Source organism: Amphibalanus amphitrite, unplaced genomic scaffold (genome assembly GCF_019059575.1).
Source record: "Amphibalanus amphitrite isolate SeventyFive unplaced genomic scaffold, NRLGWU_Aamphi_draft 001419F_arrow, whole genome shotgun sequence".
NCBI classification, from domain to species: Eukaryota; Metazoa; Arthropoda; class Thecostraca; order Balanomorpha; family Balanidae; genus Amphibalanus; species Amphibalanus amphitrite.
Genome location: NW_024882912.1, coordinates 1 through 71,708, shown reverse-complemented (window position 1 = coordinate 71,708; position 71,708 = coordinate 1). Strand labels below are relative to the sequence as shown.

General features: G+C 47.0%; 3 protein-coding genes across 6 annotated transcripts in view; 2 read left to right on the top strand and 1 right to left on the bottom strand.

Annotated features, from left to right (window-relative positions):
- Positions 1–11,283, top strand: part of LOC122372921 (persulfide dioxygenase ETHE1 homolog, mitochondrial-like) — a 29,383-nt gene extending 18,100 nt beyond the window's left edge. The window contains exons 2-9 of one of the 4 annotated variants that reach the window (XR_006254951.1): positions 452–646; positions 2,206–2,350; positions 2,853–3,038; positions 5,484–5,572; positions 6,318–6,411; positions 7,721–7,920; positions 10,350–10,443; positions 10,523–10,541. Coding sequence is in view for 3 of the 4 variants with exons in the window: in XM_043350601.1 (XP_043206536.1) it covers positions 620–646; positions 2,206–2,350; positions 2,853–3,038; positions 5,484–5,572; positions 6,318–6,411; positions 7,721–7,916; positions 10,350–10,443; positions 10,523–10,738 (1,047 nt within the window). In the remaining variant the exon portion in view is untranslated. Of the gene's footprint in view, positions 1–451; positions 647–2,205; positions 2,351–2,852; positions 3,039–5,483; positions 5,573–6,317; positions 6,412–7,720; positions 7,921–10,349 lie in introns of all 4 variants that reach the window. The other 3 variants (XM_043350601.1, XM_043350602.1, XM_043350603.1) reach the window with 3 other exon arrangements.
- Positions 11,284–13,196: 1,913 nt separating this feature from the next.
- Positions 13,197–54,605, top strand: LOC122372925 (E3 ubiquitin-protein ligase MARCHF8-like). Its single transcript, XM_043350609.1, has 8 exons — positions 13,197–13,557; positions 31,689–31,840; positions 47,660–47,790; positions 48,246–48,340; positions 50,167–50,235; positions 51,206–51,317; positions 53,852–54,178; positions 54,573–54,605. The coding sequence occupies exons 3-8, from the start codon at positions 47,710–47,712 to the stop codon at positions 54,603–54,605; spliced, it is 717 nt and encodes a 238-aa protein (XP_043206544.1). The 5' UTR covers positions 13,197–13,557; positions 31,689–31,840; positions 47,660–47,709.
- A 2,067-nt stretch (positions 54,606–56,672) lies between these two features.
- On the bottom strand, positions 56,673–71,341 carry LOC122372919 (dipeptidyl peptidase 1-like). The gene is made up of 7 exons (XM_043350596.1): positions 71,178–71,341; positions 67,413–67,521; positions 64,406–64,483; positions 60,135–60,249; positions 59,704–59,864; positions 59,187–59,296; positions 56,673–57,318 (listed from the first exon to the last, which is right to left on the bottom strand). Exons 1-7 carry the CDS (start codon positions 71,333–71,335, stop codon positions 57,249–57,251), a joined length of 801 nt encoding a protein of 266 aa, XP_043206531.1. The 5' UTR covers positions 71,336–71,341; the 3' UTR covers positions 56,673–57,248.
- Positions 71,342–71,708: the final 367 nt, after the last annotated feature.

Below are 71,708 nucleotides of genomic sequence, written 5' to 3'. Positions count from 1 at the left end.
TCGTCAAGTACGATATCAACTTTATTCAGAAAAAAGTTGTTTGTTTTGAGGTGTATTGTAAATTGAAGCTGTTAGCGAGCAATGACATATAGATCATCCTGCCCGTCGAACCTTTCCTGCAGGCTTCATCTGGCCCCCTGTAAAAATTGATTTCTTATCATTGTGCTAAACCGTGCCTCTGAGTGCTACACAGGGAGCTCCTTTTCTCGCTACCCATAATGCATCGCATCACCACCGATCGGAGGTACTGCGCCGTAGCTTCTTAGCTATGACGCCCATACACAAACTCCTAGCTGCGGCGTCTATATAGGTAGGTACTGCCTCGTGACTACGTCGCTATGGAACTGCGCATTGCTAGGTCCGTAGATAACATGTCTGATCGATTTACACTCGGTTGGTATTTCATATCCCGACCTTTACCTACATAGCACGTGCCTTCTCTTTGTTGCAGCCGTCGCTCGACCGCCGGACATTCGTCGTGCAGGATTCGTTGCAAGTTGCAGTTGTAGACGCCAGTTGCATAAGCCGCCTTCTCCGCCGAAGGGATACACCGTCGCGTGTACCGCGGCTGTAAATCGATTCAGGGAATATCGACATACTACCGGATACATCGTACATCATGACGCAGCAGTTCTTCTTCCGTCAGGTATGTGTGGTTTTGACAGGAGCGCTGTCGAAATAGGGATGTGAGATTGAATAAACAGTGCCGGGGGGGGGGGGGGGTATATACGCAAATTACCCGTGTACTGTGTAAGTGTATTTTTGTTAATCGTTCTACATGCAACTAAGATTTTTTTCTTTAGCCATGAGTCTGTCTTTCTTGCGATCCAGTGATGTTCTGAATGTTTGCTTTTGCTAATACGGCATACTTTTTATTTCATCAACGAACTGTAACTTAGTCGTGGCATTCTGAAGTCACTCTAACATTTGGTGTTGGTGTGCCAGCACAACTACACGGCTCTATTCAGCTCTCCCGCCACGATCGTATCGAGGACAGCGGCGCAGATAGGTACTACAAACATTATATACGGTAGTCCTGAGCTATCGGGCGTCCTCAGCTATAATCCATATTGACATTGCATTGTTGGGTCCTTGAACTGACAATCGGAGCATCGGCAAGCCCGTTTTAAATCGATTGTTTTATTGTTCGCCCGTGGGTGAGGTGATCATATTAGGAAATGGATGCATTCAGTATTCACTACGTATTTTGATTGGACCAAAATGGAGTGTATGCTAATATGCAATGCTGAAATTGATTGCCTCTGTCTCGTACTTTCCCGTGCTAGTGAATTCCGACGATGACCTGTGCAGTCTAGGAGCAAAAAACAAACAAACAAACAAACAAACAAACAAAAACAAAACAAAAAACAATTCATCGTGGAGTGAGCCCAGTTCTCTTACTTATCTTTCTACTACCGCCCTCCCGCTCATTTCAGACAGCTCTCGCCCAAATAGCTCCGTACAATCAGCTCCCGCCTGCTCCCATTATTTCCCCTTACAATCTCCCACCTTTCCTCAATAACCCCCGGCAAGATAACGCTCCTGCCAGTATCCCACCATTACCCAATATAGCTCTATTCCCGATAAATTCCCTTTCTCGCATCTCACTATTATCACCGATTTATCACGCACAGATATGCTGAGTAACTCGGGACTCCTCTTGACTTAAGTCCTTTGATCCATCTTACCCTCCCAGCATTCGTTCTCTCTTTGACCGTGACATTTACATGGCAGTACCCACCTGCTGGCGGACCCGTGCTGTCATAACACCACTTCTCCGTATATTTGCAGTTGTTTGACCGTGTAAGCTGCACCTACACCTACCTATATACTGGCCGACCCGTGGTGTTGCACCCGTTCTCCGTGCATTTACAGCTGTTTGATCGTGAGAGTTGCACCTACACCTATCTTCTGGCGGACCTGTGGTGTTACCTCCCTCCTCGGTGTATTTGCAGTTGTTTGACCGTGAGAGTTGCACCTTATTACACCTACCTATACTGGCGGACCCGTGCTGTAGCACCCCTTCTCTGTATATTTACAGTTGTTTGACCGTGAGAGCTGCACCTACACCTACCTATACTGGCGGACCCGTGGTGTTACACCCATCTCCGGTGTATTTACAGCTTTTTGATCGTGAAAGTTACACTTACACCTATACCTACTGGCTAATTCGTGCCATAACAGCCGTCCTCCGCATATTTGCAGTTATTTGACCGTGAGAGTTGCACCTACACCTACCTACTGGCCGACCCGTGCTCCAAAGAGGCCGTTCTCATCGATCCAGTAATCGAACTCTCCGATCGAGATGCCACTCTTGTCAAAGATCTCGGTCTGAAACTCGTCTATGTCAGTAAGTAAACGTGGCACCGCAATGACTCAGTTTGGCACCAGATTGGGTCAGGCATCACCAAAATGTGAGGGAGGTAGAATTGGCTGCCTTAGCACCAAAATGTGCGAATAAGGGAATAAGGATGGGTGAGTCTGACACAGAAATGTGCATATTACTGGCTTTAACGTGTCTGTTTATACTGGTAATGTACTGGATTGGATAGCTCACTGAAATGTGCTCGTTGAGTTCAAGAATGGGTCACTTAGACGCTAAATGCTTCAGTTGGAGCTTGGTATGACATCAAACGTTTGTATGAAAAAATTTCAAGCGTGTGTTGTGAGGCAGCCAAACATCCGTGCTGGCGCACTTCAGTCAAACTACTGAATTCAAGGGATAACAGTCGTGTGCACAATATAAAACATCGACGGTAAAAAAGAGATGAATATCATTATGCCCTGCTGCCTTAATTAATTTATTCTGATCGCTAACCCTTCCTCCCTCCCCCCCCCCCTTCTTTCAACAGTCAACACTCACATGCACGCCGACCACATAACCGGCACTGGCCGTCTGAAGCGACTCGTCCCCGGCTGTCGGTCGGTCATCTCGGCCACATCGGGTGCCGAGGCCGACATTAAACTGGCTGACGGTGATAAGGTCAAGTTTGGAGCGCTCGAACTGGAGGTGCGAGCTACACCCGGACACACGGAAGGTACGTGGGTTCGAATCCCGCCGGGGGTGAGGGTTTTTTGTTGTAACATTGCTGGTTGTAGTTTGGTTGGAGCGTCTAGTTAAGGTGCTAAGAGTGGACGGTTTGCTTCGAGGGTTAACTGGCAGATTCTTGATAAAGTTTTAATTGTTTTTATCCCGGCCTCTATCTCGTTTTTGGGCTGTGTGTTCTCTCCCTGGGGCATTCCACGTCAAATCGAACAAAATCGGCTGTTTTGCACCTTACCATCAGCGATTTCATTATAAATTTGTGAGCGAGTTCCTGTGTCGCCCCGAACATTACATTCATGTTTTTTGCACATTCTGACCACAGGTCTTCTAAATATAGGGCATCGAATTTTTACAAAATGTTGCATCTTTATATTTTTGAACGACCATAACTTTGGTTGTACTTGTTTGATTTGAATGAAATAAACCTTACTGTTAAGGTAATTTCTTAAGCATTTGTTTAGAATTGCACCTACTTAAATATATGACCTTGAAATTTGCTTAACTCTGTTCTTAAGCACAAAAATTGAAATAGCAAAAAACACGTCACCTTCGATTTAGTTAAGCACAAAAATTGAAATAGCAAAAAAACACGTCACCTTCGATTTGGCTAATTTTCATATATTTTATTGCCTACCATATTCTTAACAACCTGTGAAAAAATTAGAGTGGGCCATTCATACGTTTTGAAGAAAATGGCACATATGCAAATGTATGTTAGCACGCGCAGTGGAGGGGGAAGAGTGAATTTCGCCCCACCTCTCCTGTTTTTCGCCAATATCTCATACTTATTAATGCGAAATTAATTATAGCTACCTGTCCAAAATTGAATTGCACATCTCATCGCGCAAGCAAGAAGAAAATCGGTTCACAACTGGTCTAGTAACAGCGGTGTAAAGTGAACATCCTGTCGCCGCGGCGACGCGGCGACTCGGCAGCCGGCGCCGACCGCTAGCCGCCGCCTGAATTGTAGACTGTGCCGGGACGGAACGGAACGGTTCCGTCTTTACATCGCGCTCCTTACCGCTGATTACGTTCGATTCGCGTCAAATTTTGTGAGAAGACTAACAACTGTACAGGCAATCTTATGGTGTAAGAATTTTGAAAATCTGTTGGTAAACAATTGAAATATGAACGTGTAAACACAAAATTGTGATTGCTGCGTTTCCCGCGTCGGCCGATCCCGCCTCAGCCGGCGACATGTTACTCTTAGCAGGTCTCTAACTGCCATATTTATTATTGGATTAACTAGAAATTCCCCATACATACTCGAAAATGTATAATCTTTCGTATAGTGAAGATAAAAAGACGTGAAGATATCGTTGCGTGATAATGTTTTCCTAGAATTTTTGGCTTCATGATGCATTTCCACACGGCTCAAAATTCACCGCAAAATACCGTTTGCCTGAGACACTAGTTATGGAACTTGAATGCTTGACTACAATGACTATGTATTTCCATTCTCGCAGAGTTTGGGATATCAATAATCAGCAATCATTCATTTCAGAAAGTGTACACAAGCAAGCATGTCTTGACTCTGTCTTTCAAGGTCACGCGCGGTTGCGTGATGTTGATGCATGAAAACGGCGTTTGCCGCGAGAGTTATGAATGGCCCACTCCAATTTTTTCACAGATGGTTAGGAACATTGTGACGGACATAATATGTAAAAATTACCCGAATCGAAGGTGACGTGTTTTTTTGCTATTTAAATTTTTCTGTTTTAATTCAAGGTCAAATGCATTTCAAGGTCACTTCAATTTAATTTTATAATTAAAAATCAAAGCCTTATCAATTGCCTACAAGACCCTGTTAATATCATTTTGATACCAGAAAAGGAACCAGAGTTATAGACATTTAAAAAATTGATGTGTGGCATTTTTGGCTATATTCGATGACCTATATCTCAGCGATACTTTATCAAATTTCGAAAATATTATACGTAACTCAGTTTTGAACCATGCCCAGTCTGCCTACAAATTTTCAGAAAAATCGAAGGGGATGACGGATTTCGGTGTTTGATTTGACGTGGAATGCCCCCCCTTCCTTCTCTTACTCGCCTCTCTCTCTCTCTCTCTCTCTCTCTCTCTCTCTCTCTCTCTCTCTCTCTCTCTCTCTCTCTCTCTCTCTCTCTCTCTCTCTCTCTCTCTCTCTCGCTCTCGCTCTCGCTCTCTCTCTCTCTCGCTCTCGCTCTCTCTCTCTCTCTCTCTCTCTCTCTCTCTCTCTCTCTCTCTCTCTCTCTCTCTCCCTCCCTCTCTCTCTCCCTCTCCCTCTCCCTCTCCCTCTCCCTCTCCCTCTCCCTCTCCCTCTCCCTCTCCCTTCTCGTCCCTCCGTCCTCTTTCTCAGACTCAGCTCCGAACTACTAACCATTCCCCCTCCTGTCCACTGTCCTTCCCCTGTCCACTGGCCCTGTGTTCTAATCCCCCCCCCCTCTGTTCACAGGCTGTGTCACATACGTGCTCCACTCCCAGAGGATGTGTTTCACCGGAGACGCTCTTCTTATCCGCGGCTGTGGTAGAACTGACTTCCAGGTAAGGCCTGTGAATGGGACTGGCGACATACTTCCGCCTGAGATCAGATGGTAACTAGTTACTCTGAATAGTTTGAATTCGTTATCAGTGGTTTTTACTAGCGATGGATGGCTTTGTTAGGTGTGGTTAAACTGGTATGGTACAGCTAGCTACAGCATTAGAATGTGATCGTCGTTAGATGCATCGCTAGAGGTTGTTAACCGATTACGAGGATTCATGTTAAGTGGTAAGGGTTCGTTGGGTCCCGGTGACCTAAAATCAAATCGACCAACTCCATATGTCCCGATGGTCCTTAGTTCAAATCATCATAAGGTCGACACCATTGAGAACCACAGGGTGACGAACTCTTTTGCATACAGGATGGCTTCTGGGGCACCGTGTATGGGTCGGGCTCTAGTTTCACACCCTGTATGACTCTAACTCAGACTCACAGAGCGACTCCAGTGACACTGTGTGATCACTGACTATGGCAGGCTCCAGAAGGCGGCTCCAGCGACACCCTGTATGACTATGACTCCATCCAGTGACACCCTGTATGTCTGACTATTACTCTATCCAGTGACACCCAGTATGACTGGCTATGACTCTATCCAGTGACACGCTGTATGACTCTTACTCTGACTCCACAGGGCGGCTCCAGCAACACCCTGTATGTCTGACTATGACTCCATCCAGTGACACCCTGTATGACTGGCTATGACTCCATCCAGTGACACCGTGTATGACTCTGACTCTGACTCCACAGGGCGGCTCCAGTGACACCCTGTATGACTCGGTCCACGGCCGGATCTTCTCACTGCCAGAAGACTACACCGTCTATCCGGCTCACGATTATAAAGGTAAGATTCTACTACGGATACGATCATATAAGGCGAGAATATTATTTTTCCACGTACTGCGGTAGAAGTGGCAAGATTACCTGCTCTTTCACGATTAGTAATGTTAGGGTTGAGCACTTGTCTCCCATGTCGATTGTATGTGTCAGAACTCCCAGGTCATGATACAAATAATTGCTGTGTGTTTCTTTTCTCTACATATCGTCTTAGCATAGCTAAGAGCTTTCCAAAAGGAAGATATATGTAGAGAGGCTAGATTACGGCATCAGTTTTAAATAGCAGAGACCATGCGAATAAATTGTTTGAAAAACCAAGCCATTCCTCGATGTAGAATGTGGTAACGGTATTACTCACAAATATAGCCGTGAGAGTCACACTATCTCACAACTGCCAAATTTGACGGCCCGGACATTGCACGAATTCCGCTCAGAGAATATATTGTACGCACTGAATTAACCTGTGTTATGAGTCTATGACTCACAGTGAATTTTGGACACTAAAAATGTGATGCACTCAGCTCAGAGTTCAGACGACTTGTTCCCATTTGACACTGACATAGTTTAGGCCCGCTGCAACTGAGGACGGAGGGGTTGAACTGTGCTAAGGTTTTGTCGAATAATATGCACAAAATAAAAGTTTACACACGTGGTTTTACTTTTACGCACGCGCCCTAATTATTGTGTCTTTGTGTTGAATTTGGGTTGAAGAAGCACCAAAAACCGCGTTTACAGAGTGATGCTTCCGCACAAATCGTGTGAATCATTGTGTATTTTGGTGTCCAATCTTAGTCACTGTTGTGAAAATGATACGTTTTACGTCGCTAAACTTAATGAATCTAGTAATCGTTGATCACATAAATAGGGGCCTATAACAGATTTACAGGTATTACAAAATTCTGATACGCGATATAACTTGGACAGTGTGACTGCAACGAGAGAGCATTGGTGTAAAGAATTGTGATAAGAGACACTCACTTGAATCATTATCCTACATCCCCAACTCCTCTATGTAAAGTCACATCCATTTTTTTTTTAAATAAATTTTACTAATGTTTTCACCGGACAGATCGACAGAGCCGGGAGCCCACGCTTAGCAGAGCTTGTTGCGTAGACCCCGACCCCTCCCCCTGATCGCGCATTTCCGGGTAACAGGAAAAATTGGATGGTTAAGTTTAACGTGCCCTTCAAATCCGGACACGGCCTGTCCCACTCAACTGACTTCAACTGACTTCAACTGCCCCACCAACCGCAGACCATACCCGCCAGGAGTCGGATTTAACCGAATCCCACCCTTCCCTCCCCCTCTTTCCCAGGTCAAACAGCCACCACCGTCGGCGAAGAGAAGCGCTACAACCCGCGTCTGACACGCAACAAACAGGAATTTAACGCTATTATGGCTGGTCTGAACCTCGCCTACCCGAAGAAGATAGATGTGGCGCTCCCCGCGAACAAAGTGTGCGGGCTACATAACATTCCCGAGGAGGTGGCCGCCATGCTGGGGGATGCGAAGTAGGTAGGGACAGAGAGAGGGGGGAGAGAGGGGACAGTGGGGGAGAGGTGGGGTGATGAGAGGGAGAGGGAAAAAGTCGGGTAGGGAGTGTAAGGATGAGATAGAATGAGATAGGATGAGATAGGATGAGATAGGATGAAATGAGATAAGTAGTTGGGGACAGAGAGAGGGGACAGAGGGGGAAGAGAGGGGGAGAAAGAGGTAGGGGGTGGAAGGATGAGACAGGAAGGATAGGGAAGTAGTGGAAGGAGAGGAGAAGCAATACATATGAGGGAGACCTTATGATTCAATGAGGGAAGGTAATTAATTTAGACTACAGGGGGAAAATGATGAAAAGGAATGAGGATAGAAAACGTGTTAGGGGAGCTATGTAGAGTAATGAGTAGAATGTGGATCATTAGTGGAGAGGAGAGCGATGATTTTCAGAAGACCACGAGAGAGAACGTAACGGGTCAGAAAGAGGGTGGGATGAAGAGCACAGAGGGGGGAGGAGAGAGCGGGATGAGGAGAGTGAGGACGGAGAGGCTACTAAAGGAATTCAGACTGACGACGTGTTTACTAGGCTCTGAGACGTAACGAAATCGACGCCGCTGGAGCATATAACATAAGATAGAAGTGATAGTTGGAATCAAACTTAGGTTTTATCACAGATTGGGGTACCGTAATTCCATCCACGCACAGTAGTAACACAGCTTTTCGGGGTTGCATTAGCATAAGCTGCTGCGCGGCGCTCGCACACGTACTTTTTCACTTAGATGGGCTGTGTCTATTTGGAATAGAAGCTATGCTTGGTAGGGGGACTTAGGCAGAACTAGACATAGTGATAAGAGTATAGTTAAGTAATGATGTATTTACTCGTGTAGGGTAGCTAGGTATGAGAAATAGCGCGCTCAATTATACTCAATAATTATGGTTAATCAAAATTATCGTTACTTTTGTGTGCCTTACAACAGACATCTTAAGCACTGTTGCGTGTTAACTGGTAGAGGCTTGTACTAGTATATTTTGCTGTTAGATGATAACTTCCTCAACTCTATTTCGTCTTTTTTGCAAATGTGTGTCCTCAGCTATTGTGCTTGAAGGGGCTTACTTAAGATGAAAAGGTGTGTTTGATTTCGCAGTGTTAGTTGCAGTAGAGATATGTGGTAATTGCAATATTGTTGCTTAGGACGCGGGCTTTGTATTTGATTTTTGAAAGATGATAATGGATACTTTGACATTTTTGAAGCTTATTGTGTAATGGTCATCATAATAATCCTATCCTAAGTATTACTAACCCATGCCAGTAACAACTCATGCTTACGTGCTTTAATTGCTTTAGGTATGCTTTGTCTTCGCACCGTTTCCATGGCAACGGCATTGCGTGATCGTGTAGATACTTATCGGTCGCAGCGGTCGCAATGTCAATTTCAAACCTCCGATTATCAGCTTTTCTGGCCATTGCATGGCAATTTACTAGCAATTTACTATGCTGGTTTAAGAAAGTGTGTTTTTATGGCACATGGTGGTTATTGCATTTATCCTTTATTTGTTAGTTGAGCTTGTCATATAACTGGGGCGTTTAAGTCGCTGAGGAGCTAGCATTAAAGATAACTCAATAGTTTATGCACACGTTCAATGATGTTATCGTCTGATTCAAATCTGTACGCCAGTCAACATTTATTTGTTATCTTGTTCTTGTTGTTTATCATTTAATCATTCTGTAGTGAAAACTATGATTGTGTAGATGGCTTATCTCTAGTGCTACACTGGCCCCTAATCAACCATGCGGCCTTAGAAATGATGCAATAAACAGTGATTGGTCAGTGGACGAATTGCTGGTGCGGGCTACAATCAATACCGTGTCGCGAGGACTCTGGTGATGGGAATCAAAATAGGTGTTCATCTATATCACATCCGTCCAATATAGAATGCAGCCCGCGATCCGGCGGCTTTGGTAACTGGCGGCCTTACTCCAAAGCGGTGTGATACTGTATATGTCTTGGTGTGAGACGGGTTACATTGGATGCGATGTTGTAAAACTATCCTAATTTTGCCGTTCTTTTTCTGATGATTCTCATATTCATTTTGCTGTGGATATCTTGCTGATATACGCATGATTCGTGGCACGAATAGCCATACAATTTGTCGTTCCTTTGTTCCAAAATGACATTTTTTCCTCAATTTCACCTTTTGCCTGTGCCCGGCTTTTTCACATGTGATTTGTGTCAGATAACATCGCAGCGTTTTAGCTTTTCGGGCTGATGCACTAATTTTCTGTCATACTATTTATCATTTATCCTACGATTGACCTTAATTCTAATTTGCCACATCTTTCCAATTTTCTATTTCAATTGTTTCGTTTATTGTTTGCTGACTTCTCATCCTATTATCCATGCGCGTTTGACGCCAAGCCCGTCACTCTCTCTCTCTCTCTCTCTCTTTCTTCACAGACCAGCGTCCTCACCTAAGCTCCGCCACGGCGCCTGTTCGTCATCCTCTGCACCAACATCTCCCGCCGGTTCTTCTCTGCCCTCCTCTTCCTCCGCGCCTGCCACCGCCCCTGTCACCGACCCCACCCCCTCCCGGCCCCCGCGGCGCCGCCGCCGCAGGAGGGGGTCCCCGTGCGCCTGCCACCCGCGCCGAGCCAGCGACCGACGGCCGGCCTCCGGGGCGGTCAGGTCGTGTCAGGCCGCCCGGCTACCGGCCAATCAGCGGCGGCCGCGCCGGCGGTGAGCGCCAATCAGAGGCGAGGGGAAGGGCGGCGGCCGATCAGAGGCGAGGGGGAAGCGCGGCGGCCAATCAGAGGCGAGGGGGAAGAATAGCAGCCAATGAGAGGTGAAAGCGGTGTCTTTTGACCAATCTGCGCAAGGGAAATGTAAAATCGTGGGTTGTGGTTGTGATTTCGATTGCGGGTGAATTGGATTTTTTATTGAAATGGTATCCGAATGCTGTTAGCTTCTGTCAATGATAACATCCATATGACGCAGACTTTCGATGCTCTAGGCCCAGTTTATTGATGCTTCTAAATGATGTGAAGTGAACCGATATAAGCAAATGCTGATTTGAGTGTTCATGTGAGGTTTTGTCGGACTATGCACGAATAACGAAATGATCGTATTGTTGCGCTGTGTGATCAATGAGCGAGTGTTTACGCATGGGGAAATTGTGCTGTATTTACGCGGACTGCGAGCCGAGTTGTGCTTGATCAACGAATGATGTGTCGCAATGCAATATGAAAGAAATTCGCCAGTAGAGAATGTTTGGTGTTTTTCATCAAATCCCTGTATGACACCGTGCTTTATGAACAAGTAGCTCCACGCTTAATTATGCTGTATGAACGCATCACTTTAATTCGCTATCGATAAATACACCATAAAAAGAGTAGTCGTTTTTGTATTGTGGTTGTGCGGAACTACAGGTCAGCCAGCGTATTTCCATTGTAATCTTCACAAGGAGCTTGCATGTTAGAGGGCGTTTTGATACCCTATTATTCTTCTGAGAGGTTTGTGATGGCATTGATAAAATCTTCATCCATGGCGTTGGTGCTGGTAAGGGTAATTTGAGCTCGCACAGCCGGCTGCATCATCTTTAAGTGAATCAATAAAAACACTATAACCTACAGACCCTTACGCAATTGCGGCAACACCGCCAGTCCCGTCGTCAGGTATGTTTGTTAGAAGAGGACATACCTGGGCCAGGGTAGGTATGGTAGGTATGGTAGGAGTTGTTCTATATACCCTGGGTAGGAGACCGAGGAGCGAGCACTGTGCCGTCATTTGGCGTGGGTGCTGACATCTGTATACGATGGCGTCGGTGTCGGCGCTGCCATCTGCTACCGAGTCGCTAGACATTTCGTGAAATCTCGAGTCGAAGCATGCAGTTTTCCGCTGGTGAATGATAAAATAGGTTGTTTGTTCTCGTTACAATTGCTTTATTTTTGTTAAAATGATTTAGGTATGCTCAAGTAAGCACTGAGTGTCCATTTTGACCAATTTTGAGGAGTATGTTTTCAGGAAACTTGTCTATATATTAATAAGCACTAACCTACCTATCTACCTGCCTGTATGTCTATTTTCTTCACAGGCTGTGAAAATTTTAGTCAAAGGCTTTTCAAAAACGGCCACCAGATGATGCTAAGTGACCTCGTCCTCATCTTTAGAAAAAGTATATGTTTGTCGTCACTGCACAGGATGCTTGATTGCTACTTGGTTAGAAACTTTCAGCAGTTGATGAGCGACAAAACGTATCGAATTTAGGTACATGTAAGATTTTTGTATTGGTGACTTCATAACTAATACCTCTTCAATGATTTGTTCAAAAATGTCGAAACCTGGAAACTTTTCGATTGCCTCCAATGACTTCACCTGAAAAATGACTGAAACCTCTTTTTAAAATGTTTGACTTTGAGGTTCTTTCGGACGCCACTTACCACGCGTCGCTACGTGGTCCAGGAGGTGGGTTAGAGTGGCGTGTTTGACACTCCCCCTCCCAGTAGGACTCCGAAATCCAGCAGTCCCAGCGGGGGAGTTAAGCCCCATGAGCATCTCAAACTTATAAGTATGTGTTGATCCACGGTTGAGTTGACCGCCTTATTGATCTTTTTCTTTGTTGTTGACGCAGGCCAACATTAATTTTGCTACATGTTGACTTCTCCGTTATTTATCTTTCATATCCACTCCATGTCTGATCTTCGCTTCATTGTCTCATATCTTATCTACCACCTCATTTCTCATCTCGTATTAGCCACATCTCCATCGAAGTCTCCATCCTACATTTCCTCACATCTCTGCATGCTTCTGTAGCCTGTGAAACTATCTACCCTCGTCTCCTCCCTCATGTCTATCATCTCCTGCCGCCGCTGGCGCCGCCTCTCCAAGCGTCGCCACCGTCCCGACTGACTGACCCGCCACCGTCGCCGTCGACACCGACGATACCACCGCTGCCGTACCGTCGTGCCTACATAAACCGCTGCCGTACCTACATAAACTACATGTAGGTATGTATGTTACAGTTACAGTATATTGTATACCCTCGCCCCGCCTCCGTCACATGTCGCCTCTTCCTCAGCAGAAGAGCGTCTCCCTCGGCGCTGACGTGGCTCGACAAACTGTCCCGCTGCCGTCGAGGCCGACGCGGCTCTACTGACTAACCCACCACCGTCGCCGTCGACACCGACGATATCACCGCCGCCGTCGGTACCGACTGGGGCTCGGTCTGCGTCGGCGCACTGTGGTCGGTATCGACCAGCACCGGGGAATCGATGGCGTCCCAGGCCCAAACACAACTGAGACCCACCGGCCGTGCCGCTGTAACCGCCGCTCTCCGCTGTCCGCTGTCCGCTGTCCGCTGTAGAAAGGCCCGCTGCTTTCGTCGCTCAGTCGTATTCGACGACGAGCAAACGTCGGTTTCGACGTTTCGCGATTCTGCTCCCTCTCTCTGAGAGTAAAACAGGGTTGTGGCGGTAGCAGACACGGGAGACAGCCGCGGGAGAGTGTCTCCTTGTGTCGTTGGCCGTGTTTCGGCGTGTCGTGGTTGTTCTGACGAGTGTTCGCGGTGGCTGGGAACAGGTTTACGGTCTGTTAGCAGCTGATGAACTGGTTGAAGAAGAAGTGACAGTAGCTGTGTTGAAGAGAAAAGGAGAGTTGTCAGCTGCTTTAGGTGAGTGTCGACGATCAGGAAGGGTCAGGGGGAGGGGGAGGAGAGGGGAGATTCAGCTGGCTGGTGATGACGTCATGGACTGGTGGTGGGCGGTAATTGATGTTGCATCAGTGACGTCAGAGTTGATCCAGTTATCTTGTAGTTCGTAATGTCGTTTGGAATATCGTGAATGTTTTATTGAGCCGATAAACCAACAAATCGTGACCTGAATCAAGTTACTTTCATTGTTTGTTAGGCGCATTCTTTACCTCGATTGACTTAAAAAACTAACTAACAAAGGACCGATGCTCATTCTTATTATCCACGATGAGCGGAATCAGAGCCTACGAACATAATGTGAGTTGGAAATAGCCAACAATGGAAAGTGACCCGTAAGTCATTCTGTTTATTCAGAGTTCGTTGTGTACAAGTCGGATGTCGCAATGCGTCTCAGACCGTATCAGCTGGCTACGCCACCAGCTGACCGCATAATCAGCTGACGAATAGCCGCGGGGCAGCGACTACTAAAGGCTATTGAGGCTGATTAGCTTCGTTTGGCTAATGGGTAGGTAGATTGTTTATGCATAATACAATACATAAAATCGAGTTTCTAGATGAAAGCGGTTTTCACGACGGGCTACCTGGCAAATGCTATTGCTGTCCCACCATACTTGGCTAATTATAACCAAATAGGTATCTTTTGTTAGAAATTTAATAAGAAGATTCTCACGTCAATGACGGGGTTGTTTTCGTTCTCATAAACGTTCTAATTTATCACTAAAATATATGTCGACTCAATCTATCACATTGAACCTCGATTCCAGGCCCAGCGGATATTACGAACCTACAACCGACTTCTTTGTTTGGCTTTTCCAACACAGGTCAAAGTGTTGCGTTTGCCGGAAGTTGAGAACACTGAACACAACTCCTGCAATCCCGATCTATCAAGTTTGTGAAACAGTAATCCTCCTTTCGCTAAAGTTTCTTAGTTTCACCGGCGTCCGATTGGTCAACTATTTTATGAGCAGGATTCAGCCAATCAGCGTCCGCTGTCAACACTGTTCACAGCTCGGGCTGAACACGAATCTACTGCGGTAATGGATCACTTCGCCGGAAATGCCGCTAGCCAAGCAGCCACACAGGGATGGAATCTAGTGCGTGGTAGGCAAGTGGTAGGTCAGTGGGTGGTTTAGTAACCTGTTCGGGATAGAAGTTTGAACAAAGTTTGAGATTGATAAAACTCACGAGTTCCTCAGGGAATGTAGGGATAATGCGGCTCTATGGTGAATGAGTGAGTGAGCTGGATGCTTTCTGATTCTAATGGATGTGATGAGATGCATGAAGTTGCATTCATTCTCTCTTCTTTTGGCATATGCCTAATACGGTGCCCACTGCCCTTATGCTTTCCCATTCTTTGTATCCCACGTATGTTAGATGTTGGTTTAATTTCGGGAGCAAAAAGGGTTTTGTGCTCACTCGGATAGCGCCTTAGGTACTACTGTTTCCCCATTGACATTTCAAAGCTCACATAAATGAATATCCCTTTGGCTATTCAGTATTCATAAAAAACTAGACAGTGAGTGGAGAACAGGGTCATTGTTGGAATGTGCGGAATACATGGGTATAGGTACCTACTGTAGTGCAATCCGCATTTCGCAACATTTCACCTCTCCGTATCTGACATCGCTAGGCTGTTCATTTTGCGATTTTCACAATTCTCCGTCTAACTGTGACCGTCTTCATAATCCACCTATTTGTGATCTAATCCTCGCCGGTCGAGGGGGGGGGGGGGGCGGGTGCCGCCCCCCCCCATAGGGTTTTTTCGCGATAGCTCCGAACACGCTGGCGATAGAGAGCTGAAACTTGGCATACCTGACCTTTGATCCAAGCCGCATCTTTTGACACCAACCGCATTTTTGGGTCAGGTCAGGTCACTGACCTATGACGTCATAAGTGAACCTCTGCACGGTCTTCAGATGTCGCAACTTCGCAACGCCCTCACTGCCAGAGGAGATGTCACAGGGAAATGAAACTTGCAGGATCTAGTATCCATTATGAGTCCCACAACTTGTATATCTCGGATTTTTCCTAAAGGTCATATGAGGTCAGGTCATTTTCGTGACCTCACCATTATAAGTCAATGGGGAAAAATGAAAACTGCTATTCTGGCGCCGGGAACGATCTCCAACTATCTCAAGCACACAGAATCGTGATTTTATGCACTCCTTGCAAGGTTAGATGAGTCACTTTTGCAATGTTGACCTTTCGTGACGTCATTTATGACGTCATCAAGGTCATATTAGTTTTTCGTCAATAACTCTTGATCAAATTGAGCTAGCGAGTCGGGAAAGCCACCAATGGACTCAGGAAGACCTGCCGAATCGAATGATATGCGACATGACCTCTTTCGACCAACCTCGTGACCTGGGGGTGCTGACCTGACCTTGACCTGAGGTCAACACCCCAAGTTGACCTGACCCAGACAAAAAGTATACCATTCGACGCGCCTGAGCGAGACGAACACGATGCTGCCAAAATCGGCGCTCTGCGGCCGTTTTTTTGCGAAGTTATTCACCAAAAACGGAACCGTACCTTGGGGCACTTGACCTGACCTCAGAGGTCACCGGTTGACCTAGGACCTTAAAATCGGGTACCAATCTCTGCGTCTCGTAACGGCGCACACGCTCGTTTTTTCCGCGACGCGCTAGCTCCACCAGGGGCGAAACGGCGAGGGGGGGGTCGTACCCGCCCCCCCCCCCCCCTCGGCCGGCGCGTATGTAGAAAACCAATAGGTCCGGCGAGGGCTAAAGGACATAAGACAACTAGTGATAATCATTTATCAATAACTAAAGGACCCAACCAAACAATGTCCACCCGGTGAGAAAAACGCTCTCGCCCTGACGAGCTCGAAAAACGGTCATCGATTTTGACAAACAAAGGGCTGCCTTTGTGTCACTGTGCGGTGGAGGACGGGAGGGATGATCGATACCAAACCCAGCACACATGTGCTGAGATCCGAGTGTTGGAACTCTTAGTCAGGATCTGAATGCAGACTGCAGGCTGGGATCTATGGTGTCATTTCATTGGATCAGAGATGATGATATGTGGGAACGGTGGGATCGAATCCCAGTTCCATTTAAAATTTATGTGCGTGTCTGAAACATACGCTGCACATCTCTCGTCTGCCGTCTCACCGCCTGGTAGGTGTTTTGAAGTTTGATTTCGATGAAGCAAAGAATAGCTCGATGGCTTTGTTGGGTTCCATACATAAGCAAAAACATGCTAATTCTAAAAAAAAACAATAACAAAAAATGTGCTTGTTGACTTCACCCTTCGGTAGTTCAGAAACAAGTGCGCTTATAAGTGCCGTAAAGTTGTCTGCGTCATCTACATATGTAGGCATGCGTGCAGCTGTACATGACTGCGCCTCATATGCCTCACTAGCTCTTTCAGTTTTATCTAATGTGGAAACACGGCCCCAACCAAGGCTCCGACTGCGTGCAGTAAGGAATACAAAGAGATATCAGGCGCAAGGCCCTATATACGATCAGGCGCTTGATCAGGCGGGTATCGTGAGCTTGTATATATCGAGTGAGGACCGATGCTCAGTGTTGTTTCAATTCGCAATACGTGTCTATTTGAATACCCCACTTTCAGGAGTCAGCCTGTTCCACTTCCGCCGCCCTTTTGTCATTTTTTGGCCCCGCTCCATATAGGTATACCGAACTGACATTATGTGCCAGAGGGCAAACTACCTGTGTGTGTCCTAGTTGGCCGGAATGTTGTTGGTACTGAAAAAACAACACTTGTTCGGATGGTACCCACACTTTGACCCAAATTGAAATGGACATGTTTGGTCAATAGCCTGGTAAATGTGGGCTGAAATTTAAAAAGCAAAGGTTTTGAGGATGCTCGAGCACACTCAATGACAGTTAAAACACCCCTGAAGATTAAATAATTGGTAATATATAAGTACCTACCTTATCCTATGTGAATACCTAAATTTCAAGGCCGGGCACATTCGCTTGGAAAGAAGAGTTGTTGGGCCTTGGGGAAGCACAAAGGTATAGGTCCTACATGCTTCACTAAGATAAGAAACTTATGATTGCATACTCATTCTTATAAAAAAGTACCCACTGACATTTTCACGAATTTTTACCGTGCAGTTTGGAGATGATGAACAGCGCTGCTTACACTTAGGCGTGAACCAAATGCTACAACGCGCATTGGAAATACATAAAATGGTTAATAAATAGGTACGAGTACATGGTTACGCATGGTTAATAAAATGGAGGAATGAATCCGCAATCCACATAACGTTGTCCTGTATAGGTGGAGCTTTTCCAGGGAAGTTAGTGGAGCAAAAAGTCGTCAAACCTATATGTCCATTGGTAACTTGAATTGAATACAATGCTAAGCTAAAACCATTCCTAACGTTACAAAGATAATCTTTTGCAATAACATTGACATTTCAAAGCTGGTCAATGCGAAAAAAAAAGATTTAGAAATCAACAAAGTCCTACAAATGAGCCAAACATTGGTGGGGCAAAATGCTTATTGGTGGGGTAAAATTGCAAGTTAGTGGGGCAACCAACTGTATATATAGGAAGCTCCATCCCTGTTGTCCCTCAGTAATATTTGAGACACTGAGCGCTGCCGTTGGCACAGCTCCTGACAAGTTGACGGAAGGTTGCCATGGCAACGCTTGTCGCGCATTCTTTGATCTATAGCGCAACCATGCATGCATCAGGGCACTGCATGCATGCGTGTTGCGAGAAAAGCGAGATTAACCCGGCAGTTGCTGGGGTATTTCGCCACCCACCGTTTGCTGGGGGGGGGGGGGGGCGTTAAACGCCCCCAGCCGATAACTCGAGAACCAATAGGCGCAGCGAAACGCACGAGGCGGCAAACGAAAGAACGCGACAAGACGCTTCAGATCAGTACTTTAAAGTTGAATTTTGAGGTCACAGGTCGGGTCAAGGTCAGGTCAAACACCTGAAATCGGGCTTTCAGTAGCATGGGCTTCAGGACTTCGCAATGGGCGCCTCTCGTCATAAACTCTGTCAAAACGGTGCACAATCCATCATATAAGGCCTACAAGAGTGTCAGCTCCATGTAGGGGTCAGTCAAGCATAGGTCAGGGTCAAGGTCAGGTCAACCCGGTAGGCACATATCCTCGAAAATCAAAACTGATATTCGCAGCCTGTGACACATGTTTTATGGGTAATTTGGGGCGTAGAACACGATGGTGACATTCATTTTATCATATGTGTACGTGTTTGGCTAAAAAGTTCAATTTAAGAAATGCATGCATCATGGTCGTGAAGTAGTCACGAGAAATTGCCAAGATTCAGCTCAAGATTTTGGAAAATGCGGAACGATAATCAATAACCGAAGATAGCCATTTGATTGTTCATGGTATTGGCAGTTTAATGGCCTTTACGGCATGTCTGTATGTCTATTTTGTGATTTTATATGATTTTTCGAACATATGCCGTTTTTGGTCGAAAAGTCAGAAATCATGACGTCACTAAAACCTCGATATCTCAAAAATTTTCCGACCGATTTTATTTTTTTTGAAACTTTGTCACAATAAACTTCAATCAATTCCCTACAGGTACCAAAAATTTGGCGCGCCTGCGGCGCGCCGTTTTTATGCTATGGCCCGGCGAAAAAAGTGGGGGCGTTTAACGCCCCCCCCCCCCAGTAACTCGCGGGTTAACCCTCGCCCGTAAACGGCGATCTGCCACCTTCGCCCATGCAGGGGGGGGGGGGGTTGGTGCGACCCCCCCCCCTTGGCGTTTGAAAACAGAGCGTCGTAGAGCTTAGCGGAAAAAACAACGGATTGCTCTCAACGAGATCTCGCGATTGGTGGTATATTTTTTGGTCCTAGGTCAACATTTGACCTACTTTTGACCGGTCAAAGGTCAAATTTTCGGAAAAATAGACTTTTTCAAAATTTCCGCGGCGATTGCGGCAACACGATGGGAGATATCGACTTGAAACCTTCACTATCGTGTTCCTTGATCAATTCTCTATCGTTTGGTATGTATTTCGTTTCCCTAGCTCTAAAAATGGCGCGTTGGGAGCGCCGGAAGTCGGCAAGTTCACAGTCGGCGGCAGAAATTCGAAAAATCAAAATTTAAATTTTTGAAATCTGATTGTATTTTTGGATTTGGGATGTCCATTTGCTCCCTATAGAAGCTAATATTGCTGCATATTCCCATTGAGGTGACAAGAATTAGCAAAATAGTGGTTCGGGCGCTTTTCAAAAATAGTACCGGACGCTGTTCCTCTTGTAACGTCATAGCTCCGTGACCTGACCTGACTCGGTCAAGTTTCTTATACCATATGATAGCCAATACTTGCCCCAACATGCATGGGAAGTTTCATCACGATCCATCAACCGATGTCCGTAACACCGGCAGGAAACCTCGGGCGTTGGCACTCAGTTTGTGAAAATCCGGCCGGAGGCTGTTCCCTTTGTGACGTCATAACTCCGTGACCTGACATGACCCGGTCAAATTTTTTTTTATCAAAAGATGCGCAAGGTTTGCCCCATAAGGTACCCAAAATTTGGCGGCGCTGCGCGCCGCGGTTTTTGCACTATTTCCGAAAAACCTCAGGGGGGTTGCACCAACATGGGCGAGGGTTGCACCAACATGCTACATGGGCGAGGGTTAATTACGGAGCGAGCGAAGCGAGCGTAGTCTTTCCTTAGATTAACGGAAATTTCTGAGTATGAGCGGCCGGCCGGCCGGCCGGCCGGCCGTGGTCACGCTTTTACGACGCTTATATCTCAGCAACCACGTGACCGATTTACATGCGGTTAGCGGTAATTTTTGTAGGGTAGCTTCATTCCTTCTACCAAGTATTGGGCTATTCCCGATGCATGTGGGTGACCCCTTATGCACGTGCCACGTGCAAAACGAAGAGGTGTCACTTTTGCAATTGTTGCAATATCTCGGTAACTACTTGGCCGATTGCGCTGAAAGTTGGCATGTAGGTAGGCACTCACTAGGCAATGCATATCCATGTGCCAGAGTTGGGGTGCTGCTGCACGTGCGCACGTGCAGGGGTCGATTCCAGATCTCGAGAACGGCTGGACCGATTGCGCTCAAATTTGGCACACGGTTACGGAGCAGTTAGTAGGGTGCCGTGCACAAGTCAGTTGGGACCCATTTTGCACGTGCGCACGTGCAGGGTACCGCTTCCAGATCTCGAGAACGGCTGGGCCGATTGTGCTCAAATTTGGCACATCGCTAGAGACCGGTTAGTAGGGTGCCGTGCACAAGTCAGCTGGAGGTACCCCTTCGAAATTTCGCACGTGCAAGGCTCACCCTCTCGCTCGCTCCGTTAGTCGCCCCAAAAGGCGTTATACTGGTGTTATAGTTCGTTTTTTCTAAGTTCGACCCTCACTGTAAACATCTTTTTGAACATAGCACGAGAATTGCTAGCTGAATTACTAAGAAAACTGGTTAGCGCACATTGTACTGCAGACATGAAAAATATTTTCCAAATAAGTTTTAAAAACTGATGATATACCGTTCTGTTAAACGCCGTACGATCTATTGATCAGTTCAGTTATAATTTCTGACAAGATGTCTATCCCTGTGAGGTTGTATATAAAGGCAACTACGAGCTAGGAGTCTGGGAAATAAGAGCCAGGAAGAAATAATTTTGAGTAAAATTAATCGTCTGTGAAATCAATGTTCGCCAGCCAGTTTTCTAAGTAATTCAGCTAGCAATTCTGGTGCTGTGTTCAAAGAGACGATTACAGTGAGGGTCGAACGAACTATAGAACGAAAAACGAACTATAGTGGTATTTGTCTGCGGCCGTGCTAATTTGAATGCTTTGGATGCTGGGCTAATCATGGCTTACAATCAGTGTTCGCCACGGGCCGCAAAATCTCAGTCCGGCCCAGCCCAGGCCCATGGGTTCACAGCCCGGCCCAGCCCGAGCCCATGGCATGATAAAAGCGTCAAAGCCCAGCCCAGCCCAGCCCGTCAAAAATAAGTGGATTAAAAATTACTGACATCACACAGGTATCCAAAGGTAGCAAAGAAGCAATCTTTTGCGAGCAGCATGCACAATGCACATTTCCTGCGTACTTTATTTTCTCGTTTTTGAGTCTTGCACAGTAATAAGCTTTGTATAGTTTTTGTCTCAGTTGCGAACCCCTGACTCCACTTAACCCTATTCCTGGCGGGGGGGGGGGCCTCAGGAGCCCCCCCTGAGGTTTTTTGGTTATTTCTCCCAAACGCGTTGAGCTAGGAAGCTCAAATTTTCTGACTTTTCCTAAAAGGCTTCTACGCAACACGTCTGAAAATTTTGAGTTGATCTGACCTCAGGTCAGGTCACCAGAGGCGGTTTGGTGACCCTACCTCAGAAAAGTTTGCAATCACGCCAGAGCTAGAGTTTTTGACCGATCTATTTCTTCTCTTCAGGCTTTAGTTAGGGTACCAGTATGTGCAATTTGTATATCTCGGAATTTTGATATCGGTGACCTAAGGTCAGGTCAGTTTCGCGACCTCCCCATTATAAGTCAATGGGGGAAAAATCAACTCCCTGTTTTTACCACTAAAACGGGTCGGAATGGCCCCATATACCATACATGACTTCATATATGATCAACCTTCACTACCTTGAGGTCTGTTTTGCTGTTGGGCAGCTGTGAGGTCATGTGACGTCATCAAAGGTCACCAAAGGTTTTTGGCCAATAACTCCGTACAGGAACAAGATACAGACGCGTGGATGGTCTCATTGTGTTCAGCTCGTCAAGACGCATCGAATGATATACATGATGACCTCGAGGTCACGTGACCTGAGGTCAACCTTTGACCTTGACCTTTCGAGGTCAACATATATATCATTCGATGCGGATTGACGAGAGGATCACGATGATGCCCTTAGTTTGTTCCTATCTTGACTAATTCGAAAGTTATTCGAGAAAAGCTCTCTCCATATCTAGCGCCGCCATTTTGACTTTTTCGACCCCTGTGACGTCATCTTTGACCTGACCTGAAAATGACCTTAGTAAAAATTGTAGATCTTAGCCGTGCGTATCCGATGCCGTTTACCGCTTGTCGCTATCTTGCTTCGTTCTCGAGATCTCAGGGGGGGGGGCCGAATCGGCCCCCCCCCCGCCAGTTTTTTGTCCCGGCGGAGCCCGCCAGGAATACACCATTTCTTGAAGAAACTGGAAAAATAATAATCTAGCCTTTTCTACCTTTTTTTTCAATTTTCGGAAAGCCCTGCAATAGAAAAACGGGGTTGAGATGAATACTTTGCTTGAAACGCGCCTTCCACCAAATAAATAATGAGCCCAACATCTCAGTCACTTATTGTGTTATTAGATCAACTCGTTTGATTAGCCGCAATTAATCTTTTGAAAGTTTTTTTTTTCGTTAGTTTAACAGTTGTGCGCCGAATAATTTATATTTGGAACGCCGTAACACTTATAGTGTATTTAGTGTATTTAGTATTTAGTGTAATGTATTTAAGTAGTGCACTACGCTAAGTATTTGTACCGTCTACTGTCCACCATCCAACGTCCACCGTCCACCAGGCACCATCCACCTATCCCTGTCCAGTGTCCACCACCACCCACCATCCACCATATACCATCTACATTCCCCACCATCCACCGTCCACCATTTACATTCCCCACCGTCCACCGTCCACAATGCATGTTGTATGCATGTGGTTGAGTTCCACATCTTCACAACTCAGTTCGTAAAAACTAAAAAGACAGCCTCGTCGCCAACAAGCACAGCATCAATCCCCTTCGCCTTACTGACGGGATTAGCTTCAGTGTCGTGTGCTGTCGAATGATTAGCTTCAGTGTTGTGTGCTGTCGAATGCACTTTAGGAACAGAGCTTGGCTCACCAGCTGCCTCATTTCATCAAGCCTCACTGTGACCTTTTGACATAAGTGGAAGCGGAGATGCTGGTTGTGTTGCTATGGTGAATTGTGTCCTCGTTGCTATGGCAACTGTGGACAGGTACAGAAAAACACTCGTCAAAACGCTCTGAACTGACCATTTTAATATTTGTTGTCTAGTGCCCTTGTAATAATATAGTTCCTATCACGTTATGTTGCTATGACGGCTTGAAAGCGTGTTGCCCACGGCAACTTGCCGTGGGGCTCTTTCCAGCAGGTTTCCATGGTGACGTGGAGGCCTATCGTTATCGACGATGGGTGGATTCGCCGCATGTCATTGTGCCTTGAATACACTTAGCAACGTTTCCATCGGAATTTGTGGATAGTTTTTATTGTACACTCCATAACATTTTACTGGATCGAGTTAAGAACACACCGCAGTAACTACTGCTGTGGATACTTGGATCGCAGTACCTTCCGACCATTGGTAAATGAAAAGTCATTAACGGTGACAAGGTGCTGCAGGAACTTAAAGTTCGTATCGTTCTCCTATTTACCTATAAGTTTTTAGTCCCACAATGAGTGATAAGTTATATTATTTGGATATCTCCCTCAGCAATGTCATGTTTACTGAGTAGGTACTGACCCAACATCGAAGAAGTCACCATCGGAATAAAAATACTTCGGATACCTTGACCTTCTACGCTGTTTCGTGCAACATTCGATATTTGAATGAATGCCGCGAACTCTTTTCCTCATTCTACTCAACATTTTTTCCTGCTGTTTGACTTTGGTCCTTTTTCCTGTCCCAGTCCAACTGTCCCATTCTGTCGTTATTCCTCTGATGCCCTCCCCCCCCCCCCCCAGGTGATACCCCTGGGATCGCCTCTGGCACCGGGCGGCTATCAGCTGATTGGCAGTGACGTCATCATAACACTGGCACCTGTGTGTGCCAGTGTCGATCGCGACGGTAGTGTTGTGATAACCGCGCCGGTGGAAGGTGGACGGTGGATTGTGGATTGTGGACGGCGGACGGTGGAAGGTAAACGGCATACGGTGGACGGCGAGTGGTGGACGGTGGAAGGCGAGCGGTGGACGTTAGACTGTGGACGTTAGACTGTGGACGGTGGATTGTGGAAGGTGGACTGTGGTCGGTGGGTTGTAGAGTAGACGGTACAGTGGAAGGTGGATTGTGGGAGGTGGACGGTGGACAATCTACAGTGGGCTCCCAACCCATCGCCGGTAGTCTAGTGGTAAGCACTACTGAATATCATACACATGCAATTGCCTATCATGAATGTCAATTATCCCTCATTGGCCAATCAACTGACGGGTAATTTTGCAAATCATCAGGGCGGCACCCTCATGGAATCACCTCCAGTGCTTCCGTGACGCCCGTGACGGCACGCGGCTCTGCGTAACGCCCGTAACGCCCGGTTTATAGCGCGTGACTTGTAACGGGGCGGTGTGACCCAGTGTGACTGAGTTGGGCGCAGTGTGTGGGGATCAGTGTACGAGGGAGGACGGTGTAAAGTGGGGTTCACTCGTGTTGTGTTCTGTTGGAGTAGAGGCGGTACGAGCTGGGTTGGTATGGAAGACATGCTCGATCGGGTAAGGGTGAGAGGCCTGTGAGCAGCGGGAGAGATATTTGTTAGATACCCGGTGAGATACTCACTGAAATACCCAAGGGGATATCTGGTGACATACATACCTTGCGACATACTCGTACTTTATACGAGATACCCAGTGACATACCGGTTAGGTACCCGGTTAGATACCCTGTGTACCCTGGTACGTTCCTGGTGATATATTTGGTGAGAGATCAGTATCAGATCTGAGATCATTGAGATAGTCTCTGAGGGATAACAATAATGTAAGTGATCATTCGAAAACATTTATTCGCGTTCTTGGAATGGTTCAATATTGATGTATACGTATAGCATATATCTCCCTAGCAAACGTGCGTTTAGCTGATGGTCTTTCTTTGCCGCATCCACCCGGTTGCCACCAGTGAAAAACGATTAATACGTATACCTATTCTTTTAAATTTTACGTCATTCTTATGATTTTTTCCTGTGTGCAATGTTTGCCCAAATCGACTTTGACTTGTAGACAGGCTTTGTTTCATGCAAACATCATTCTGCCGGGCTTTGTATTTGTAAATTATTCATAGCCAACATCAAAATGAGACGTGCAAGCATTTCAATGTGAACGGAAATGCGCTACATATAGCCGGACACGCTGTTAATACCTTCAAATGCATTCCCATGAATCAGACCAAAAAAAGAGACAACGGAGACAAGAGGCCAGCTGTCTCTCAGCCTCACACCTGTCTCACAGTTGTCGCCCCCCTCGCCCCCCCCCCCCTCACATTATCGGTACGTGCCCCGCGGCGCTGGGGTCGGTGGCATGCGGGCTATGCTAATAAGGACGACTGGTCCGTGTCTCCGCATGATAATATCGGCCGTATTGTTTTCGGTCGCTGACGTGACGGCGGTTAAGGCTGGGGTATTTCAATATGGAGACGGAAAATGTGACGACAAAAAGAACTAGATTGCATCTCTTGGGTTTACCGTATACTAGGTGTGATATCACATTTGACTAGCTGAATGAAATAAAAACACTCCGTGAAATTGTGATGAAGTTCATCACTAAAATAGCGGAAAACTCACGGCCAAAATGACACAAGTTATGTGCACGATAGATAGAAGACAAGGATCGACGAACACATTTTAGAGGCAAGCGCTTGATAAACTGCGCCTTTTGCACCTTTTGCGCCTTTTGCATACCAACAATCCACATCTTTCCCTATAGGTTAAGTTGAATACATTTAGTCTTTAATCCCCACAAACATCGCCCCTCCTTCAGTAATTGCGAGTTGGCGACGCTTCAAACAAAGCACGATTGCCCTCGTACTTTGATCACTGTACTTATCTTCAATTGTAATTTGTGGCTTGTCTGTTTTTTCCGACGAGTATTTTAGATTGTGGAACAAAGACTGCGGGTACGGCCAGCGAACGTTTTGTTTGGCCGTGTAAATGTCGCCGTTATCTGGCAACTGTTCAACTGGCAACCCCCCACTCCTGTCCCCCTCGTGTTTACATGACGTCAGCTGTGGTTATGCCCGAACGGGAGACTAACTAGGGGGATACCAGTTGACTGGGTGTTGTGAGTAGCTATACCTACTGTGCGCGAAAATTGAATAGCTGAGCGCATAAGAATTTCACATTTCACTGCTGTTAATTAGACATTCGCTTAGGGTAGGTACGTCCACGTTTCGAATAAAGGTTTTTACCCACTATGAAAATGCGTAGGAAAACGCGGATTTTTGGGCGTGCATTGCGCTTCCTTGCTTCGGTTGCTAACACATCTTGCATGCCCCAAACGATGGACGATGCTACTAGCATCTAATTATATTTGATATGATAAGTAATCGTTTAGCGGACTGACTCTGGGTTTTAAGAAGTTATTTTTCCCTGTACTTTGACCTTTATTGACATGTCTTCAAAGGGGCAATGCGATTCAAAAAACAAGCAATAAACGATTAAACGATTAAACGATTAAACGAATAAACGATTGACTCCGCTAAACGATTCATTATCATTAACCCTCGCCCATGTAGGGGGGGGGGGGGTGCACCCCCCCCCTGAGGTTGTTCTTAGCTACACGCCAAACCGTTTCAGGTAGCCTGCTCAAATTTTCTGTACCCTATGGGGCATCCTTTGCGCAACTTTTGGTAAGGTCATGTCAGGTCACGGAGTTATGACGTCATAAAGGGAACAACCTCTGGCCAGATTTACGCTAAATTGGAGATTGCTTCACATTGGTATAAACGCCGACTGACCTGACACACTGATGGATTGTTTTAGAACCATAACTGGCTGATTTGACATTGGCACAATGTCCGTTGACATTTTGAAGGTCACTAAAGGTCAAGGTAAGGTCAGTGACCTCGGTTGACCTGTAATGACTTCTTGCACTTGTATGCCTTTTCGGGGTATTTTGATGCCCTGAATTCGAATTTGCTATCCATTTCAGGCATCGCCGGTTGTTTCTTGTAGTTCATTTTGGGTCAGGGTCAGGTCAGTGACGTCACACGCCTGACGTGACCCAATGCACAAATGACATTGCAGACCTCCGATGCTCCCAACGCATCATTTTTAGAGTTATGACATCGAAATACACACCAAACGATAGAGAATTGATCAAGGATCACGATAGTGAAGGTTTCAAGTCGATATCTCTTACCGTTTTGCCGCAATCGGCGCGGAAATCTGAAAAAGTTAGATTTTCCGAAAATTTGACCTTTGACCGGTCATAAGTAGGTCAAATGTTGACCTAGGACCAAAAAATATACCACCAATCGCGAGATCTCGTTGAGAGCAATTCGTTGTTTTTTTCCGCTAAGCTCTACGACGCTCCGTTTTCAAACGCCACGGTCGCACCAACGCCACGGTCGCCCATGCAGGGGGCCCCCCCTGCATGGGCGAAGGTGGCAAAAGACCGTTTACGGGCGAGGGTTAATATACCTGGGTTTAAATATGACTTAACAGTCTCACATATATACTAGATATATATAGCCAGTATCATTTAGTACCTATAGAGTAATGCCAATGGCTTTTATCCGAATCAATGTTCTTTATATTAGTGCAATGCAGTATAGGTTTACATATCATACTTCTATATACGTTTTTAGCGTATATGTTTTAACTTTTAAAACTCCACACCCAAATCATTCGGCCTGGGCAAATGGGTACATTCCGACACTGCTGAGGCCTGCCGACAGTGTTTCGCTGTAACAATGAGACTAACCCATGATAAGGAGCAAGCAAACAGCGAACAAGTAGGCTCACCAGTCCTGACACCAAACCTGACCCAGTTTGACACAATCTGGTCGGTATGGATACACACACCCACAGCTAGCTGTGTAAACGGTACACATCTGAACAGCACACACTTGTGTACATATACACACACGAAAAATGACAAGGCACACACAAAACACGCAAAACGCCGAGGGAGGCACATATGATGTCGATGAAAATATACCAATGCACATAGTGTACAATATACCTACATGGACACTACACACAGTACACAATGTCCAAGTGCTCAGCAAAAGTCACATTAGGCATGCCCGCCAACACATAGGTAGCATGAAGCGTACAAGCACGTGAACTCGGGCAACACACAAGCACACAAACACACTCAAACTGGCACGCACGATACGAGTAATGTAGTTCAGGAGGTCACCGCGACGGGCACCAGTGTACACGGAGTGATAGGTCAACCGCCAGTCCGACCCAAACCGTCACCTCCTCCGCTGAACCATGTCCTTGGGTGCGGCTGCGGAGTCGATTGGTGTTCGGTGACTCCGACTCCGACTCCGACTCCGGCTTCCGAAAGCGGGCCCCAATATCGGGTCTAAGCTGTCGACTCGGACCGACTCCGATTCCGGTCAGAACTGTCGACTTCGACCGACTCCGATCCCAACTCTGACCACGGAGTCGAAGACGATACGGAGGCGATTGATCTTTTTGTGACTCCGACTCTGACTTCGACTCTGGCTTCCAAAAGTCAACACCGACACCGACTATGGGCAGCACTGTCGACTTCGATCGACTTGACTCTGACTCCGGCTTCAGAGTCGAAGTCGATGTGGACTCGATGGATTTTTTGGTGACTCCTAACTCCGATCCCGTGCAGAGCTGTCAACTACGACCTATATGTAGGTCGGAATTAAAACTCCGAAACGGATTTAACTCCGTTTCGGAGTTACTCCGGAAAACGGAGTTAATTAACTAACGGAGTTACTCCGACTCCGCCGCCCCGCGACCTTGAGTGGCTCGAAAGGAGGCTGATTAACTGATTTGAGCCGACCGACCCCCGCTAGTGAACGAATCGGGAAAATGAGGCAGACCTATGCAATATGTGGCGATGTAATCATAAGCAAACGGCGGTTATCACGCTGACTGGGTCAGTCGTATAGTGGGAGGTTAGAACTGGTTGTATATCGATTGTGACAATGGTTCTGAGATGTGTAGGTGGATGCACGCAAACCATGGAGTAGGTATGTGCCTATGATTGTGTCTTCTTTTTATGAATTTACGTGCTAAATGGGGTCGGCAAGAACGGTGATTGTTGACATCTGTCACATGACATTCTGCCGAAACTACCGGTCCCATGGTAAATGCGAGTATAATTGGTTTAAAATAAATGGTGGCCCCCTACCAAGCAAACGCACCTGGAGGCGTTTTCACATTGTCCTATATTTATAACCGTTACCATGGATGCCATAAATGCCCAATGGCCATTAATAATGGAACAATGTACGAACTGGTATTTTCAAGATGTTCTTTATATATTGTGCTATCAATATTATGCCTCTCCCTCCATCTCCCTCCTCTCTCTTTCTTTCTATCTCTCTCTCTCTTTCTCTCTCTCTCTCTCTCTCTCTCTCTCTCTCTCTCTCTCTCTCTCTCTCTCTCTCTCTCTCTCTCTCTCTCTCTCTCTGTCTCTCTGTCTCTCTCTCTCTCTCTGTCTCTCTCTCTCTCTCTCTCTCTCTCTCTCTCTCTCTCTCTCTCTCTCTCTCTCTCTCTCTCTCTCTCTCTCTCTCTCTCTCTCTCTCTCTCCCCTCCCACTCATTAATCCCTCTGTGTGTGGGTACGAGTGTATAGAGACCAGAGGAAGCATGTCCTGCCACACACACTGCCCCCTCCCCCTCTTCCTCCCCCCATCCCCCCGGGGACCGTGCCTTGAGCCCAAACAGTAGCGACCGGCGGTGAGGGCTGCCAACCGCGCCAGAAATGTCGCAGATGTGCCAAAAATGCCCTGTCAGTGTAGTGGGTTCTGGGTAGCCTACCTCCGCGAGGCTGAGCTCTCTCAGAGGAAGCTATTATGTCGTTAGGAATAGATGCTGACATATAGGTGACAGTTTGGTAAATGAGTCCGAATATCACTTTGGCAGTAATGGTAGCGGAGGTATGTGCTTTGATTTAGGTTTAACTTTTAGAAGATTGCCCTTGAATATATTTATGCGGAACATAGGATTTGTCTCATAGAGACGTGGAATTTTTGTAGATAAACAAACATATGTTTTTGCTTAATATTTCCGTGGTAGTCATGGAGACGATGCATTGGCTTTTGAGACTACGAACCGTGCAAAGGCGCTCGTTTGACAGCGCACTACCTCCCTCCCGACCTGGCACCGCCCCTGCTGCTAAGACTATGAAACTGCAAAGACGCTCCTATAAGGAGGAATGCAGCACTTTTTCAGAACTCTATTGTCCGCTAGTTTTCCTCGTCCGGTAGATATACCTTTGTTCGGTCTGGCAGTGCTCCCAGTGCTGCAAAAAGGTGTAAGTAGGCAAGAACAGTACCTAATGGCAACGAAGAGCCTTTGGATAGAAAGTAGGTCATATTTTCCCTGTGGTGGGTGCCATGCATTAGCTGGGGATGATGGTCGCATATTGTGCTTATATAACGACACCTGCAAATGTGTGAAGCTTGATTTCCTGTTTCCACCGCAATAGCAATGTAGAGCCGTTAGGGCAAGCAGGATATTGAAGGAAGGAAGTTGGAAGGAATCTCGTTTTGTAGGCAGCTTATATGAACATGAACATTCAGCGCTACTGGCACATGCATTATACATACATTTTTGGCACATACATATGCACATACATATGCACATTCGTTTAGCATACACACAGTGATCAAGCTATTTGTTACCGCAAGCTCTGTATTTGTATTCTGTTTTTGAATGTATTATAGTTTTTATATTCTTATATTTTACGGGCAAAAGTGTTGTTGTTTCAAAGAGCTTGAATTCAGCGGTTGCAGTGAGCGAAATGTCGGTATCAATGACCGCGCAAATTGCAGAGTCCCGTTTGATGACCTTGACCTCCGCGGCATATCAGGAAAATCCGTGCAGATTACCTAGTTTGATGTGGTTATGTAAGGCATAAATTGGGTCAGGTCTATAGCATATTGCAAGATATCAATGCAAATTTAATATTTCGTGGGCATTTTGACAATTAAAGGAGAGAATTGATCGCGCAATTAAGGACATCATTCACCAAGTTTGACACCACATGTCGGCCAAGCGATGACTGATAGGTGGTGACCTTTATGATTGCCTTTCCGCCGATATCTCTATCATTTCCAGTGAAAATAAAGTTCCTAGCGCATTTGATGTAACACTTGACTTAAGTGTTTTATTTATTTTAATCGAAAATGTGAAATTTAATAACTATCTTTTCTCTTTTACAGGTTTAGCTTCGATCGGCGTTGAGTATCTTTCTGAAAATCTCGGGGTCTCATAAAGGATTCGGCTTCATCTCCTACATCAGCATATGCGAAAAGCCGTTGACAATTTATCACGAGAAACACTGCAAATCGACCATTTTCAACCCTTCAACAAGGTATGCTGGACTGGAGGAAGCAAATGTTCTGGTGCGATACTGGCTTCTTTGTAACGATGCATACACATGTAGTTAAAAGTTGCAATAAAAGGTATTCACTTTTGGAATGATGAATACAAATTGGCGTGTTTTATGGTAAAAAATACCGCCTTGGCCCTTGGATACACATGAATATGATGTACAACATAAAATATATGTGCTTTTTGATAGAGCACATAGAAAACGTTTGATTCCTAAGGCCGCTTCAGTGTTATAGAACGTTTAACCCTCGCATGTGTGCGGCATTTGCCAGCTTCTAACGTGTAAGGGGGAGGGTCGGTTGGACCTCCCTTGCCGTTTGGCCCCTGATAAAGCTAGAGCTTTACGGAAAAAAAACAAGCGTTTTGCCCGTGATGAGACGAAGCCGATGATACCCAATTTTAAGATCTTAGGTCATTGGTTGACCTTCTAGGTCAGGTCAATGACCCAAAAGTCGGGAAAGTCGGGACCTGTTAGAAAGTCGGTAAAGTGTGGCTGCTATGTGGTTTTCAGGGGTGCTGATCACGAATATCGTGTTAGTTTTGATCGCAGATGATGTCTTCAAGCATTTAGACCAGGTCGGGGCAGGTCAGGTCAGGTCAACCAGAAGAGGTCATGACGGGTATTCGTAGTAGGTGTCAACCGCCTCTGACAGCTTCGTAATATGTTACGAAGGCACCAAAACTACTTCGTGAATGTTCAAACGGTTTCTAAATTCGATTTCAGCTCCAAAAACTAGACTAGAAACATGTAAAACTCGAAAAAGTGAACCGAGGTCACCAAAGGTCAGTGACCTGACCTGACCTTCAGGTGACCTTGACATCCACCCTAATGCATGGGAGCAACATCGAATCACATCTTTGAACGTTTGAAACCACGAAAAGCTTGCAAACGCGCGGCTAATGCGAGCCGACATACGCCGAATCGCGATTCCGGCCAAGCATGGCCTCGGGAAATAGGTCACAGGTCAAAGGTCACTTGGGTCAGGGTCATGAAATTTTCAGGGTAGGTGTAAAATTATTCAACTCGAGGGTACTGAAAGTTTTGTCGCATTTGGCTGCTTTTTTGCGAGTTATTCGCGAAAAACCATGGGGGGGGGGGGGTCATCTGACCCCCTACAGTCTACACATGCAAGGGGGTCACAATTTCGTTTATTTAATGCGGGTAGTAGGTATAAGATGTAGCGTGTGCCGACCGTATATTCGGCTGAGTGATAAGCCATAAACAAGTCTAACTTTTAACGACAGTGTTCGCCATACAGACCAAGCGTTATGATTGAGCGACAAAAGCAAAGCCACAACAGCATTTTGGTTCAGTCATAGCTAATGCTGATTTTTGTGGCATGTTTTGTCTCAAACAAACGAACCATTTTGACCAGCGCTATCAATCTTGCTCTGAACGCAATCAAAGCTGATTTACCCAGCAACCGAAGATTTAAAATAAAATACATAATAATTTTTTTTTTCTTTTCCAACACTGTTGTATTCAGGCATGAGGCAGCATATGGGTTAATTGCCCCTGCAACCCCCCCCCCCCACCTGAAGCTTACTATTGCCATCTATTACCTACCCTGCTCCACCTGCAGCGCCTGAATTAGATAAAATTACCATTTTTAAAGAATAGAAAGAAAACTCATCGACTTTTATGAACATTTTGCGTTAAACTGCGTAACAGTGCACGTTGCAGAATGATTCACAATACACTTAGTTAAAGTTCATTTAGTGAAGTTTCTTTGAAAGTACTCGCATGTCTTCACAGCGTCTAAGACCGAGTTTCTACAGATTTGCCAGAGTTTTCGAATAAAATAATTCAGACAACGAAGACCCACTTCTGTAAACTGGGCCCCCTGATAGACACTCATCTTGGACAAAGCAGCCTGCAGCTTGATGTTATCTTAGACAAAGGACCCATGGCTGTACCCACTTTCAGATGTACGACTGGCCTCTTCTAAGTACGACTACAAGGAGCAGGCTTTGTGTCAAAAAAGGTGTCGTCTATCGCCTGTGTGTGTTCTTCGTTTTGCGGGGTACCTCAGAGAATAATCTCAGTGAGATGGCAAATGATATCGAACCAATAAAAAGGAAACGAAACAGCTACAAATAACCTTGGTTTTTATGGCGGCGTTGGTGCCCAGTGCAATGTTCATTGTATAACACGCTTTAGTCGATAGTCAACAGTAATACCGCTACCTGCCCTTCTTACAATACTTTCTTACAAAGCTTCAAGGTTAAGGTTCATGCCTTAGGTGCGTCATTTCTTATCATCAATTCTCTTCCAATCTCCTCCTTTGTTCCACCCCGTCGCTGATCTCCGTTCCTGTGACGTCATATGGGTTCTATTGCGCTCCTGCTATCGACCGGGCCGGACTACAGCGATCACTCCTCGATGGAAACGTCGTTTGGCCCACTCTGGTGGAGTCAGCGTCAAGGTCAGCTGACGTCACTGGTCGATGACGTCATTGGTGAAATTTATTGAGCCGAGACATGGTTTATATAGGTTCTGTCGCCCAAAGTGATGATGAATTGCCACATTATGATTATAATTATTAGTATTTTTTGTTATTACATCTTTTTGCGTTTGCTTTTGACCATTTGCATTGGGCAAAACATTTGTACACATTCTCCATAAAGGTGGTGCTACAAATGGGCGGTTGGTCACAAATAATCACCATTGTGCCAAACTATTCGGCGATCTTCCTCTACAACTGGACATTGAACGAATGGTTCAACATTGTGCAAAAGAAATTGTCAATGGTCGAAACTATTCGTCATATGCCGAGCTGGCTTCCTCTAACTATGCCGATGTCTGGCGAACTGTTAAACTGTTTTGCGGATCGCTCATTTCAGTGATCAATCTGTTTTGCTGAATGGCTGAAATGAAACACACCACGCTGGAATAGTTGTGCTCAATGGCGATTGTCGAAATGGCTACTCAAACAGTTATGGCGAATGGTTGAATTCATATGCAAAAAGGTGTATTATTGATTATATTGGATAGCGTGCGCAGAAATTTGAGCTGTTAAATCGCTCGACTATAGCAACTTTCTTGAGACGATATGATATGCTTATAGAGTAGAGTCAGAGTTATAGTGTTTCCAGTAGAGTCATATATAGAAGCTTAGAATGGTTTAACGCCTGAAGTAATCAATAGTTCCTCCTTATTTTTTTTTTTTTAGAATCATTTAGACTTGTACCTTCTCTAAAGAAGGTAGGCTAATTTTCGATGAAGTTGTGTATTTGGTTCAGATGTTGTAACTGATATGTTAAACGTCTAGACGATTAAAATACTGTTAACCCTCGCCCGCACATGGGAGGGGGGGGGGAGTAATATGGTGGTTGCCACCCCAGGTAGTTTTTCTGCTCTGCACTCAACATTTTTAGAGCTAGAAGCCCGATTTTTCGTATAGCTGCTCCTCTATCCTTTCTTGATGTCCATTGAAAATTTCAAGTTTCTGTGGTTTTGGTTTCGGAGATATGACCTTGTTTTTCAGGTCATGTCATGACCCAACTGACCAATTCTCAACATCTTGCGTTGGCTATTGGCCTTGTGAGCTTTTGACACCTTGATTTCGGCCTTTTTTGCCAGTCTTACCTCCCACCTATCATGGAACATGTTGTTCGACGATGCACAGATGTCGAGGTCAGGGTCAAGGTCAGCCTAGGTCATCTAAAATAATTGCGTTTTAGGCAAGCTGAATTTACTTTTCGTGATTTTTTTTACTGCATTTTTGGTATAAGCTTCTCAGATCATGATTTCATGTAATATGGACACAAACACTCGGTGCACACATCAGTATACACACAGACACACACAGACATACAGGGTGTCCCATAAGTTCGTTCTCACATTATGTTTGCATGTGAAACAGGGTACATTGCGTTTTGGTATATTTATGACCCTCAATGTGCTCCCCATTTAATAGGCAAACACATGAATGCATGCTGCGGCATGCCAACCGGCATGTTTGGCTGCATAGCAGGCTTAAAGTTAACCCAGACTGACTTGACATGCGCCGTGAGCTCCTCGAGGCTGGAACAGCGCTACGCTTCGACGAGCCTCAACTTCAGCATAACCAACAAATTTTTATGAAATTTTGATCCGATGAGGTGCCTGGCATGTGATCTTGCCACAAACGCCTGTCACAGTCTCCTTGCACCGCTTTTAAGCTTTGCTTGACCTGTGCACTGATGCACTGTCTTGCCTGAAGATGGGCCTACGACCTCCCGGATGCCATTTTCTCCTCTATAAATGTGTTCATACTCGCGGTTCGAGTTCAGCTTGAGGGCTGAAATTCCTCCTAGATGTTCTTGGAAAAGCATTCTGCTTCCCAAAACTGTTTCTGGGTTGCCACTTGTAACTTGATCAACTCCAGAACGCCTATAACCCCACAACACAGTGACCCTGGCCTTTTGCATAGGAACATAACGGGACGAAATGAAGGCCTCCTCCTTCGCCCTTATGGGGTTGTTTTCGGGTTTGGACGGGTGTTTCATCTCGAACGTGGACTAGTTAGTCCAGATGCCCTGGTTGATGTCATCAGCCCTCTAGTTTTGTTTAGCCTCAGGCATAACGAAACTCATGTTTGGCCATTTTAAGACGTTTTTGACTGTTTTGTGCCCTCCGGTAAGCAAAGATTAAGTCACCTTGAGTTATGTACCCCGAAAGAACACTCTTAGACAGCTGGTAATCCATCCTGAAAAGTCTGTTTACCAACTTTCTAACCCTTTGACCTTTTTGATGGCCACTTTGGCGTCACACAGTTTTGGCCACTTGGCTCATTCCTGAGGGCTGGCTAGAAAGAGGATAAACTTGCAGTGATTGACTCCCAACAAATCATCGGCGTCACTTGCTGAATGTGCGTCCAGTTAGCGATGGATATTGGCTACAGACTGGTAGGCCTCAATCACCCTCAATCGTCGCGAATGGTCACGTGCTGACTAAATACTGAGACGTACCCGTATCGGAGACCTCTATGTTGCACACTGGTCGGAAACGCTCCAGCGAGAGGCCAGCGGCCTTTCCGCAAAAGTTTTTTGCTTGTTATTCCACAACTAGTGAAGCAAACTTCATAAAACTTTGCATACCTTCTCTGTCATATGTAAGCTATCATTTGGATGTCAAGCACTAAATATATGACGTGAATCTGTTAAGTTATGACGTCATAATTGCGTATAATACAGGATCTAGCACCACTTTAAGTCAACAAGGGAAATTGGGAGCTGCTATTCGGGCACCGGGAATGGTTTCATGCACTCCTTGCAAGGTCCAGTGCTTCACTTTAGCATTGTTGACAGCGTGACGTCATTTATGACGTCACTAAGGCCATATAAGTTTTTCGTCAATAAATCCTGATCAGATGGAGCTAGAGAGTCGGGAAAGGCACCATTGGACTCAGGAAGACCTGCCGAATCGAATGATATGCGATATGACCTCCTTCAACCATTTTCGTGACCCGAGGGGCTCCGACCTGACCTTGACCCGAGGTTAACACCTTAAGTTGACTTCACCCGAACACCAAGTATAGCATTCAACGCGCCTGAGCTAGACAAACACGATGATGCCAAAATCGCGGCAGTGCGACCATTTTTGGTAAAGTAATTAACCTAAAACTGAGCCCGTCCCTTGTGGCACTTACCTGACCTAAGAGGCCACTGGCTGACCTAAGACCTTAAAATCGGGTAGTACCTAATTGTTGCGTCTTATAACGGCACACAAGCTCGTTTTTTTCCGCGAGGCTCTAGCTCAATTAGAGGCGAAACGGCGAGGAAGTTGTACCAACCCTCCCCGGTCAATATAGAAAACCAATCGGTCCGGCCAGGGTTAAATACCGGAATTGTGATCTAATGTAAAAAGACGGCCCAAGGTAACCCGACGTCAGTGACAGGTGTCCTATATTTGCAGCGTCTTATATTCACGAAGGTTTCAATTTCCACTTTCTTCAGCCGAGTGATGGCTGTCAATAGCAAGGCTCTTTAAATGCAAGCCGAAATCGCCACGCAATATGTGGAAGGCTTTTGATGTCCAATGTCCATGCATATATAAATGCATACATAAAACGCGCTTTTCACAAAATTCATAAACTCAAGCGCATCTGTTTTTAATGACCAGTCAACTACGCATGGATGCGTGCAGGCCACACAGGTCAGCGTAAGCCGGGCGCGGCGGCCGAGCCGAAACTGGGGCGGGGCGGGCGGTACTTGGGTAGGAAGAGCGGCTCCTGCAAATTTTGCGCAAATATGCGCAGTTAGATTTTATGTTGCCCTGGTGTAAATTTAAATCCTGCTTCATCTCACAAAAAATCAGAGTGGAACTAGATGGGACTACCTGTTGTTTCCTTACCTAAACTTTGCAGTTATATTCCAAAATCACTGTTGGAGAGCCTTCATAAAAAAGCTACAGTAAATCTTAGTTAAGGAAAAGTATACCAAAAACTTTGCACTGACCCGTCGGCAACTTCATAACGAACATTTTGATGCATAATATGTGGGATTTCAATTTGGTGTCTATCAGCAATAAGACTCTGAATATCCGGCTCAAGAAACCTCTTGCTCCGCGTCAGTTTCCGAGTTCTGGAATACCCCATCTTCGGGGCCTGATTACAGCTATTTTTGGTCACCCGGATTAGTTTTTTTGGCCTAAGTATAATAATTTGATCAATTTTAAATCGATCTATATAAAAAATAATCCGAAACTCCGGAATCGCCCGTGGCCTCTCGTGAGGGCGTTTCCGACCAGTGTGTGTTGCGGCGTTAGCCGTCTCTGTAGGAAGCGGGCTCTCTAGCAAAAACTATTTTGTCTACAGAAATTAGCTACTGTGGAGCATATTTCTACCAGCCATGGCAACCATGTAAGCTCAGTTACGAACCAATTTCAGCGTGCCTTTAAGCAAGAAAGCCTAAAAACGTAAAATTTAGGTGAGAACGAACTTATGGGACACCCTGTACAAACATATACAATTGACCTTGACCTAACTTGACCTGAAATGACCTCAGCAGCAAAAACCTGGTCGGGTAGTGTGACAAAGAGGTTCTAGCTGGCTAGGCACCAGAAAACGGCATCGTCATCGGTATATGATAAGCAGGATATCCAACGGTGACCCAAAACAGCAGCATCTTTTAATTTGACCTGACCTGGAAGGTCAATAGCTAACCTGAGAAGGTAAAAATTCAGGGGTGTTCAAGCTGTTTTGCAGAATTAACGATTTTGAGAGCCCTATATATCTCAGATACCACTTGGTCAATTGGCATACGGTAATTTTTGTAGGGTAGCCACATCCCTCCTCCCAGACATCTTATACTATGCATGTGGGTTGCCCCCTCTGCACGTACAAAATACAAAAAAGAGAGGCTTCAAATTTGTTCCCATTGCAATAACTCGGGAACTACTCGGGCGATTCCGCTGAAACTTGGTATGCAGGAAGACAATTATAATGCGATGCATTCCTTTGTGTAACGGTTAGTGTGCTACTGCACGTGCGCACGTGCAGGGGGCGCTTCCAGATCTCGAAAACGGGTGGGCCGATTGCGCTCAAAGTTGGGGCAATGCTATAGACCGGTTAGTTGGGTGCCGTGCACAAGTCAGCTGAAGCTCGAAGAATCCTCTCGCACTTCCGCACGTGCAGGCTCACTTTGTCGCTCGCTCGTTCTTCGCCCAAAAGGAGTCTTACTGGTATTATGTTATGCTAGGTTATAATATGCAGTGCCTTTGAATGACTTACACATCTTGTTTGCACAAAAGACGATATATTCGCCGCTGAACGGGAATGAACAGCTTGAAATTCGATGGGTGGCTTCCACAAGTAGGTATTGCATCATTACGTTAATTTCCATTAGCACAAATCTTATGTTTAACTTTGTGTAACATTGCGCCTGCGGAAGGAAAGACTTTTCTGAGAAAAAACTTAGTTATCAGTTTGGAAAACATGCTGAAAATAGGTTCTGTTCGGGCGTTCATGTTTGGCTTATTGCACAAAATGTAGCTCCGTTACATACATTGCTTATTCCACAATGTCTGTTGGTAAAGTAACTAAGTTTACTCTGAGGAGGAAGGTCGTGTTATTTGAGAACACAAAGGTACTTATATGTACAGGTCTCGCGGGTTTTAGCCGTAGGTTTTGCACCTAGAAAATTTAGTGTTCTTCAGGCTATATCTTCGTCGTCTTAAGCTTTTAAGTGTTGAAGATGCGATCGACTTGTTGGGTAACAAGCCGGCCATGATCGTGTAAAATGGCTTCATCGTAGATCGATTAGTTTCTGAGATATAGCCGGAAATGTAAAAGTGCAAAACCTACCTCTTAATCTCGCGAGACCTGTACATGCAAACCACAACTCGCTTTACCATTGCCGTAATCGACTTGTGAAAGTGTGTTAGGAAGTGCGCCATTGTTTGCCGCTCCTGCGCCGCGCTGGGGCACAAGTATGGCGGCTGAGTTCGATTTGTCGGTATCACAACTGGGGCGTTAAAGACGGTGTCACACTGCGCCCGCCTGGCCATAGCGATAGCAGGTCAACCGTGTGCACCGCGACACCAAGGGTCATAATTCAGTGCTTCCTGGTGGCAATGTCGCCCTTAATGTCGGGGTGATGGAGGATTCCCTTTCACAGTTGTTCAGAGCTATTGTTTCACAATCGCACTTACATACATTTTCCCATAAGTATTGTGTTTGAATTTGTAATTATTTTAAACGTGCATCCTACATTTCCAATTGAAAAGCGTAAAGAAATAACCGTAAACTCTCTTAAACATCAAAACTTACCTATATAAAAGAACTTAGTCCAACTTCATTTATTTAGGCTAAGCTAATATTTTTTTCTATTCAAGACAGCATAGAAACGCGTAGAAGCGGTATACCAGAAATATGCCAATTTCAAACCTTTATGACCAGACATTTGTTTTCATAATTTAGTGGTGACCTTACATGATATTTTTTCTGAGTTCATATATTCAAAGAATGGAAGCGGTTCAGGTCTGTTTATAACCGTATTGCATTTTCGTGCATTTTTAAGACATTTACGAAAAATACTTGGGTGAATCAACGTTTTTTGTGTCACGTATGCGAACAACTACAAACTATGTAGTCGTTGGCGGTTGATTGTTATTGCCCTGCACGCAGCGATAGATGAGTTGTAATACTTGCTGACCGCTGAACAATGTCGCCATGACAACCGATTGTTGTTAGAGTCGGCGTCCACGGCGTCAGATGTTACCATAGCAACCTCACTGACTCGGGAAGGGTTACGTGGCAACGGCTGGAAACAATGAGAACTGCTGCACGTTGACCCAACTCACACTTGTGACAGGAATATAACGTTCTTGGCAATCGTTGTCCGTGTGGAGAGGACAGATTTTTGGTAGGATTGCTTCGGCATAATCAGAATATGAGTGGATTTTCAATCGGTCATGTGTCGATTATCATCTGAATTTGAATAGAAAAACACAGTTCTAACGAATAGTGTTCGTCTATTTCAAACAACCTGCGGTTATGGAGGCTCTGTTTTGTTTCACTGTGGTTTAGTTGGCTCCTTTTCTGACAGCCATCTGGGCTTTGTTGACTAAACTATAGGATCAGATGTTTTTGCTTTGCAAACCAATCTCACCGATACCTTTATTTCCCCATTCTCTTTTTTCTTATAATCAGACGGTCAGAGCTGTGGTGAAAATCAATAGACGCAAAAATTTTCAATGGATGGAGTCACACAAACACACAAATATCGCCATGTTATAGAATGTAGACCTGCCCCACTGCGTATCCATTTTATTACCTTCGTAACAGGGTGACTTTGTGTGCTGGTCTTCACTGATGTGGGCTATGCTATATAATGCCGTCGCTGTTGATCCATTCCGTGACCTGACCTAATTGATGTTTAGCTCGATGACATTGTTTTACCGTTAAGACTAGTTAGTTGACTCGGCCTCATTTTGTATCTCTATAGTACAAAATGTGTCCACAGAATATTCTGTGGACCAATCCATACGCTACGCCCGCTCGGTACAGTCAGGACATTGGTTGTCTACCGACCAATATCCTGCCAAACGAAACGTATCAGCGAAACTATTATCAAAATTACAGATTATCCATTTAACGTTCCAGCTCAAATGGCTGTCATTGTTTCAGGCTGTTGGTGTCGATAAAGGCATCGCTGGTAGACGTGGTCATAAGGCTCTACGTAGTTGTTTACTCTCGGGGAGCACATGTCTTCGAATTTATGTCGCGATTTGTATCAAGAGGACCCGTTCTATTATTTTCACCTACATATCGATGGATGTCAGCTCCAGAGTTAGGAGCTGCTTTGAGCAAACTTGTATGACTCTGCAATTGCCCTCAGTTAAAACATTTCCTTTGAGTGACATTAAACGACCTCATTTGTCCTCCCTAGGACTTATTCTAATGACGCGTAATACATCACAAATGTATATGATAAAAAGACTTACACTATGATAATTTTCCTTTTATATTTCAGATTTTGCGCGCACATTAACATACCAGTCTGAGTTTTTGAACTTGGCGGAAATCGACATATTCTGGCGCTGTTGTAACTAAATGATGTAAATTGCCATTTTCGAACTGAGAAAGGACAGTGTCCGAACTATATATTCCTTTTGTATTTATTTTCGAGTTTTAGCAATATTTTTTTTTTATAAATTTAGTCCAAACTTTTTATAGGAAGGATTCACAAGGACAGAGCCACCGCTAAGCGAAGCTTGTTGCGGTGACCCTGCCCTCTACCCTCCGATCGCGCAATTCCGGTTCTATGGCAGAATTTAGAGTCCAAAGTTTAACCCTCGCCCGCACATGGGGGGGGGGGTGGTTGCCACCCCCCAGGCAGTCTTTCTGCTCTGCACTCAACATTTTTAGAGCTAGAAGGCTGATTTTTCGTATAGCTGCTCGTCTATCCTTTCTTGATGAGCACTGAAAATTTCAAGTTTCTGTGATTTTTGGTTTCGGAGATATGACCTTGTTTTTCAGGTCATGTCATGACCCAAATGGCCAATTCTCAACATCTTGCGTCTGCCATGGGCCTTGTGAGCTTTTGACACCCTGATTTCGGCCTTTTTTGCCAGTCTTACCTCCCACCTATCATGGAACATGTTGTTCGACGATGTACAGGGGTCAAGGTCAGGGTCAAGGTCAACCTAGGTCATCTAAGATAATTGCGTTTTAGGCAAGCTGAATTTACTTTTTGTGAAGTTTTTTGACTGCATTTTTGGTAAAAGCTTCTCAGATCATGATTTCATGTGATATGGACCCAAAAACAATCGGTGCACACATCAGTATACAGGGTGTCCGGAAAGTCCTGGCGCTTCTTTTGGACGCCGTGTAACGCGCGCTGTGATTATTGGACATTCAGCCAATCATCACAGACATGACCCCTCGTTGATTGCTCAGCCAGAGGTCGTGTAAATATGACCTTGAAATCGTTTTCAGTGATGGGTAGATGGGCGAAGATGCGCCTTGTCGCTGAATGCCTACGCGCGGCGGCCGGGTGCGACTTGAACGAGGCTCGAGTTGCAGCGCGATGCGGCGTTTTTCGATGAATGGTTTAGCAGGTAAAGGTTTATTTCGACTCGGGAATTCCTTAGAAAATATTCTCAGACCGTTTCGAACGCGATATGGGAACGGAGCAGCATTTCAGCGCGGCAATCGAAGAAAGTGCGGGGGTCTGATGGACAAAAATGTCCCATCATCTTCGTCAATGTCGAATAAATGAATAACAGGCTGGCCCACGAGGGGTTCCTGGACAGCCACATCAACCCGAGGGTCAAGACGACATGCCCTAAGGGTCACTTCGCATTTCAACAGCACAGAGCACCCTCCAACAACGCCGCTGCCATTCAAGCTAAACTGACAGAGGAGCTTGCCGGGCCAGATCACCGTGGCGAAATGAGATCAGGCCGCCTTATTCTCCTAACCTGACCCGCTCGACTAAGGCGTGCTACGCGTTTTGTAGAACAGGATCTAGGCCATTTCTCACCCCAACCTGGAGTCGCTGAAGACTCGCATCATGACAGCATGGGAGGACCTGGAAATGCCCCGCATCGTCAAAACCCGCAGACGCTTCCTCCCCTACGTCGAGGCCGTCGTCGGCGCCGACGGTGGTTACATTGAATGAGCACGTAGCGGAAGCATGTGGCTTGGTGTCCCTGGTCATTGTTTTGATCCATTGATTAGTATCTATGAACCAATGGCATTTGTTTTAGAAAATGTTGAAAAGCGCCAGAACTATCCGGACACCCTGTACACACAGACACACACAGACATACAAACACATATAATTGACCTTGACCTGACTTGACCTGAAATGACCTCAGCAGCAAAATTCTGGTCGGATAGTGTGACAAAGAGGTTCTAGCTGGCTTGGCACCAGAAAACAGCATCGTCATCGGTATTTGATAAGCAGCGCACTTGATATCCAACGGTGACCCAAAACAGCAACATTTTTTAGTTTGACCTGACCTGGAAGGTCAATGACTGACCTGAGAAGGTCAAACTGGGTATCATTGGATTCGTCTCTTCCCAAAGAATCTTTTTGGTCTTTACTGCTAAGCTCTATCTCCAACAGGAACGAAATGGCGCGGGGGGGGGGGTGGCAACCACCCCCCCCCCCATGTGCGTTCTAGGATGGGAAAATGGCATGTGCGGGCGAGGGTTAACGTGCGCACATAGCCGCGCACGGCCGCACTGTAGGCCGGCAGCCCGAAAAAGCGCTAGAAATTCCCCCAAACTGACTGTCCGCAATATGAACAAAATAGGTATCATTTAATCCCAAATTGATCGAAGCATGCGATTCCGATGCCAGTTTTTCCCTAAGGTCAAAATTGAGGTCGTCAGTTGTCACCAAACACAAGACAATTTAGACTCTCTAGCGGCCACCACATTTACCGATTTTCATGACGATCTTTAGTGGTAATTTATTAACTGACCAATCGTCGTTTTAAACGAAATTTCCTGTCAGACTAGTTCAGGGCACTGTTGTTCACTGTGCCAACATCATTCTTACATATTGCATCGCTTTTCTGCAAGATAAGCTAGCTTTTTGCAAGCAGCTGCAAGACGTAATTAAAAATCATATCTAATTTTTTAATTAGACTTTTATAAAAATGTGATTTCGAGCGGCTAAAAATGAACATTTTATACTAGCCTCTGATTACTCATCTTTCGTTCCATATAGGTGCTTTGCTGCTTTTCCCTGCTACTTTTCGAGATATGCGCCAGTAAACCACATGATAAAGGGGCAATTGTCACCTCGCCGCTCTACTGAAGGCCCGGCGCTCTTTAACCCGGCAGTTGCTGGGGTATTTCGCCACCCACCGTTTGCTGGGGAGGGGGGGGGGGCGTTAAACGCCCCCAGCCGATAACTCGAGAACCAATAGGCCCAGCGAAACGCACGAGGCGGCAAACGAAAGAACGCGACGAGACGCTTCAGATGAGTACTTTAAAGTTGAATTTTGAGGTCACAGGTCGGGTCAAGGTCAGGTCAAACACCTGAAATCGGGCTTTCAGTAGCATGGACTTCAGGACTTCGCAATGGGCGCCTCTCGCCATAAACTCTGTCAAAACGGTGCACAATCCATCTTGTAAGGCCTTTAAGAGTGTCAGCTCCATATAGGGGTCAGTCAAGCATAGGTCAGGGTCAAGGTCAGGTCAACCGGGTAGGCACATATCCCTGAAAATCAAAACTGATATTCGCAGCCTGCGACACATGTTTTATAGGTCATTTGGGGCGTAGAACACGATGGTGACATTCATTTTATCATATGTGTACGTGTTTGGCTCAAAAAGTTCAATTTAAGAAATTCATGTATCATGGTCGTGAAGTAGTCACGAAAAATTGCCAAGATTCAGTTCAAGATTTTGGAAAATACGGAATGATAATCAATAATCGAAGATAGCCATTTGATTGATCATGATATTGGCAGTCTAATGACGTTTACGGCATGTCTGTATGTCTTTTCTGTGATTTTACATGATTTTTTGAACATATGCCGTTTTTGGTCGAAAACTCAGAAATCATGACGTCACTAAAACCTCGATATCTCAAAAATTTTCCGACCGATTTTTTTGAAACTTTGTCACAATAAGCTTCACTCAATTCCCTACAGGTACCCAAAATTTGGCGCGCCTGCGGTGCGCCGTTTTTATGCTATGGCCCGGCGAGAAAAGTGGGGGCGTTAAACGCCCCCCCCATTAACTCGCGGTTTAAAGCGCTGGAAGTTGTGAAAAACAAACGCGTATAATCAGAATAAAATATATGTCCCTGAGCTCAGAATTGATCAACGCACACAATGCTGCCAAAAAAAAAATTGGGCCAAACTAAAAAATTCAGTCATTATTAATCCCCAAACACAAGTCAGTGATAATCAACAACAACTTGCTCTTTAGTCAGACTTTTTGAGAAATGTATTTCGAGCCGCTAAAAATGACCATGCCATACAAACCACTAATCATCTTTCTGTCACGCCCTACCCGCAATTTTTGCTAATGCCTGCTACTCTTCGAGGTCACGTGACCTCACCAATAAAAGTAAATGGGGAAATAAGGAAACTGTTGTTTTTGCGCATGAAATGATCTCAAACTATCTCAAGCACACGGAATCGTGATTTCATGCACTCCTTGCAAGATCCGATGCTTTACTTTTGCATTTTTGACCTTCCGTGAGGTTATTTATGACGTCACTATGGCCATAGGAGTTTCTCGTCAATAACTCATGATCAAATTGAGCCAGCGACTCGGGAAAGCCACCAATGGACTCGGGAAGACCTCCCGAATCGAATGATATGCAATACGACTTCCTTCGATTAAGTTCGTGGCCTGATGGGCTCTGACCTGACCTTGACTCGAGGTCAACACCTGAAGTTGACCTCATCCGGACAAAAAGTATACCATTCGACGCGCCTGAGCCAGGCGAGCACGATGGTGCCAAAATCGCTGCTCTGCGGCCATTCTTTGCGAAATTATTTACCAAAAACTAAACCCTACCTTGGGCTTTTTGACTTCACCTCAGAGGTTACCGGTTGACCTGGGACCTTAAAATCGGGTATCAATCGTTCCGTCTTGAAACGGCGCACACGCTTGTTTTTTCCGCGAGGCTCTAGCTCCATTAGGGGCGAAACGGCGAAAAGGGGTCGTACCAACCCTCCCCCCTCGGCCGGCCGAGGGGGTGGAGGTGGGGGTGGGGGTCCGACAATAGGTCCGCCGAGGGTTAAGCAGCCCCACTTCGTTTTTAGCATGTTTGCTTGTCACTGAGATCAACAACTCAATCACAGATAATTTCTAGCACTTTTCCGGGCCCCCGGCCCAGTGTGGGCCGGTCCCCTCACTGACTTCGCCTGGCTACGGCCTGCCACCAACCGCAACCATAACTGTCAGGAGGCCCATAAATGTCAAGCGCCCGTCGCGCTTCGTACCCGGACTGTTGTAGCCGGGAACGCGTGCTCTCACTACGTAGAGTCCAACGCTCTACCAACTGAGCTACGGGACCGGCAATTGGTAATAAGGTTATTCTATAAAGGAGAAAGTCTGCCTTACCACAAACTTTTCGAACGCTTCATAGCCCTCCATTCTTTTTTCACTTTCAGCTGAGATCTTCTCCAGACTTAGCGTGACTTTCGTTAATTATGTGTCTTTCGTGACTTTCTTCACTGACTATCGTGACCCCTCGCTGACATTAAATGACTCTATGCTGACCCGCATTGACCTCTTCTGCCTCGTGCCATTAGGAACCTGACCTTCCTTGACCCCGTAAATTCAGTTCGTCACACAGACGCCATGACCTGACCTCCCCTCGTCTCTGTTGGTTTCAGCGCGCTGAGCCGGCGCCATGACCTAACCTGGGTCATCCACCGGTGCCGCGATGCCCCTACATCAGATTAGCGTCACACCCGTGGAAAGAGCGAAGAGAGTCGAAGAGAGAGGCATGCGACATGAGGCCAAGGTCAGGACCCATGTGCAGATGGGTCTATTCATTGTGTGATCTTTTTGTTTCTCCTTTTTGAAGCGTGGAGACATTTTGAAAGACCTTTTTCGTATCCAGACCAATTGTAAAGAGAGGGGAGGGCAGGGGGGGGGGGGCGAATAAATGGCGAATGAGATGCCCATGCGTTCGTTTCTTACCACGTTCTGCCATTAACGTAAATATCAGGTTTCAAGGAAAGAGGACGAGCCCCCTGGGCCTCTCCCTATGCAGACGCCAGTGGCCGCTCCTGTATCACTTGATTTCTCATTTTGACCTCCGTTGCTCATGTGCCACATGACCTCTTGCATCCAAGATTACTTTCTTGCATCAGCCGGCCTTACATCAACCCCCGTTTGCCCGATTTGCCCACTTCACCTCATATTCTGCCGAATTACACATCACGTGACCTTTCCATGATTGCCCCCCGTTTTCAGGAGACGTTTCACGTGACCTCACCGACGCCGCCGTCGGCCGCCGAACGATGTAGCTCGAGAGCGTCCACCCTCTCCTACAGCAGGGACTTCTGCAGGTGGGTCACATAAGGTCACCAAAGGTCACGGCAGGTCACTAGAGGTCACATTTCTGGGGTGATACCTTAGAGGAAAGACATTTTACGAACGCCAAGTATCACCTGCAAGCCGCAAGGTCATTGTTAACTGAAAATAATCCCTAATCATTTCGCATATAAAAAGTGCATAGTGCTATGCTGATCGAAGAACCGAAAACAGACAGCTTAAAACTGACAGTTTTGCAACAGAGACGACAGAGACTGTTTATCCGAGATGCAAAATTCTGCGGCTCTGGTTGACTGTCACGTGCCGTATAATAACAACACTTTGATTTCGATTGAGATATCTGGCTCTATTGCGTTGCAGTCCAGTTACAATGCATTCTGAGCATTGTCTGGCGGAAAAAGGCTAGGTGCTGAATCGCAATACAGCGTACCAATGAGATATCGGGACTAAAATAAAAACATGGCGGCGTCCATATATGAACAATACTGCGGTGAGAGTGGGTGATAAAAGTAGCTTACGTAAGTGTTGATCATTGCAACATGTTGAAAGTTTCTGTTAAACAAAGCTAAACTGACATTATATCTAATCCACTTTTATAAGAAATGTGTTCTAATTTAGTAAGTAAAAGCATTTCGCATTTTCTATCTCATCGTGTTGCCATCTAAAAGCGGGTGTTGTCAGCTGATGGCATGTCATGCTGCTCAAATGTTAGATATAAAACAGCAATAGTAGACTGTCATTTTTAGCCTTTTGGGTCATTACCTCTCCTACCAACCACCGTTCTGGAACTGTGGAGGAAGTATTGCACGCGTTACGCCGTCACACCCTGTCACACCCCGTCACGGCATTGTGACGGTACCGTAACGTGACCGTCACGCTGCCATCCTTCGCCCCGGGCCGTCACCCGTCACAGAAGCGTTACGCTAGGGCTCTGCTGTAACAGAGAGTAGCTGTTTCCACGTTACGAAACGGGGAGCCGTGTAGGAAGGCAACAAATGCTCTGATCGTTGAGGCAACAAGTACAATGATCGTTGAGATCCTTGAGAAAACAAAAATCCTAGTGTGACGCACTGGGGTTGTTATGAATATAATTAGTTATGATCTTAGACACGACGTGCTGGTTTCTCACATAATTTAATCATCGGTGATCGCAAAGGTTTACTATCACACAGTGATAATCGAAAATGGCGCAAAGCTCTTTTATTCGCCAGCCGTTCTGAATTCAAACTATAGCAGTTTAGTCCAGGGCTGCGAAGTCGACGGATTTTCGGCGACTCCGACTCTGACTCCGACTCCGACTCCGACTCCAACTCCGGGCAGAGCTGTTGACTACGGCCGGCTCCAACTCCGACTCTGAATCCGCAGACCTCGCAGAGCTGCGGAGTCGATGGATTTTCGGTGCTCCGACTCACACTTCTGCTCCGGTTTCCAACATGGCATGGAATCCGACTGAGACTCCGACTCTGGTCATAACTGTCGACTCCTACCGACTCCGACTCCGACTCCAACTTCGACTCCGACTCGGACGCCGACTCCGCACTCCTGGTTTAGTCATTTGTGAACAACGAGTATACTGAATTATAGTGCACTCGTGAAGAATCTCAGTTGTTAACTGATCAATTATTTTATTTCGGAACATGTCATTGAAAGGGAATTGTCATTGAACATGACATGAAACCGTCAGGCAGGACAGCGACAAACCAGTGATATTAATGTGTAACAATCCAGTGACGTCATTTGTCGCCCTGTTTCAGGATATGTCACTGCGAGGGGGACAGCGACACACCAGTGATATTAATGTGTAGCAATCCAGTGACGTAATTTTGTCGCCCTGTTTCAGGATATGCCACTGCGAGGGGGACAGCGACGTGCCGCTGATTTCTCCTTGCTACTGTGCCGGCTCACTGAGGTGAACATCACGCTCTCTCTCTCTCTCTCTCTCTCTCTCTCTCTCTCTCTCTCTCTCTCTCTCTCTCTCTCTCTCTCTCTCTCTCTCTCTCTCTCTCTCTCTCTCTCTCTCTCTCTCTCTCTCTCTCTCTCCCTCTCTCTCCTGCTCTTTCTCCAGAGCATCCTTCCTCCTTTCCTCTCTCTTTCTTCCCTCCCTCTTTCTGTCTATCTATCTGTCTAGTGTCTCGTTATTTCTACCTCTATCTTTTTCTCTCCCTCTCTCAATGAGATGTGTGATTGTACGCTCAGATAGACTGTGCGAGTGTGCCTGTGTGCGCGCCTGCTGTATCTATTTGCATACTTCATATTTTGATTGCACGCATAGATTTCGTATCCACGTTCTAATTTGTGTCAGTCACAGATCGTTCACTCACGTCCTGTTTTCAGTTCTGCGCTCCCCATTCTTCTAAATTCTTTTCTGTAAGTAAGCATTGTGCTCCGTTCAGTTCCTTTCTCTGTACCTAGGGCCTTGTCTGTACCTTTCTACATCCTTTATAGTATACTCTACCGTTTTTTACCCTATCACTCTCTGCACAATGCCATGGGATCACCTTTTCACGTTTCGTTCCCTCCGTTCCAGATATTTCCACCACACTTATGTGCAGCAGATTGTTCCGTTCCGTTCCGTTCCGTTCTCACGTTCCATTTAATCGTTAGGTCCATAAACGTTCCATTATTCGTTCCAGACATGCCCACCAGACCTGTCTTCACTCTTCAGTAGAATGTTGCATTCTGTGTTCCATCCACTTACGTTCCATTATCGTACCAGGTATGTGCTCCAGGCGTGTCTGCAGCACACCGTTCCGTTCAGTTCTACTCTGTTCCGTTACGTTCCATTAACGCTCCATTACCCGTTCCAGATATGTTCACCAGGCGTGTCGTTACGCTCCGTTTCGTTCCCCGTTCCATTACCGTTCCATTATCCGTTCCAGATATGTTCACCAGGCGTGTCTGCAACAGTGGATCAAATCCTCTGACATCCGCTGTTGCGAGCTCTGCAAGTTCACCTTCATCATGCAGACCAAAACCAAACCGTTCAACATGGTAAGATACGGTGGTGAACATGGTAAGACAGGGCACATCGGCTCGGTAAGATGGGGTAAAATGAGCTTATCAGTGCTGTAAAATAGTCGTTTCGTACTGCCTAGGCTTAACCCTCGCCCCGTTGGGGGGCCATTTTGGCCCCCCTGTGGTTTTTCCTGAATAGCAAGAAAACGGCGGCGTGCGCCAAATTTTCAGTACCTTCCCGGGCATCAATTTGACACCTTCACACCAAATTTCAAGTCTTAGGTCACCTTAGGTCAGGAGTTATTGAAGTCAAACTGAGGTCATGTTCGAGCAAAAATGAGCAAAAAACATGCAATCTTGAAACGCTCACCAAATCTACAGTTATCAAGCAATTTTAAAGTTCTTTATATGGTCTAGTAGACAAAAAGCGGCGCTACAAAACTGCTATCTCGGATTTTCCAAATTTTTGGTTTTTGACCCAAAAAAAATCAAAAAATTGATTTTTTTAGAAAAACTTTGAAAAAATCCAAAAATTTTCCGAATTTCGAAAAAACCGGAATATATGTGATAGTCCCAGCGCTCTTCTATATACATACCAAATTTCAGATCGATATCTCGTTTTTTGGCCAAGTTATAGCGAAAAAACTGTTCAAAAATGATGACGTCAAATTTTTGAACTCAATTTTTAGCAATTCTAGACCACGTACGGCAAAACAAAGACCACCATTGAACTCCCCGTGACGAGCTGCATCGATTCGATACCCATTTTATGCAAAAATATTAACTTTGAAATTTGACCTAATTTGACCTGACCTTGACCTGACCTTGACCTGACCTTGACCAAAACGTGATCTAAGCTGGCCCCAAAGGCTACCTGACCCATATAATCGCATTTGTCATGTAAAATGGACCATAAAACATGTATCACACGACACTTTCATATTGTGACCCCCCCGTGACCTGACCTCTGTGACCTGACCTGGTATCAGTGACCTCAAATAGCAACATATGTGTTTGTGGAACATTTCCCCATCGATGATTTTCAATGAAATGCATTTTACTCGATTTTACAACGCATTTCTTGAAGTGCCTGTAAACGGTGAAAATTGGACCTTTGACCTGACCTGTGACGTCATCGGTTTGACCTAGGTCAATAAAATTGGGTCACAAGGTAGTTCCCCGTTGGGGCTATCCAACGCCGTTTACCGCTTGTCGCTATGTTGCGTGGTTCTCGAGATCTTAGGGGGGGCCAAAATGGCCCCCCCCCCAACCGGGCGCGTTGCTCGGCAGAGCCCAACGGGGCGCGGGTTAATATTGTGATATGGTATAATAAATTTAATGGTCAGTAAGTATTATTAAATTGTTTGTGTGTCATGTTAACAAGTGCTACTCAAATGGAAACATCGACTTTGAATGCATGAAAAAAACATTAAAGGAAGGGTGCCACCTTTTGGACACAACGCAGTTTTTACAAGATTAGCCTCACATGAACCTAAAAACCGGCTTCACTTACCTATGCTCGAGACGGTCAGCATTGAATCCGCACGTGAAGTTATCATTTGCGAGTTTTGCTGCCAGCATTCGGGCAGGCAAAAATCTTCAGCACTATTTCCTCGTCGTGTTAAGGGTATTTTATAAAACATGAAATCAGCAAAGGTATGTATAAAAGTTATACTTTTGAAGCATGTTTTATCATTTTGAAAGGGTATATTTTTTCTTTATGGTATACACTTAAGTTTTAAAATTTTAATTGGGAAGTTTTTCTAGTAAGTTGCATGAAGGGTGAAGGGTTCCATAGATCTCTTAAGCATTGTAAAGGAAAAACCTTTACTCGACTTATTTGATGGTGGCAAATATGGCCAACAGTTACCTACTTGGTTACCTACAACTTAGTTCAAATCATGTTATCTTCTTCCTTTTTATTTGTTCATCTTTTTGTCTCAGTTGCGCCATCAATGCAAATGGCAGAATGATATGTTGCCATGACAACAGGATATGCCAGCCGTCCTAGCTGCCACATCAAACGACCTTGAGTTGTAGTGGTGATATAAACAACGATCTTTTTTTTTTTTGGCCAATGTATTAAATGCAATGTTTCGGTTTTTGTATATTGTGGACGCGCTAACCACGTCTAAAAATTCAAATAAGTAAAATAGATTCATAGAACAAAAATTTCGGAAGGTGGCACCCTTCCTTTAAACTTACAGTGCCATGTCGTATCTAATCGGGAACACCGTCGTAACTCAACAGGCCATAGGCCCTACTTCCAATAACACCCAGCTCAGTCTGGCTCCCATAGACATAGAACGTACATCCCTGTACATATGTACGAATATACATACCTGAGTCTCGAGCCTACATCGTGCTGACTCCCGCTCAACGTCAACTCTCACTCCAACTCCAACTACAACTCTAGCTCTAACTCCACCGTTAACCTCCCACCCCCCGGCCCCTACAATGACTCTACCTCCAATTGTAACTATTCACCCTGGCCACTTGAGGCCCCTACACCGTCTTCAACCACACTCTAACTCCAACTCTAACTCCCTCCCTCTCACTCTCTCCGGCAGTGGGAGCGGCTGGACATGGCCTCCTCCGAGCGTCGCAAACTCCTCTGCTCCGTCACATTTCACGTCGTCGCCCTGACCTGTGTCGTCTGGTCACTGTACGTTCTTATTGAACGTACCACCGAGGAGGTGCACTCTGGGGTACTTGGCTGGCCTTTTTGGACAAAACTTATCGTGGTGGCCATTGGCGTCACAGGAGGGATAGTGTTTATGTATGTGCAGTGTAAAGTCTACGCGCAGCTTTGTAGAAGGTGGAGAGCGTACAATAGGGTTATTTTCGTACAGAACGTACCCGAAAAGGTACCTCCGGCCGATTTGGAAATGGGGAGGGTGCCGGGGACGGGAGGGGGAGCGGGGGATGGGTCGGCGGGGGGACAGGGGGCGGGGGAGGACGCGAGGGGGAGTGTGGGGGAGTGGGCGGTGCCTGTGGCGGCGGGGGCGGGGGCGGCGGGGGCGACGCGGAGAGTAAGCACCGACGAGGCTGGCAGGGTGCACGTAACGATCGAACGGAACATTTCCGGAGCGCTGGTGCTGCCACCTATAGTCGCCGTGACCGGTAGTGCACCAAGTTCGCCGCCAGAGGCGCTGCTGTCGTCACCGCCGGGAGCGCCAAGGTCACCGCCAGGGGCGCCAGTCTCGCCACGGTCGCCAGAACTGCCTCAAATGCCGCGCTCGCCTTCTGTGGCGCCGTCTACGGACAGTGTGGACGCCGCTGCTGCTCCAGTGTCGGACCACGTGCGATGAGTCTGACATCTAGCGGCCGAGTGAGAAGCTGCAGTGCGCCGGGTTGCCGATAGGTGTCGCTGCTGGCAGCTGTGATTGGTTAATTCCGGGCTACGAGTAGCTGCGCTGAGAGTAGAGCGGTCGGCTGAAGCCGCGTTCGTCCATGTGCTTCAAGCGTCACCTGTCCGTGCTTCTATCCTCAGGATACTGAAATCCTTCTCCTCCACGCCACAACCCCCTACCGGGCTGGGCAGGCAACTTTATCTCATGCGGGCTGCTCCCTTGGAGCGGCACCGCTGCTCCCGAGGGAGCGCACCCCGTAGCCGGGTGCAGTGAGTGCTTTGGGGCTGGGTGGCCTGTCCTCTGGACGGGCTCAGCCCCGGCGACTCACTAGGGTGCCTGCCCAGACCAATGTCTCCCCCTAATTCCTATCATCCTTCCGGCTCTGCAATGGTCTTGTCGACCGAAAGGGCCTAACCCAACAAAACAAACAAAGCTTCAAGCGTATTGTACACTGTACAGTTTTACTGACTGGTGGGCGAGTGTTTTCACTTAGGGCACTTCAACGCATATTGTGATCGCGCTTTTAGACAATCGAATGCCTCCTTCGGAACCTGAACATTTACTTAGGTATCGTTCTTCGGAAATCTTTGAAGTTATGAGGTATAGTGTGCGTATCAACTATTCCTAAATTTTACCTTACAAAGTTTCCTTGCATTCCTAACAGGAGCATCGCTTTTCCTTTTCACATTTCCCCAAGTTAATCTTAGCCTAAAAAATCATGTAAATATTCATTAACCTATGTGCAGCCTGCAGGACGTCATTCTACTCATTTTTCGGTCATTACGCTCAGGGACCATTGGACATTACACATTTGCGCTTCATCTCCTTGCAATTTTGGCAACCCCAGTGCAGCGAAGTGTTTCGGTAATGCGTGAAATGTTATTACCGTTGTTGTTTGGTGTTCACCAGGGCTCTGTTTCACGGTACGACGCTACAACGCGCTATGCGTTTCGGGGCATTGCGTTTCTAAGGAAACAACAACAAACTCAGGCGCTCCAACATTGAGATCGTAAGAGTTTGTTGCTGTTTCTATGGAAACCCAATACCGTAGCGTAGCGTGGCACACTGTAGCGTCGTGCCGTGAAACAAGGTCCATTTGTTGAATGCATTAACTCACTGTCGATGATTCCTCGCGCTATTCACAAGATCCATAAGCCTGCATTTTTTTTAGCACGATCCTGTTGCAAAAGTGGTTGTTTTAGGGGATATCCAAATCAAACAAAAATATGTTTACGAGGGTTCAGATATTGCCTTTTTGCGACTCGCTTAGAATTTCGCGAATGAATAAATTCGCGTGGGAATAGTTTAATAAATCTTCAGAGAATTCAACGGTAAAGTTACCCAGCGTAAAGTCGTCCGTTAGCATATGTGCACATGAACTAGCACGATGCACATATGTGCACGCTGCTCACGAACACACGGCAGTCGGTAAGCTCCCACGGTATTTTCCCCATTGTTTGTGGTGGTGTTTTGTGATATTGTACCTACCGACTGTGTTTGGACGTTTAATGGCTTTAATAGGTGTTTAACTGTGTTATCTGTGATTTGTTTGACGGTAAATACCTACGCGCAATGCGTGGTCATGATTTGTGCTGTACCTATACGATGTTTAAGTTATATGAATCAAAGTCAGTTATATGGAGCGAGATTTTCGAAATGGTGACTATTCTAAGTCCAGTGTCCGTACAAGTGTACTGATATGTGCTGCTCATATATGGTGTAAGAATCGTACACTGCTGCTTTTGGTTGGATGAAGGAACTGGGTCGTCTTTCTTCTATCTCACGACATTTAAACACAGACATGTTGGCTTTGGATACTTCCAGATCAACATATAGCTTTCTTCGGTAGCCCGTAGATATTTTGTCGTCACGTATGTAGGAGCTCGCTGGCACAAAACCCGTTTTATGTGTCAGAACTGCCTAAAGTATGAATTTGTGAACAGATGAATAAGTTTGTAAAACACACTCACGGCAGTACGATACAATCGGCTCAATAACATGTGTGAGGTGTGAAAAACTGCATACAAACATTGAAAGGTAAATGCTTTACAGTTTATTGGCATAATCATGGCGAGCATTGGTTGATATCTGGTAAGTATATACCGTAGAGCAATTAATAACCATCGAAGCTCTGCAAAAATGTACAAGAAACAATATCGAGAAAAGAGGGTCAAACAAAAAGGCACCTCTCCTGGTCTCCATCAGATATGTAAAATACAAGCTATAGGTACACTATCTCTGCAAGGCGGCTCTTGGTGATCTAGGCATTAACCTCATGCCATTTACAGCATAAGGCCATGACCGGAATGTAGCATAGGTTTTTTACTGAAACACTATATACGGCACCGATAACGTATATCGGTGTGCTTTTACTAGATGTGATATAACTCAGTTGTTATGTGATATTGCAGCTATAAGAAGACCAATGCTTTTCTAAGCAACCACATCACGAAGTGGAACGGTCACTGTCACATGGTCCCGTCTTCGTGACGTTCGGCAGCATGATTTACATTCACACTATGACGTCATTCGTGTGACCCCCTCCGTATGACGTCACTGCAGTCATAGTGTTCAGACAGAGGTGACGTCACCAGTCGGTGTGTGACATCAACACTCAGTAGGGGCTGACGTCAAAGTCGACGGCCATGCTCTCAAAGCCGCACATGTCGTTTCCGCGCTCGATTCTGTGGGCAAGAGCCAATGACGTCATAAGTCAGCGACAGGAATTGTGGCGTTTTGATCAATAAATACAAGCCGTAGATGTGTATGTAATTGTAGAACTATATCTGTTACAGGGAGTTGGAGAATTCCGTGAATTTGCAAACTCCCTAGTGAGTTTGCAAACTCCCTGACCCATCAGTGACTTTGCAAACTCACTAGGGAGTTTGCAAATTCACTAGGGAGTTTGCAAACTCACTGACCGGTCAGGGAGTTTGAGAAATTCCAGAGCGATTGGGCCAAATAAAATCAAATGTGTAAGATGAGGGTGGCATACGTGCCGTCCGTGATGTTAAAACAAAAGCGAATAGTGGTACGGCCTATATAACCGTCGCACGCTGACAAAAAGTTTACAGATCCTACATTGCTTTACCGAAAGAAATGCTACTCGCGGCTATGTAAAGGGGAGGTTCGGAGCAACGTGCTCTTCCGTTCCGTCGTTTCCATCCTCAGGAATCAGGATACTGAAATCCTTTTCGTCCACGCCGAAACCCTCACTCCGGGCTGGACAGGCACCTTTATCTCATGCGGGCCTTTATCCCTTTATCACCTTTATCCCTTGGAGCGGCACCGCTGCTCCCGAGGGAGCGACCCCGTAGCCGGGTGCAAAGAGTGCTTGGGGGGCTGGTCGGTCTGTCATTTCGGACGGGCTCAGCCCCGGCGACTCTGCATATAGGGTGTCTGCCCAGACCAATGTCTCCCCCTATAATTCCTATCATTCGTCCGACTCTGAAATGGTCTTGTCAGACCGAAAGGGCCTAACCCAACAAAACAAAAACAAACAAGCAGCGTGCGCCAGTCGCAGCTGGGCTGGCTGCCAGCAGCGCCGGCTCTCGATGACACGTCTATGGCGGAGTGGGAATGGGCGTGAATTGATGCGTGTGCCTGTACTTTAGCATAAGTGACCAACAGTCAGCTGTTTCTACTTTGATATATTTAGCCTGACTCCTTGAGCCTTGAGTGAGCCACACTCAAGTGAGAGACTCCTTGAGCCACACTTGAGTGGAACGGGTCTAATTTGGACGTGAACTAAATTAATGTATAACTAAATAAGGTGGCGGTACATGCATGGGTAAATCACTGAGCAGTTTAAAATAAAAAAGGTATTTATGGTGTGCATATGATCTATAAGCTTTTTGTCAGCGTGCGAGACCTTAGAGCTAGCCTCCTTTGTTTTAACATCACGGACGGCACGTATGCCACCCATATGCTGCACACTTGTTTTTATTTGGCCCAATCACTCTGAAATTTCTCAAACTCCCTGACCGATCAGTGAGTTTGCAAACTCCCTAGTGAATTTGTAAACTCCCTAGTGAGTTTGCAAACTCACTGATGGGTCAGGGAGTTTGCAAACTCACTAGGGAGTTTGCAAACTCACGGATTTCTCAAACTCCCTGTAACATATCGACGTTAAACATGGAACTCAGTCGACTGAGTGTCGAAGAATGAGGTGCAAGACGGTGATTGAACAGATATTCTATATTGAAAAAGAGCTTCATCGGGCTTTGTTTTCTCAGTTATCACTCCGTCTCTTCCCACTATATGAGACTGACCTGAAGCCTTGAAGATGTCTGCCTCTCTCTCTCTCTCTCTCTCTCTCTCTCTCTCTCTCTCTCTCTCTCTCTCTCTCTCTCTCTCTCTCTCTCTCTCTCTCTCTCTCTCTCTCTCTCTCTCTCTCTCTCTCTCTCTCTCTCTCTCTCTCTCTCTCTCTCACTCACTCACTCTCTTTCTCTCTCTCTCTCTCTCTCTCTCTATCTCCCTCCCTCTCTCTCTCTCTCTCTCTCTCTCTCTCTCTCTCTCTCTCTCTCTCTCTTCCTCCACTCTCTAAACTCACCTGAAGAAGCCCTTCTCACCCCACTCTTCTCCCCACGAGTTTTTGACGATCCAGTACTTCTTTCCGTCCTCCACTCCATAACCGACTAGGAGCACGGCGTGATTGGTCAGCTGAAAACACACAGACGTGACGTCATTGGCTGCATACAGCGTGACGTCACTGGCGTCCAAGTCCAAACATTGCCGAGACTCTCCGTATAGGAGAATTTCCGAAGCAAATCGGCTATTTTGTTTTCGATGCGGAAAAATAAAGACTATTTTCGGATGTTATGGGGAGGGGGATTGTGCCCCACGTCTGACGAATATCCGCATTTTTGCAATATAGCGTCTCGTCTCTATCTGAAACCAAGGTGGTATAGTGGAAATCCCTTCATCGGGCTGCGAAATCCCTTTAGTCGCTCCCGGGCTGCGACTAAAGCACGCATCACAAATGTTCGTAGGGTACAACGAAGGTCGATATGTAGACACAAAATTAAAAAAAAGATATAAGCGAAAACGAAGCAGAAATAGCGTCCCACCTCCAGCGGATCAAAGCCGAACTGTCTCGTTTCGGTGACGTGCCGATAGATGCCGCCCTTGTAGCTCTGGAAGTCGGGGTACACCTCGAAACCCACCGGGAGCGGTCCCTTCTTCACCAGGGCCCGCATCATTTCTAGCTCGCTGCATCCGCCGAAAAACCCTGGAATGGTAGTGGCGGTGATGGTAGTGATGATGGGGGTGATGATCGTATCGTGCTCTGTTGGTCTTACGCTAGAATTTAGAAGGATTCAGTTTTGTTAGGCCTCATTTTTTAACGGTAATTGCGCTTTGCACCAATGGTGGGTATTACCCTACGGTCCAATCACCTCCCAGGTATTTGTACTAGCATGTGTATAGTGCATGCATAGTCCCTGGCGGCAGGTCTCCTCCGTAGTGTAATTCTTCGTGTAGGGGTTTGAACCACGCTTACCTCCCACGTATTTGTATTGGTAGGTGTAAACCCTACGGCAGGTCTCGTCCGTAGTGCAATTCTCCGTGTCCTTGCCCATGTAGGGGTTACAGGCTTCCACCACCACGCCGTAATCCTGTGGAGAAATGGATATAGCGGTCGATATTGAACAAACTACATATCGTGCGAGGCAATAGTTCCCGATTAGCAGAACACGCAGAAGTGTTGGAAACAAAAGCAGCTTAAACGCATGGACGTTGTTTACGACTAGTTGTTTAGTTTTCAGAACTTGTAATCTTGCTGATGTGCACTTTACTTTCCACTACCAAGTGAAGGAAAATCTCTGCGCTTTGTGAGCTTTATGGAACATCCCTGTTCTGAAACCAGCCGCTAAACCTGCCGCCACTCATGTCATACTTACTAGGGTGTGTCATATCTAATATTTTTGTCTCAGATCAAGCGCTTCCGCGGATATTCCTTGTCCCTGGGTTCATTGAAGCCCATTGGCACCGTTCTTTTTTCGCTGCACCGAAAATTCAGGCGGCGCGGGCCCAATCAATTTCGACATTTCCCGTGGCGCCCGGCGTTGAAGTCTCCATACTGAACACAATGCGTACCGTAGCGCTAACACCAGCCATATGACTCGCCGTCGGCCTGTAGCGGCCAACACCGTTTGACGGTTCAAATTCGATTGCTATTTCTTGTTTAAATGGACGTCGGACGAAACATACTGTTATCTTAATGTGTTGAGGCCATTCAGGGACCCACAGATGATTCATATAATAGGATCACGCTGCAGCCTTGGCAAGACTATCATGAGTGGCAGGGCATATTTTAACAAATTTTTACTGCGTCCCAAAATTGAGCAGAGGGCTACGACTAAGGGCACAGGGCAAGGAACAGAGTAGGGCAATGAGGAGGGCAGAAAGTAGGGCACGGCAGGTTACAGGGCATGACACAGGACATTTTAGAGGAAAGGGTACAGGTCAGGGAACCGGACAGGGCACAGGGCAGGGACGCAGTGGGTCAAATCAGCAGGGGCTACGTCCCAAGGCGAGGGGGCTGCGTCCCAGAATGGGACGCAGTAAGGGCCTTAACCCTCGCATGTGTAGGGGGGGGGGGTCGGATGGACCCCCCCCATGGTTTTTCGCGAATAACTCGCGTAAAAAGCGGCCGATCGCGACGAAACTTTCAGTATCCTCGCATTGATCAATTTGACACCTACCCTGAAAATTTCATGACCCTGACCCAAATGACCTTTGACCTGTGACCTCTTTTCCGAGACCATGTTTGGCCGGAATCGCGATTTCGCGTATGTCGGCTCGCACTAGCCGCGTGTTTGCAAGCTTTTCGTGGTTTCAAACATTCAAACATGTGATTTGATGTTACTCCCGTGTGTGTCAAGGTCACCTGAAGGTCAGGTCAGGTCATTGACCTTTGGTGACCTCGGGTGACCTCGGGTCACTTTTTCGAGTTTTACATGTTTCTAGGCTAGTTTTTGGAGCTGAATTCGAATTTAGCAACCATTTGAACATTTACGAAGTAGTTTTGGTGACTTCGTAACATGTTACGAAGCTGTCAGAGGCGGTTGACACGTACTACGAATACCCGTCACGACGCCTACTGGTTGACCTGACCTGACCTGACCCGACCTGGTCTAAATGCTTCAAGACATCATCTGTGATCAAAACTAACACGATATTCGTGATCAGCACCCCGAAAAACCCCTTAGCAGCCACACTTTACGACTTTCTAACAGGTCCCGATTTTCCCGACTTTGGGTCATTGACCTGACCTGGAAGGTCAACCAATGACCTAGGACCTTAAAATTGGGTATCATCGGCTTCCTCTCGTCACGGGCAACACGCTCGTTTTTTCCGCGAAGCTCTAGCTCGATCAGGGGCCAAACGGCAAGGGGGGGGTCCAACCGACCCCCCCCCCCCTACACATTAGAAGCTGGCAAACGCCGCACACATGCGAGGGTTAAAATATGCCCTGACGAGTGGGGCAGGGAGAATGAGAGCACGGATGGACAGAGGGCAACGTGAGCGGGGTCTCGGGTATTACCCCTCCGTCGGCAACACAATGTGTCGGCTTTCGAGTCATGTGCTGTCTCCGCGAGGTGAGGTACACGAGCTTGCGAAGAACGTGGGTCAGTCTGGTTTCAGCTGCGGCGTGAGTAGAAGTGCGTGTGGCGCAATCGTATCGGACTACCCGTGCCGAAGTGATGCCGTTGCGAAGCAAGGCGAAACATTTTGTTATCGAGTCTCCCAGTGTGCTGCCGGTAAATCAGCTGCCTACAAACAGAGATGTAGTGAACTATTTGAGACTCTTGGCAGGGGATTGAAAAAGTGAGCGGACAGTCACTGCATGTTTACGTGAAACAGCGGAAGCGGTGGTTGCAATGTGGTCGAGTGAGGGCATACCAACGATACAAATGCACAATGTGGTTCGGAAGGTAAAGCAAGTCTACTAAAGATTTCGCCGATCGAGCAAGGTGCCCAAAAGAATGCGGGAGGGACACACGAAACAAAGTCTTTCTGAAGCGATTCTGTTTCGTAAGCTTTTTGACATCGCCCGCTGCCGCTGTAAAGATCGGCGAAGCTGTACCTGTCCACTTTCAAACCGGGTACCGCCAGCGGAAGTAGCATTCCTTCGAGACCAGAGAGGAGTTCGGAAGATGAGACTGGGTGGTGTGGACTACGAGGAAACGAGGAAACGACGTAAGACTGCGAGCCTTAGAATGAGACGGGGCGGAACGAGGGGAGGGGCGACGTGGGTCAAGCTGGTCCTTCCCACCTCCGTACCTATTCCAACAGCGTCAATATCGACGAGACAGGCCAGGAAGACTCATCGGCAACGACCGACACCAACGACAGCAATGAAGACGTCACAAGTGAATTTGAGATGAAGGAATGCATCGAAGACTCAAACGATGATGATATGACAAACACTGCACTGACAGCTGACTGACAGGTATGGTTTATCCAACCGTGCTGTAGCGGCCGTCATCAACGGTTTTCAGATGGATATCGGTCGCGTAGCGAGCGGCAAAACAGAATTGCTGGTCGACCCGAAAAAGTATGGAGAGAAAGATGCCGGATGAGACAAAGTACAGTGGCCGCACGGGACCAAAAACACAGCGACGCTGAGCTCAAGGCCATGTACTTTGATGGAAGGCATGATCAAACTAGCACGGGCCGAGGCGGCTACAGGGCAACTGAGGAACATGTGGCTAATATAGCAGAACCAGGAAACGAATATCTCTCCAACTTTACGCCAATTTCGGGTAAAGCCATTGATCAAGCCAATGAGCTGATAAACGTTGCCACTCTGGCTAATGGCTGCGATGGCGCGGCTGTCAATACGGGCAGATCTGGTGGAATATGCAGACTTTTGGAGCTTATTCAAGAGAAAACGGTCCATTGGTTTGTTTGCCAGCTGCACTCGAATGAGCTTGTACTCAGGGAAGTGTTCCAGAACTTGGACGGCAAAACCAGTGGACCCGGATCATTCATGGGGCCGTTGGGCAAGGCAGCCGGCTGCTCCGTGCACCGTCTTTCTCCCGTGAAGTTCCGACCGGTGAGCGGCCCAGGGCTGGATCTGCCGGACAACATCATCGCCGACCTCAGCAGCGACCAACTCTTGCCGTATCAGCTCACCAGAGCCGTGCGGACGGGCAACGTCTCCGCAAACAGTAGCGGCGGAACGCCTTCAATTAAGGGGGGGGGGGGGCACTGCCGACTTTTGGTCCCATTCTTTCCATGCAACGCCTATAGGGCTAATGTTAAAATGCCCAAATCAAAGGGGGGCACGGTGCCCCGGTGGCGGAGGAGGCCTGCAAGAAAATCGGTCCCCTGAACCATGCAAGGTAGGCAAATGCTAATTTAGTTGAATTCAGTTTGCTATTGAATGGCAAAGATGCATCTTTTCTGTGTAACCGTTGTCTAAATAGAGGATACTGCCTCGTTTGCATTGCTTACATCCGTATTGACAGCGTCTGTCGACGCTAACAGGCGAAGACGCGCGCGGCTGGTGTTAGTGTCATCAAACGCATTACGCCAAACATGGAGACTGCAACGCCGGGCGCCACGATAAATCCCGAACTTCTTTCAGCCGGCGCCGATCGAATTTTCGATGCATGGAAAAAAGAACTGCACCAATGGGCTTCCATAGACACAGGGACAAGGAAAATCAGCGGAAGCGCTTGATCTGCTTCTAGTGACACACCCTAATACTTACTTACCTTCTTTCACTGAACCACATGAGCTGCTGAACCTGTTGTAACTCACCATGCCGTATTTCCCTGCGATCAGATAGGGGAAGCCGCCGGAGCATCCTTGGCTGAACTCACTGCAGCTGACAATGTCCTGTAAAATAGATATACAATATAAATGACGTCATTTGAGAGCCGCCGGAGCACCCCTGGCTGAACTCACTGCAGCTGACTATGTCCTGTGAAATAGATTTACAATATAAATGACGTCATTTGAGAGCCGCCCGAGCAGCCCTGGCTGAACTCACTGCAGCTGACTATGTCCTGTGAAATAGATTTACAATACCAGTATAACGCCTTATGGGGCGACTAACGGAGCGAGCGAGAGGGTGGGCCTTGCACGTGCGAAATTTCGAGGGGGTACCTCCAACTGACTTGTGCACGGCACCCTACTAACCGGTCTCTAGCGATGTGCCAAATTTGAGCACAATCGGCCCAGCCGTTCTCGAGATCTGGAAGCGGCACCCTGCACGTGCGCACGTGCAAAATGGGTCCCAACTGACTTGTGCACGGCACCCCACTAACTGGTCCCTAACCGTGTACCAAATTTGAGCGCCATCGGTCCAGCCGTTCTCGAGATCTGGAAACGACCCCTGCACGTGCGCACGTGCAGCAGCACCCCAACTCTGGCACATGGATATGCAGTGCCTAGTGGGTGCCTACCTACATGCCAACTTTCAGCATAATCGGCCCAGTAGTTACCGAGATATTGCAACAATTACAAAACTGACACGTCTTCGTTTTGCACGTGGCACGTGCATAAGGGGTCACCCACATGCATCGGGAATAGTTCAATACTTGGTAGAAGGAATGAAGCTACCCTACAAAAATTACCCCGTGTAAATCGGTCAAGTGGTTGCTGAGATATAAGCCTCGCAAAAGCGTCCGCACGGCCGGCCGGCCGGCCGGCCGGCCGCTCATACTCAGAAATTTCCGTTAATCTAAGGAAAGACTCCGCTCGCTTCGCTCGCTCCGTAATAAATGACGTCATTTGAGAGCCGCCCGAGCAGCCCTGGCTGAACTCACTGCAGCTGACTATGTCCTGTGAAATAGATTTACAATATAAATGACGTCATTTGAGAGCCGCCCGAGCAGCCCTGGCTGAACTCACTGCAGCTGACTATGTCCTGTGAAATAGATTTACAATATAAATGACGTCATTTGAGAGCCGCCCGAGCAGCCCTGGCTGAACTCACTGCAGCTGACTATGTCCTGTGAAATAGATTTACAATATAAATGACGTCATTTGAGAGCCGCCCGAGCAGCCCTGGCTGAACTCACTGCAGCTGACAATGTCCTGTGAAATAGATTTACAATATAAATGACGTCATTTGAGAGCCGCCCGAGCAGCCCTGGCTGAACTCACTGCAGCTGACAATGTCCTGTGAAATAGATTTACAATATAAATGACGTCATTTGAGAGCCGCCGGAGCACCCCTGGCTGAACTCACTGCAGCTGACTATGTCCTGTGAAATAGATTTACAATATAAATGACGTCATTTGAGAGCCGCCCGAGCAGCCCTGGCTGAACTCACTGCAGCTGACAATGTCCTGTGAAATAGATTTACAATATAAATGACGTCATTTGAGAGCCGCCCGAGCAGCCCTGGCTGAACTCACTGCAGCTGACAATGTCCTGTGAAATAGATTTACAATATAAATGACGTCATTTGAGAGCCGCCCGAGCAGCCCTGGCTGAACTCACTGCAGCTGACAATGTCCTGTGAAATAGATTTACAATATAAATGACGTCATTTGAGAGCCGCCCGAGCAGCCCTGGCTGAACTCACTGCAGCTGACAATGTCCTGTGAAATAGATTTACAATATAAATGACGTCATTTGAGAGCCGCCCGAGCAGCCCTGGCTGAACTCACTGCAGCTGACAATGTCCTGTGAAATAGATTTACAATATAAATGACGTCATTTGAGAGCCGCCCGAGCAGCCCTGGCTGAACTCACTGCAGCTGACAATGTCCTGTGAAATAGATTTACAATATAAATGACGTCATTTGAGAGCCGCCCGAGCAGCCCTGGCTGAACTCACTGCAGCTGACTATGTCCTGTGAAATAGATTTACAATATAAATGACGTCATTTGAGAGCCGCCCGAGCAGCCCTGGCTGAACTCACTGCAGCTGACAATGTCCTGTGAAATAGATTTACAATATAAATGACGTCATTTGAGAGCCGCCCGAGCAGCCCTGGCTGTACTCACTGCAGCTGACAATGTCCTGTGAAATAGATTTACAATATAAATGACGTCATTTGAGAGCCGCCCGAGCAGCCCTGGCTGAACTCACTGCAGCTGACTATGTCCTGTGAAATAGATTTACAATATAAATGACGTCATTTGAGAGCCGCCCGAGCAGCCCTGGCTGAACTCACTGCAGCTGACAATGTCCTGTGAAATAGATTTACAATATAAATGACGTCATTTGAGAGCCGCCCGAGCAGCCCTGGCTGTACTCACTGCAGCTGACTATGTCCTGTGAAATAGATTTACAATATAAATGACGTCATTTGAGAGCCGCCCGAGCAGCCCTGGCTGAACTCACTGCAGCTGACAATGTCCTGTGAAATAGATATACAATATAAATGACGTCATTTGAGAGCCGCCCGAGCAGCCCTGGCTGAACTCACTGCAGCTGACAATGTCCTGTGAAATAGATTTACAATATAAATGACGTCATTTGAGAGCCGCCCGAGCAGCCCTGGCTAAACTCACTGCAGCTGACTATGTCCTGCAATAGCGAACGCATGACGTCATTGGGATTGGTAACGTCATTGAAATTATTTAATCAAGGCAGGCTGTGCCAACAAATGAAAGTATGAAAACCCCGAAAGGTCATTAACTTGAAAAAAAAAAACACCGACTCTATAAAGGAGATTAGGTAATGGTCATTTAGAAAACTCGACAAACATGTAAGGTATACCAAAAATGACATGACATCGAGATTAACAAACGTGTACCTATCAACTGGTAAGATTGTGTCTCAGGAGTGAGATGAGACCAAGCTCTCACCTGGGGTGAGAACACCGATCGGCGCGTGTTGTTGGTGAGAATTCTCACGCGCGCCTCGAGAGCTCCCATCGAGGCAAAGGCGTAACATGAGCCGCAGGCGCCCTGGTTCCTGGCAACACGGCACACACGAAGGATATGTAACTTGTAAGGGTAGCACGGTAATGTGTCAGCGAAGCGAAACGCGAAAGGCAAGAGGTTATTATTTAATGTTTTGGCTTCTGTTCCACGCCAGTAACGTTGGCATACTAAGTTGACTACATCAACTCGTTCTGTAGTCTTACTTCACCGAAGATATGAAGTAGGACAATTTCACCCCTCCCAAAGTCCTACATCACTGGTGACACATGACCTTCCTCTCCCAGAAGTCCTTTATTACGGAAGATCCGTGTCACGTAACTGACACACTCACCCTTTCCACAAGTCTTACCTCGCCAATCCTAAACGTAATTTGTAGACCTTCCCCTCACACAAGTCCTGGTCAAACGATGGGACACATGACCTTCCTCTTCAACCAGTCCCACCTCACGGCTGAGACACGTTTGATGTAGTTGACAGCCGGCAGCCCCATCCTTTCATAAGTCGTGCCTAGCCCTCGCGCATCCCGCGCCTAATAAATAGAACTTCTTCTTCCAAAACACTTACCCCCCGGAACAGTCATAGTTAGAAGGCACACGTTTATCCAGCTTCTTATTGATTGCCTATCCATCCCTGCTGCACACTGGCGGATCCAGGCTTGCGTTTTGGGGGGAGGGGGGGGGGCAACTCATGCAGGAGCCAAACCTAGGGTACCCCCAAATCCTGTTTTCTCATCGGATTTAGGCCACTTATTTTTCGTCACAGCCCTGATACTATGAATATTTTTTTGTAACTAAAAAGAAAAAAAATATTTAAATGGTAGCCCACCCGACCCATGCCTTTATATTACTTTGTAAACACTTACCATTGCTTTTGTCGACCAGTTAACCCGCTTCGAGTCAGTGCTTGGGTCCCTTTGCGGGCCGGGAGGTGGTAAAACACCCCCTGTCTAACTCGGCTCCTGGGCCACTGATTGAACTATGTTTCATTATCGTTTGGGGGAGGGGCAAACGGGCCACTTTAGGCCTCTGGGAAGGGGGCATGACCCTCAATACCCCCTCCCTGGATCCGCCAGTGTAAGAGACCATTGGAGCTGCAGTTGGGTACCTCAGACGTCAGGGTACGCCCTCAGATGTATGTATAGGACTCGCGTGGAGACCTCTTATGCTAAAGTGGACTGAAAGGACCCAAAGGAGCCCGTCTAGGGCTCCCAGAGATAGACGTGGGCCCTCAGGAGCCCGCCAGAGCCCCCAATGAGGGATAAGGGAGGGATACCAAGTGCCCGCAATTGCATATTGCATAAGCCACCAGTATAACGCCTTTTGGGGCGACTAACGGAGCGAGCGAGAGGGTGGGCCTTGCACGTGCGAAATTGCGAGGGAGTACCTCAAACTGACTTGTGTATGGCACCCTACTAATCGTTCTCTAGCGATGGGCCAAATTTGGGCACAATCGGCCCAGCCGTTCTCGAGATCTGGAAGCGGCACCCTGCACGTGCGCACGTGCAAAATGGGTCCCAGCTGACTTGTGCACGGCACCCTACTAACCGGTCCCTAACTGTGTACCAAATTTGAGCGCAATCGGTCGAGCCGTTCTCGAGATCTGGAAACGACCCCTGCACGTGCGCACGTGCAGCAGCACCCCAACTCTGGCACATGGATATGTAGTGCCTAGTGGGTGCCTACCTACAAACTTTCAGCACAATCGGCCAAGTAGTTACCGAGATATTGCAACAATTACAAAACTGACACCTCTTCGTTTTGCACGTGGCACGTGCATAAGGGGTCACCCACATGCATCAGGAATAGTCCAATACTTGGTAGAAGGAATGAAGCTGCCCTACAAAAATTACCGCGTGTAAATCGGTCAAGTGGTTGCTGAGATATAAGCCTCGCAAAAGCGTCCGCACGGCCGGCCGGCCGGTCGGCCGGCCGGCCGCTCATACTCAGAAATTTCCGTTAATCTAAGGAAAGACTACGCTCGCTTCGCTCGCTCCGCGCGTAATAACGTATCAGTGGCAGATCCAAGGGGGGCCACATGGGTCATGACCCCCCTTGGTGCCCGGGGGCACCACAGGCTTGTCAGGGGCACCACCGACCTAGCAGGGGCACCGGGCACCACCAGCCCGCCAGGGACACCACAGGCCTAGCAAGGGTACCACGGGCCTGTGAGGGGCCCCACCAGGCTTGTCAGGGGCACCCCAGGTCTGTCAGGGACACCAGAGACCTGCCAGGGGCACCACCGGCCTCGCAGGGGCACCATGGGTCTGTCAGGGGTACCAGAGGCCTAGCAGGGGTACCATAGGCCTTACAGGGGCACCACCGGCCTTGCAGGGGCACCTTGGGCCTGTCAGGGGCACCATAGTCCTGTCAGGGCCCAGGGGCACCAGCGGCCTAGCAGGGGCATCACAGGCCTGCCAGGGACACCACCGGTCTAGCAGGGGCCCCACCGGCCTCGCAGGGGCACCATGGGCCTGTCAGGGGCCCCACCGGCCTCGCAGGGGCACCACCGGCCTCGCAGGCATCACGGCATCACGCAGGGGCACCTTGGGCCTGTCGGGGGCATCACGGGTCTGTTGGGGGCACTTTAGGCTTGTCAGGGGCACCACAGTCCTGTCAGGTCCCAGGGGCATCAGCAGCCTAGCAGGGGCACTCTAGGCCCGCCAGAGGCACCACAGGCCTGCCAGGGTCTAGGGGCACCACAGGCCTAGCAAGGGCACCACGGGCCTGCTGTCAGGGGCACCTCAGGCTCCCGTGCTCCCCCCCCCCCCCCGCTGGATCCGCCAGTGATGCCACACCACGCGAAACACCGCCAACTACCAGCTGCCGCGCCATAAACACGTGCCAACCACAGTCTTTTTTTGAAAGTGGCGACTCCGCTCGCGCAACTTTTGACTGACCCTCACTGCTACCATATTGCCTCCATATTATGCTGTGGAAAGCTTTACTTTACCAAGTGGCTAAAAACCTCCATCAAGGTATATTTTCTTAGCAATTTTTCTGACGTTTGGGGGGGGGGGAGCAAACAGGCCACTTTAGGCCTTTGGGGGGCCATGGCCCTAAATGCCCCCCCTGGATCCGCCAGTGCTGCTGCAACTCCATATACCTGACTGGTAAAACATAGTTGACGGACTCTCCCATAACTCCTACCTATAGTTTGAGACACGTAGCTGACCTTTCCCTTCCACAACTCATACCGCTGACTAGTGACTGGTGACACGTAGTTAGCTGACTCTCCCATAACTCCTACCTATAGTTTGAGACACGTAGCTGACCTTTCCCTTCCACAACTCATACCTGACTGGTGACACGTAGTTAGCTGACTCTCCCATAACTCTTACCTATAACTGGAGACATGTATAGCTGACCTTTCCCTTCCACAATTCCTACCTGACGGGTAGGACCTACCAGTATATCCATCCCTTCCGCAACTCCTACCTGACTCTTACCTCGCCAATCCCACACGTAATTTGTAGACCTTCCTCTCACCCGAGTCCTGGTTAAACGATGACACACATGACCTTCCTCTCCTACAAGTCCTACCTCATCGTAGGACTTGTAGGAGAGGACCTCACACTGTAGACTGTACACGTAGCTGTTCAAAAGAGCACGTCAGAGTTAGCTGACTCTCCCATAACTCCTACCTATAACTGGAGACACTTAGCTGGTCTTTCCCTTCCACGGCTCCTACCTCACTGGTGACACATAGTTGACGCCGTCGACGTTCCTCCAGTCCCACTCCCGCGGTAGTCTGTCCATCTCCAGCTGCTCAGAGACGGTGGTGTAGCGATCTCCGCGGCTGGTCAGACCGTACACCCTGGATAGGTGTCCTCCCGAGCGGCGCTGCATCTCTGGGTGGTGTAAGAATGGGGGTGTAAATACCAGCTGGATAGATCGTACACCCTGGACAGGTGTCCTCCCGAGCGACGCTGCATCTCTGGGTGGTGTGAGAATGGGGTGTAAGTATCGCTGTACAAGTGTACACATTGGACAGGTGTCCTCCCGAGCGACGCTGCATTTTTGGGTGGTGTAAAAAATTGGTGTAATATCGGTTAGTTAGACTACACTCCCAAGAGAGGTGTCCTCCCGAGCGACCCTGCATCTCTGACTAATGGGAGAGAGGAGCCGTTTGGGGAGCCGTTAGTAATATCTTTTTGAATCATCGGAGATAGAAGATTTACCCCCCTCTCTTCTCTCTCGCTCTCTCTCTCTCTCTCTCTCT

What these genes read in the sequence shown, in the direction of transcription:
- LOC122372925 (XM_043350609.1), top strand. Translation starts at nt 47,710, where the DNA reads ATGCCCCTACATCAGATTAGCGTCACACCCGTGGAAAGAGCGAAGAGA. An exon ending in GCATGCGACATGAGGCCAAG is followed by an intron (nt 47,791 to 48,245) that starts GTCAGGACCCAT and finishes CCCCGTTTTCAG; the next exon opens with GAGACGTTTCACGTGACCTC. An exon ending in AAACCAAACCGTTCAACATG is followed by an intron (nt 51,318 to 53,851) that starts GTAAGATACGGT and finishes TCTCTCCGGCAG; the next exon opens with TGGGAGCGGCTGGACATGGC.
- LOC122372919 (XM_043350596.1), bottom strand. Translation starts at nt 71,335, where the DNA reads ATGCAGCGCCGCTCGGGAGGACACCTATCCAGGGTGTACGGTCTGACC. An exon ending in AACTATGTGTCACCAGTGAG is followed by an intron (nt 67,522 to 71,177) that starts GTAGGAGCCGTG and finishes CCGTGTTGCCAG; the next exon opens with GAACCAGGGCGCCTGCGGCT. An exon ending in TCGCAGGGAAATACGGCATG is followed by an intron (nt 60,250 to 64,405) that starts GTGAGTTACAAC and finishes ATTTCTCCACAG; the next exon opens with GATTACGGCGTGGTGGTGGA.